At 51.0% G+C, this 71,124-nt stretch overlaps 3 protein-coding genes across 3 annotated transcripts; 1 reads left to right on the top strand and 2 right to left on the bottom strand.

The window, feature by feature from the left end:
* Positions 1–37,284: 37,284 nt before the first annotated feature.
* LOC125530180 (uncharacterized) lies at positions 37,285–39,812 on the top strand. The gene is made up of 4 exons (XM_087519942.1): positions 37,285–37,457; positions 37,579–37,878; positions 37,969–39,342; positions 39,439–39,812. Exons 1-4 carry the CDS (start codon positions 37,406–37,408, stop codon positions 39,519–39,521), a joined length of 1,809 nt encoding a protein of 602 aa, XP_087376068.1. The 5' UTR covers positions 37,285–37,405; the 3' UTR covers positions 39,522–39,812.
* A 525-nt stretch (positions 39,813–40,337) lies between these two features.
* On the bottom strand, positions 40,338–44,665 carry LOC147991054 (uncharacterized). Its single transcript, XM_087535870.1, has 2 exons — positions 43,253–44,665; positions 40,338–41,707 (listed from the first exon to the last, which is right to left on the bottom strand). The coding sequence occupies exons 1-2, from the start codon at positions 44,663–44,665 to the stop codon at positions 40,421–40,423; spliced, it is 2,700 nt and encodes an 899-aa protein (XP_087391996.1). The 3' UTR covers positions 40,338–40,420.
* A 598-nt stretch (positions 44,666–45,263) lies between these two features.
* Positions 45,264–46,979, bottom strand: LOC147991055 (uncharacterized). Its single transcript, XM_087538511.1, has one exon. The coding sequence runs from the start codon at positions 46,977–46,979 to the stop codon at positions 45,264–45,266; it is 1,716 nt and encodes a 571-aa protein (XP_087394637.1).
* Positions 46,980–71,124: the final 24,145 nt, after the last annotated feature.

Consider the following 71,124-nt stretch of genomic DNA (forward strand, 5'->3'; position numbering starts at 1 on the left):
TCCTGCCGCGCGTACATAACTACGCACTCAAAATTCCATGGGCATCGACAAAGGCATAGCTCTCTTGTGATCCACAGTACGGCTCAACCGACACCGGATACACACATACTTTCACTTTTATTCATTTCCTTTTCAGGTTTCAATCCCGCAGGCCCCATCTGCTGGCCTGATCACCAGTCCTCTTGAAGGATAAACACACCAAGACAGCGAGAAACGCAGACGTAGGGGGAATTTTCAAGGTGGTTTTGTTAACAATCACTCTACCTGTTTTTCAGGACCCACATGCAGCTCTCTGATATGTCTCTGTCGTGCCTACTTTTCCAAACACTTTTGCCCTTGTTTTGGACTCTAACTTGCATGATTTGAATGGAATGAACCCGGACTGACGTTGTTTTCAGCAGAATTGCCATGGTGTTATTTTTGTGTAGAAATAAAAGTTCTTGGAATGACCTGAAAATCAACGAAGAATTATTTTGGAATATATAAAAAATATTGGAAGAAGAATCCACGCCAGGGGGGCCACCACCTGTCCACGAGGGTGGGGGCGCGCCCCCTGCCTCGTGGGCCCCTTGATGCTCCACCGACCTCAACCTTGACTCCATATATTCAGTTTCAGGGAGAAAAATCAGAGAGAAGGATTCATCACGTATTACGATACGGAGCCGCCGCCAAGCCCTAAACTCTCTCGGGAGGGCTGATCTGGAGTCCGTTCGGGGCTCCAGAGAGGGGAACCCATCGCCATCGTCATCATCAACCTTCCTCAATCACCAATTTCATGATGCTCACCGCCGTGCGTGAGTAATTCCATCGTAGGCTTGCTGGACGGTGATGGGTTGGATGAGATTTATCATGTAATCGAGTTAGTTTTGTTAGGGTTTGATCCCTAGTATCCATTATGTTCGGAGATTGATTTTGCTATGACTTTGCTATGCTTAATGCTTGTCACTAGGGCCTGAGTGCCATGATTTCAGATCTGAACCTATTATGTTTTCATCAATATATGAGAGTTGTTGATCCTATCTTGCAAGTCTATAGTCACCTATTATGTGTTATGATCCGTTAACCCCGAAGTGACAATAATCGGGATACTTACCGGTGATGACCGTAGTTTGAGGAGTTCATGTATTCACTATGTGTTAATGTTTGGTCCGGTACTCTATTAAAAGGAGGCCTTAATATCCCTTAGTTTCCAATAGGACCCCGGTGCCACGGGAGGGTAGGACAGAAGATGTCATGCAAGTTCTTTTCCATAAGCACGTATGACTATATTCGGAATACATGCCTACATTATATTGATGAAATGGAGCTAGTTCTGTGTCACCCTATGTTATGACTGTTACATGATCGATTGCATCCGGCATAATTCTCCATCACCGATCAAATGCCTACGAGCTTTCCATATATTGTCCTTCTCTTATTTACTTTTCCGTTGCTACTGTTGCCATCACTATAAAACACCAAAAATATTACTTTTGCTACCGTTACTTTTTGCCACCGTTACCACTACTATCATATTACTTTGCTACTAAACACTTTGCTGCAGATATTAAGTTATCCAGGTGTGGTTGAATTGACAACTTAGCTGCTAATACTTGAGAATATTCTTTGGCTCCCCTTGTGCTGAATCAATAAATTTGGGTTGAATACTCTACCCTCGAAAACTGTTGCGATCCCCTATACTTGTGGGTTATCACTCTCCCTTGGTTTTTGGCATGTTAGATAGCCTTTCGCTTATCGCACTACTTGTATCAATGCGCCTCGACGTATTAATCAAATTACAATGGAAACAGTTCGCGACCCGAGCTTTCGGGCCCTAGCTTATTATCTTGGCACCCTCTCTGTTTTCCTTTCTTTTTTTTCTTTCTTTCTTCTTTTTCCCCTCCTGTGGGTAACCTTATTAGATAGCACCCATACACTTTGGTATGTTTCATATTTGCCAGGGGCTTCATAGCACCCCGCACTACAGCAACAAAAGCCTGAACACTTTTTATAGTATAGTTCGGCACCCCGAATTTAGCACTATATGCATTGGCTCCGAATCATGTCTTTGGTCAATAGTTGGGTTGCCCGGCTCCCGTGCTTGCTACCTTACGTTCCGCTATATCGGCTAAGGTAGTAAAGGGAGAACTACTGCGATTGTGCCTTGGTTTATCCAAAGGAGCACCTCAGTAGAGAAAGCCGAAAACTGACTGTCATGATGCGGCGAGAGTCGGTCAGCTCTTCGGAGGTTGCAAATCATTGGAGATTTCTTCTGCATTACGCGAAGGATCGGTACTTCCTGATCAGACGCTTATAGCACTCTAGTTCGGATACTAGGGGCTGTGCCCATGTTTTATTGTCGAACTCCTATGGCTAAGTGAGGGCGTTAAAGCTGCATAGTCTAATTGCCTGGTTCGTTGTGCTAAACAACTCCTTCGAGGACCATATAATTGGATCAAGATTGTTTAGATTCCATCCCGAACACCTTCGTACTACCTATGTGGGGGTAGAAGCCGACGACTGGCCAACCCTCAGATTTCATACAACACGGCCGCATAGGAGGTAAAAGTTAAAACATAACAAGCATTTTATACAAACCCACTTTGTTTTATCATACAAGGTAGAAGGAACTTGAATACATTCATTCAAAGATCGCGTCTTTCGCACAATGATCCACAATAATGCGGGACCCTCCAAGACATCGCCAAAGTATCGCTCGGGTGTGCGGTACTCCTTGCCCTCAGGCAGCCCCTCGGTCACTAACTTGGCGGCGTCCATCTTCGCCCACCAGACCTTGACATAGGAGAAGGCCAGACGCGCGCCCTCGATGCAGACGGATCGCTTGACGACGTCCAACCGAGGACAGACATCCACCAGCCGCTTCACAAGGCCGAAGTAACTGCCGGGTATAGCTTCGGCTGGCCACAGATGGATTATTAAATACTTCATGGCCAGTTCGGCCACCCTATGCAGCTGGACCAGTTGTTTTAGCTGATCGCTGCACTGGATGTTCTGGCGCAAGATATTGCGACCAGAACAGCTTCTCCATGGAGCTCCCTTCTTCGGCTCAGAAGAACTCCGCAACGTCGGTCACACTGCGTGGCAGATCAGCAAAAGCCCCTGGAGAACTCTGAATCCGGGTTAGTAAAAGATATTTCCTCTTCACATTCTTGCTTTGCATATTGACTGCCTTACCCGCCGCGATCTTACTGGCCTCCTGGATCTCCTGGAGGGCGCCTTAGGCCTCACTCCGGGCCGTCTCCGCACTCTGATGAGCCTTGGCGAGTTCGGCCTCTTGAGCTGACGCATCGTGCTCCAAGGTCTCACACTTCCTCGCCACATCCTGGAGCTCCTGTTGGACCTCGTTGACCCGGGCCTTGAGCTTCTTATGGGCGGCCTGCTCCTTGACAGCCTTCCCCTCGGCTTCGACCAGGGCCTTTCTCAGGGCCTCGACCTCGGTCGTCGCTTCTATACATATCATGACACTTCGGTTAATGCATATCATTTTACTTCTTTCGCATACATAACGGGTTATCACATACCTTATTTTTCTTGCAGCTGCCTCCTCACCTGGTCGAGCTCCTCCTCGGCCTGCTCCAGTCTCCGCTTCAGTTCGGAGACCTCAGTAGTATGCGAGGCTGCGGCCAACAGCGACGCCTGCGTATTCATTTTAGATAAATTTAGTTAGTTTCCTGCAATAAGGGCTTGATCCTCTATCCGCCTTTTTCTTTTCGAACGCCGGACAGTGTCTCAGGGGCTACTGTCTATATTGGGATTTTCTCTTTTTTGGCGTCGCTTACCTCAATTACCGTGCCCATAAGAACACGGTGCTCATCCACAATGGAAACGCCTCGCAGCGCTTCCAGCAGATTATCCGGTGCCCCTGGTTGGACAGGGGTCGCCGGCGGAATAGGCATACCCCCTTCTGTCGAATGAGGCCGCACGCCGGATTTCGGAGCCGTATCGGTCTCCGAAATCGGATCCGGCTGAGGGCCGAACTGAATACGGCCCACACCACCAGTCTCCATGGGGATTGGCTCCCCCTGGTGTCCGGCGACGGAGGCATCGCCTTATGGCGCCTCCTAAGCCTTCCCCCGGCCTGGGAAAGTCCTTCGAGGCAGCACCTCTGCGTCTCCCTTGGCCTTGGGGGAGTGCACGGCCGGCGATGACTCGCTGGCCATTGCCCTTGAATCCAACGAACCTCGTCTCGAGGATCGCTGGGAGCTGTCGTGGGCCGGACTGCAATGACATAATTAAACCATGTAAAATACCATAAGGTGGAAGGGCCGGATAACTGGACGTGTACAGGTTCTTAGAAATCACAACGCGGCCAGGGGCTTGTTCCGGGGGCGTCGCTCCGGACTGCTGTTGACGACCCATGCGAAGCTGCCCACGAGTGAGCCTTTCTCGTTCTTGGGTGCCTCCGCCTCCAGAATTGTGGAGGCCACCCTCTTCTTCCTCCCCCATCAGGGAGAGAATCGGTTTCCTCCTCCTCCTTATCGTCATAGTCTTCGGCGGCGGAGGAGCGGGTCTTGTCTTCGGACGTCGCGCCCGAAACGCCCTTGCGGCGGGGGCCACTCCGGACCCCCTTGGCCTTCTTCTCTGGCGCCTTATAGGGCGCTCGCACCAGCATCTTCACTAAAACGCAGGATGACTGGTTCTTCAGGCAGTGCAGCCGGACACAGGATCTGCTACTCCCTCTCCATCCAGTTCTGAAGAAGCAATGATAATAAAAGCTTAGATATCATCCTTGAAACAAGCAAGTAGATGATGCGGTAAAGATTTACCTTGTTGGCATGGTGATTAATGTTGTACCCGCGGTCCGAGTCTGCGGCCGGCAGTATCTCGTTGCCCTTGAAGAGCAACTTCCAGGCATCTTCGTGAGTTGTTTCGAAGAGCCTCTCCAGGGTTTGGTGCTTCCTCGGATTAAACTCCCATAGAGAGTGACTTCGGCTTTGGCAGGGGAGGATCCGGCGAACTAGCATCACTTGGATTACGTCGACGAGCTTGATGTCTTTATCCACCATGCTTTGAACGTGCGTTTGCAGTGCTATCAGCTCGTCTGACGAAGACCAATTCGGTCTCTTCTCAACCCAGGAGGTGAGTCGCATTGGAGCGCAGGAGTTGAATTCGGTAGCCGCGGCCCAGGTGGCATCGTGGGGTTTTGTGATGTAGAACCACATTTTCTGCCATTCCCTGACAGTCTCCATGAAAGTGCCTTTTGGCCAGGAGACATTGGTCAGCTTGCTCACCATGGCGCCTCCGCACTCCGCGTGTTGGCCATCCACCATCTTCGGCTTCACGTTGAAGATCTTGAGCCACAGCCCAAAGTGGGGTTGGATGCAGAGGAAGGCCTCACACACGACGATGAACGCCGAAATGTTGAGGAAAGAATTCGGGGATAGATCATGGAAGTCTAGCCCGTAATAGAACATCAGCCCAGGGACGAAAGGGTGGAGTGAAAACCCTAGCCCGCGGAGGAAATTAAGGACAGTAAAACTGAGCCTAATCCCTGCTCTCTCATGAATTAGGCATTTCTGGCCGTTTGATTTCATTTGTTAAACGTTTCTGGCCGTTCGATCTAAAGTTAGCGCTAAGTTAGCAATGAACCGGGCCTAACGTCGCATGGGCAGCTACTCCCGTAGCTATTTTGGACTCCTGTGGTTAACTGGGCCAGTTTTCCTTTTCGGCCCAAGGCAGCAAAGGCCCTCTCCTACATGCGTTTCCGTTCGACATAGGAGCGAATCAGCGGCGGCCGAGACGATGCGATCGCTCGACACAGGAACGAATCAGCGACGGCCGAGAGGATGTGTCACGCGGTCGAAAGGGGGCGGATGCGGCGGCCGCTCGATTCAGGCGATGTGGGCGACCTACGGTGGGATCCAGCCTACGCGCCGCTCGCGAGGGAATCCAGTGCGAGGGGATCGAGCGGAAGCGACGGATGCAGGCGCGCCTGGATCCTAGGAGCGACGATGAGTGGTCCGGCGTTCACCCCCGGTGGTAGAGTTCGATGTCCACGGCTGTCTGCTTAACTAGCGCGCCCTGGATCGGCGTCTCCACAAAGGTACGGAAAGGTGGAGGTGATGAAGCTATGTACCTAGGGTAGGGTCATGGACTTGTCCAAACTGCCCTACCCAAGGACATCTCTAGAAGAAATCACCTTTCAATCGACTTGGAAGTGTTCCACTCGACAGACTCGGAGACACTCGACCAAGAAGCGATCACTCGACTAAGACCAAACCACTCGACGGCCAGGAGACCTAAAGGCACTCCGCACGCTAACGGTCGGTTATTGTCGGATTTCGGGTTCCGGCAGACCCTTGAGGTTCGAACACTGGGGTGCGCGCGGAGATTTTGCCTCCTACCTACCTGCACCCCCCCCCCCCGCCTTGCTAGGATCTAAAACTAAGGCAAAAACAACACAAGAGACGCAGGGTTTATACTGGTTCGGGCCACCGTTGTGGTGTAATACCCTACTCCAGTGTGTGGTGTGGTGGATTGCCTCTTGGGCTGATGATGATTAACAATACAAGGAAGAACAGCCTCGCGAGGGTCTGTTCTTGGCTGGGGCGATGAACTGCTGGGAGGAGCTCAGTCACCTTTCTCTCTCTCTCTCTCTCTCTCTCTCTCTCTTCCTGATCTTCTCTATCCTTCCAAAATCCCGGCCCCCTTGCTCTCTGGGTGGCTGGTCCTATTTATAGAGGCCCTGGTCCTCTTCCCAAATATTGAGCGGGAAGGGAGCCAACAATGGCGGGCTAATTTGAAGGGGGACAGCTAGTACTAGCTATCCTGACAAAAGTAGTCTTCGCCAGCGCAAAGCTCTGGTGATGACATCGTCTTGGGCTCCACGGTGACCTCCGTCTCGTAGTCCTCCTGGTCCTGGTCTCATTGCACCGAAATGGCAACCTTTGCCTGATGCCTCGGTACTCCGCGGCTGCGTTTGCCCCCTTTGCACCAAAGAGGGAAGGAGGACACTGTGCGGGCTGGCACCCGCCTGGCGCCCTCGGTCGTCATGGCTTGCGTCACGGGCACCTTGTGAGGTACCCCGCCTTGATCTCTCCGCCTCCTCGTGAGCCAGCCTGACGAGGCCATGCCTGAGGAAGCTCCGTTCCGTCCGCCCCGCGAGGCTTGGCCCCTCGCGAGGGTCTTGGGTTTGTGTTGGTGAAGATGGGCCGCGCTGGGCCCCCCTTTGAGCCACGCCGCAGGCCGCAGGCAGGCAAGTCTGGGGACCCCCGTTCCTAGAATGCCGACAGTAGCCCCCGGGCCCAAGGCACGCCCGGACTTGGCCGTGCAGGGAGGCGGAAGGACAAGGGCGAAGCGCCGCGGGCCCTAACAGCCTGCGGCCTTGGGCGCCGTGTGGCGGCTGATTGGACGTGGGCGGCACTGTTCCCCCACGCCCTCCTTATTTTGCGCCAGGCTAGGCGGACCCGTAGTTGTACACAGCCGTTCCCCTCGGTTACTCGTGCGCCCTCTGTCCTTCCTCCGCTCGAACTCTGGTTTCTGTTCTCAACTCAATCTTGAACCTCCCCCCCTTCCCATCGCCATGGCTCCGACGAAGAAGGGAAGAAGGGAGAAACCCGTGTCTCTGCCTTGCCCGCCGCTGTTGGCGGCCCCCGCCGAGGGCTTGGGCAAGGTCAGCTTGGCTCTGGCCACCATCTTCAACGAATGCGGGAGGACGACGGCCTGGCCCGCGTCCCACTTCTCCATTGGCAGGATAGCCACCGAGGTCCCATATTTTGCCGATGCCCTGTGGGCGGGTCTGGTTCCTCCCTTTTCTGATTTCTTCAATGTCGTGCTCTCCCATTATCAGATCCACATGATGCATCTGGGTCCTGAATCCATCACTCTCCTTTCGGTCTTCGCCTTTGTCTGCGAGGCTATGATGGGCATCCTTCCTTCGGTTGCCTTGCTACGCCACTTCTTCTCGCTGCGCCTTGTTGACCCTGCCCAATGTTGGGCGTGTGTGAGCTTCGTTGCCGCGCCTGAGACGGCGGCCTCTGGGATTGACTTCAAGCTCCCTCCGCCCGAGGCTAGGTTTTGTGAGCGGTGGCTGTATGTGGATGCTGGGGTGCCCAGCCCCCTGCTGTCGGAGCCAACTTTGCCTGTTGTCCCCAATTTGGGCTGGGGCCAGGAGACGCTTGAGAGCCCCCGGCTCGTCTTCGTCTGGCACCACTTCGCGTTCTTGAGGTCGCTCGGCGCGACAACGCCCAAGGTGGTGAAGGAGTTCCTGCTACGCCGCGTCGCTCCTCTCCAGCGCCACTCCCGCCGGATGTGGGCCTTCAGCGGGCGTGATGATCGTATGAGGCTCCAGGAAGAGGACCTGACGCCTGAAGTGCTGAGGGCGGCGCTCTTGACCCTGACGGGGGACCCCAACCCTAGCAGTATTCAACAGGGAAGGGCCTTGTTGTACCTCTGCCAGAGCGGGGGCGATTTTGTGAGGCAGATGCCTATCTTCGATGAGTGGGGGCCGCGCCCCGCCGGCCTCCAAGGGCCTCGCGAGAATCCAGTGGTGGTGACTGCCCTTTCAGTCGGCCAAGGCGACTCCTCCTCAAGTGGCGGAGCAGGGAGGCACGAGGCGCCAAAGGCCGAGGGGGCTCCCGGCGGGGTGGCAGCGCCGGGCGAGGCTCGTGAGGAAGCAGTTATCGGGGACCGTGCCGCCGAGGCTGAGGGTGACAAGCGGCTGCCCTCTGCGCCTTCGACCAAGGCCACCGAGGCTCCGGCGGCTTCTCTTGGCGAGGCGATTGGCGCTGCACTCCAGGCAGGCGCCCCTGATGCGGATCGCCTTGACGCTCCATCTTCGTCGGAGGTTGATCCCTGCGCCCGACTCTTAGGCCGCTTCTGCGTGGACTTTCAGGCCCTCCGAAAGAGAAGGGAGGCCCTGGGCGACGATTACCCTTGTCGCCTGCTGAAGCGCAGGAAGTACTTCGTCACTGATGAGTAAGCCTTCTCCTTTCCCGGCTCCCGATCCTTCTGTTGCTCTTACTGACTCTTGCTCCGCAGGCCCCTTCCAGCCGAGCTTGCAGAGACGGCTGAGGAGCCGTCCCTCTTGGCTTCGCCCCTCCACCGTCCTCAAGCGCTCCAAGCAGTGGAGCCCTTGTGGTGAGGGCGGCTGACGAGGTGAACCTTCCCGAGGCGTATCGCGGCCCCGCGCACCTCGCGATCCTTCGCGGGACTTCTCGTGGCATAGCCAGCCTGCCGTGGGCTTCTCGCCTAGTCATGGACTGCGATCGGCTGAGGCGCTTCCTGCGCTCTTCACCTGGGGACGGGCTAGCCCCCGGCCGGGCTTCTGACGCGGCGTGCCCAGCCGTCGCGAGGGTGCCAGCCCCCAGCCCCCAGCCCGGAGGGGGAGTGCTGGCTCGTGGCCCCGGCGCTTGCTTGGGGCAGATGATGGTGTGGAGGACGTGCTCGGGAGCGTCGCGCTCTTCGCCAAGGATTCCTTCGAAGGGCGGCTGACGCGGTAAGCCTACTTGGAGAGGAGCTTGCCAATGAAGACGCGCGCCTTGAGGCCGAGGGCCTGCGCCTGGCTGTAGAGAGGCGCGAGCTGGAGGGCGCCATCGCCCTAGCGAGCCGTCAGCGCGATCTTGACGATGCAGAGGCCAAGGCGTCGCTGGTGGCCTCTCAGGAGCCCCGATCTCGGGCCGCTCAGGAGGCTCGGGAGGCTGACTGGTGGCGAACGGCGGCGGAGGAGCGGGATCGGGAGCTCCTGGCCTGGTGCCACTCACTGGAGGAACAGGTGGAGCTGCGCGAGGCAGCTCTCGCGTTGATGAAGGTGGCCTCCGGTGACTCAGCAGAGCTCCAGAAGCATGAGGAGGCGATGACGCTGGAAGCCGCCGAACGCACCCGTGAGTACGAGCGTCTGGAGACGAGGGAGCGCTTGGTGACGCAGGCGGAGGATGATGTTGCCGCACGGGAGGCCCGCGTCCTGGAGGAGGTCGGACGTCGAGTGGCGATGGCGCATTTGAACCTTGAGCACGAGTTCGACGAGAAGCTGGGGTTAATCCGGGCCGAAGCTGAAGGCGGGACTGCTGCCTTGAGGGCCAAGCTGGAGGAGGCGACACGGCGGGCCGACGCTTTCCGGGCCACTCTTGAGGTGGCGCAAGGTGAGTTGACCGCTTCCCAGGCCGAGGTGCTCCTTCTCCGCCAGCAGGTGGAGGAGGCTGATGTCGTCGCGGGCCAGAACGCGGACGAGATCCGTCAGCGGCGGATCCTGGAGCATGAGCACGGCCCCATGCTTGCCACGCTCCGGGAGAGAGCCAACGCAGCCTTGGGCAACATCTGTGAGGCAGCCGTTGGTGAGCCGCACGCAGTCAGCTATGCTGGCAATCTTCAGTTCTTCACTAACGTGGTGACACAGCTGGAGGCGCGGTCGGCCAGGGCTGACAGGTTGGTGGAGGAGAGGAGCCGCGGCCTGCTTGGGCGCGCCTTTTCTCGCGTCTTCAGCCACCTCTAGAACATGGATCCCCGCTTCGATTTTGACGCCGTCATCGCCCCAGTCCCCCAGGCCGTCTGAGGTGACCTGGCGCGCTGGGTGGAGGACAATGTGGATGCTCTTATCAGGGCCTTCACTTCAGACAACGACGACGCGATCGTGGCGGCTGTTGAGGACAGCGTGGTGAACGGCCCTGACGCCGCTGACAGTGACGCGGACAGTGATGGCGGGTTCAGCGACGCCAGCAACGGCTCGGGTGGAGCTCCTGAGAATGCATTGGGGGATTCATCCGACTGATTGTGCATCGCTCCTACTTCCTTACCCTGCATGAATAGAACTCAGGTTTCGGCCTGATTGCAGTGAGAGCATTTTGAAGGGGGAGCCCCTTATGTAAAACTTGTGTTCATCGTATTAGTAGACGCGACATTGCCCATGCGCCCGCGCCAAGTGGTTGGCCCAAGCGACGCGCTGGTCGGCTAGTTTACCTTTGTTCCGTGCTGGCCCTGAGGCAGCCTGTGTGAGGTTGTGGTGTCTTGAGTGTTCCCTGGCTGGGTTCGTAGGATCTGCAGTAAAACACCCTCCTGAGAGGTCACGTCTGCGGCAGTCTGGGCTGCGCGCAAGCTAGGCCTGACCCGGCTCGCGAGGGGCTCGCGAGGGGAGGCAGCTGAGGCGAAGCGGTAACCAAAGCGCGAGAAATTGCTCGAACGAGACTAAGCACCCCTTCCCCGAACACACGCAAATCTCAAATTCGAATCCAACTTGAATCCAGCGGAGGAAAGCGACAACCAAAGGGAAAAGCAACAAAAGCAAACAAAAGGCCGCGTCCGGCACCTAGTCTAGTCTTGGACGTCTTCTCACCAGCGCGGAGCTAAGTGCTGCCACTGGGCGTGGGAGGGAGCCCCAGGGCCTGAGGCCGGCACCCCTGAGACTTCGGGGCGTGTACAGCCCCACTCATTATTACGTGAGAGTGTCACGGGGCAGCGAGCTTCACAGGCACTGGGCCTTCTTCACAGGTACTGGCCTTGCTTCATATCGCCAGATGAGGGCCCCGCCTTGCGCCAAACTCTAGTGCCATCAACGACGACCGGAAACCAACACGCCACCGATGGGGTAGAGCGGTCGCCAGCGGTTCCCCCGACGACCACGGCTCCTCCGCCAGGGGCAGGCTCTGCGGCACCTCCCTAGCGGAGGGCCTACCTCCTGAGAACACCTTGCTCCGAACACCGTGGTGGTGATGTCGGATCCCGGCCCCTCTCCTACAGCCCCCTGCGCCCTCCTCCCGAGGGGCAGGAGACCGTGGGAGCAGGGCCGCTGCTCGCTGTGGCGACCTGCACCTCCTGCGATCCATGGTTAGCGTATACTGCTCCTGAAGGATTAGCGGTACCCGATAACCGTTGCCCCCAGCATGCCCAGTAGGGCTGTCCCGGGGCTCCCGGAAAGGCTCAGCTTCTGGCGCCTCGTCCCCCCAGCTTGGGCTGAGGATCGAGCCTTGCTCACTCTCGTGTGGGTGTCCTTGGTCCGTCAAGATGGGCACGTATTCCTCCGGCGCCGTCATCCCGAATGCCACACCGTAATGCCCCGCATGCCACGCGGTCCTGCCTGACGCGCCCACCGCGGGGTGGCAGCGCGGCTGCCCCCTGGGGCCGCGGGTCGCGTCGAGTCCTTCTTCTTCACGACCGGGAGCGGGGGCAGCGCCGCCGCCGGTCCGGTGCTGACAGCTTCGTTGGCGTTGGAGTAGCCTTGGAGCCCGCGGGCGCGCGCGGAGCCCCCGCACGGGCCGCCTTGGGCTTGAGATGGGAGCTGGGTGGAGAAGGGGTGAGCCCCCGAGGCGGCGAAGCCCAGGAGCTCTGCCACTCGCTCCAGCAGCACATCGTGGCCGCCCTCCAGCAGCCTGCACTGCAGCAGCTCTCGGGCCATCGTGAGTGCGGCCCTCGAGTTCGCCTGCTCCCTGCGAGTGTACGTCGTCGTGGTCGCGGCGTGATTGGAGGCCCTTACTGCCGACCGCGCCTCCCACGGTGTGAGAGCTGTCGAAGCCTGTCCGCGTCGCCCGCGGCACGCAGCGCCCTGCGGACCGCGAGCTGCCTGGGGCACGGGGTCGCCCGAGGCAAGCGGCTCTGCGCAGGTAGGCCACGCCGCCCAGGGATCTGGGTTGCCCGCCTGGTCGCCGGACATGGTGATGATGACGTGACGAGGCGCGAAGCGGTAGAAGGTGGACTCCGGTGCACCCCTACCTGGCGCGCCAAATGTTGGATTTCGGGTTCCGGCAGACCCTTGAGGTTCGAACACTAGGGTGCGCGCGGAGATTTCGCCTCCTACCTACCTGCACCCCCCCACCTTGCTAGGATCTAAAACTAAGGCAAAAACAACACAAGAGACGCAGGGTTTATACTGGTTCGGGCCACCGTTGTGGTGTAATACCCTACTCCAGTGTGTGGTGTGGTGGATTGCCTCTTGGGCTGATGATGATGAACAATACAAGGAAGAACAGCCTCGCGAGGGTCTGTTCTTGGCTGGGGCGATGAACTGCTGGGAGGAGCTCAGTCACCTTTCTCTCTCTCTCTCTCTCTCTCTCTTCCTGATCTTCTCTATCCTTCCAAAAACCCGGCCCCCTTGCTCTGTGGGTGGCTGGTCCTATTTATAGAGGCCCTGGTCCTCTTCCCAAATATCGAGCGGGAAGGGAGCCAACAATGGCGGGCTAATTTGAAGGGGGACAGCTAGTACTAGCTATCCTGACAAAAGTAGTCTTTGCCTGCGCAAAGCTCTGGTGATGACGCCGTCTTGGGCTCCACGGTGACCTCCGTCTCGTAGTCCTCCTGGTCTTGGTCTCGTTGCACCAAAATGGCAACCTTTGCCTGATGCCTCGGTACTCCGCGGCTGCGCTTGCCCCCTTTGCACCAAAGAGGGAAGGAGGACACTGCGCGGCCTGGCACCCGCCTGGCGCCCTCGGTCGTCATGGCTTGCGTCACGGGCACCTCGTGAGGTACCCCGCCTTGATCTCTCCGCCTCCTCGTGAGCCATCCTGACGAGGCCGTGCCCGAGGAAGCTCCGCGTCGTCCGCCCCACGAGGCTTGGCCCCTCGCGAGGGTCTTGGGTTTGTGTTGGTGAAGATGGGCCGCGCTGGGCCCCCCTTTGAGCCACGCCGCAGGCCGCAGGCAGGCAAGTCTGGGGACCCCCGTTCCCAGAACGCCGACAGTTATTAAGTAGCTTTTATGATCATCATAGCACTTTATTAAGGGCGTTACCAGTAACGCCCGACCTTAATGTATTTAGAACCCTGCATAATTGAGGGCCGGAGGGGTCCGGCGAACTCTATATAAGCCACCCCCCTCCTCAGTGTAAAGGGTTCGCACCCCTATAAACCATACACGCATAATCCAGTCGACCGCCTCCGGGCTCCGAGACGTAGGGCTATTACTTCCTCCGAGAAGGGCCTGAACTCGTAAACCTCGTGTGCTTACAACTTCTCCATAGCTAAGATCTTGCGTCTCCATACTTACCCCCCTACATTACTGTCAGACTTAGAACCACGACAGTTGGCGCCCACCTTGGGGCCGGTGTTTTAGCGATTTGTTGGAGGAATTGCGATCTTTTCCGATCCGAATCATCATGGTTTCCGGCAGAGTTTTGGTGGAGGGCCGCGAGATCCGTCTCGGCGCGCTCACGTTCATCCCCGACGACTCCGCTTGGCTTCAGGAGGCTTCACTCGACATGGACGCACTCCCTGTCCGCGGGGAGACGCACTTCCGCGCGTGCGTCCGCGGCATCCTTTTGCGGCAACCATCGACCCACTATCGGTCGGCTCCTGTGCTGTCCTCCCTCCCTGTTTCCCGCCGGCGCAAGCGCTCCGGTCGGTCGAGACTTCAGCGGTGGGTGAGACACGCGGTGGCACACCAGTTGGCCACCCCTCAAATCGCGGCGATCGAGCCCGACGAATCCCTCTACGGCCTTTTCGATTTGTCGACTGGCTCTACAGAGACCGCATCCGAGTGCGACAGCAGTGATCCGGCGGCGGAGGTTTTGATGGTCGATGGACCGCCCAGTCCTCCCGGTTTTCCCCGCACCGACGGAGGCGCGGGTGGAGGCGACCCGTCGCGTCCCCATGAGGAATATCTCCCCGAGCCTCTCATGTCATTGCAGAGAGAAGAACTTCGTCGCTGGAACATGGATGCGCCGCACACTCCTATCGTCGGAGAAACCCCCGAGGCTCGTGCCTTGGAGGACGCGCGCCTGGCAAACTTGGCCGAGTGCACTCGACTGGGGAACCTCCAGTGAGCACTCGACGAGCGTGCGCAACAACGGGTTCCCGTATCCAGTCGACGTCAGCTCTTCCCGCCCCCGCAGGTATATCGAACTCCGATTCAGAATTTAGCAGTTGCAGCCCGTATAGCAGAGTCGATTCAGCCTTCCCAGTCGGAGGCTGGCAGAGGCTTGCTGCAGATCAGAGCGTTACTCCGGGCAGCAGGAGACCAGAATTCCGCTGTTTCTCAGTCGCGAAACAGGATTCACAGCAGATCCGTTGCTACAGACACAGTCCAGTCGGCTCATAGCCCAAGATCGCCCCGAGGCATGAGGGACGTGGGGACAGGCGTAATCAGTACGGGAACCATGAGCATTATGATCACCGATTCGATCGTGATGATCGACGTCGAGTGCCCACCCCTCCCCCGAGGAGCGGGTCGTATGCGCCTCGATAGCAGGATGACAGGCGCCCTCGTAGTGTTGGGCGAAGAATTCCAGTCGACTCCAGGGAGCCAGGCTTTGATGCGACATCCATTCTCGTTCAAGGTTTGGTCGACAGGAACAGAGCTCACCGAGAAGGTCACGACAGAGATGCACCTACCAGCAGCAGAGCACATGTTTCGGGGCCAGAGTGCTTTAGTAGAGCCATCAGGGCCGCTGTGATTCCTCCCAACTTCAGGTTGGCGACTGGAGTCAGCAAGTTCACTGATGAGTCCAAGCCCGATACTTGGCTTGAAGACTACCGAGTGGCCGTCCAGATTCGCGGCGGCAATGATGAGGTGGCCATGAAGCACCTGCCTCTCATGTTGGAGGGCTCGGCCAGAGCGTGGCTGAACCAGTTAGCACCCAGCAGCATTTACACTTGGGAAGATCTCGCCCGAGTGTTTGTCACCACATTTGAAGGAACATGAAAGCGACCGGCAGGGCTAACTGAACTGTGGTCTTGCATGCAGAAACCGAATGAAACTTTGAGGGATTACATCCAGAGATGGATCACGTTACATCACACGGTAGAGAATGTGCCTGACCACCAAGCAGTATGTGCCTTCAAAGAAGGCGTCAAGTACAGAGAACTGAATCTGAAATTCGGTCGGACCGGAGATATTTCTCTGAATCGGATGATGGAGATTGCCACCAAGTACGCTAATGGTGAAGATGAGGATCGACTCAGGAGTGGCAAGCTCAAGTCAATAGCTCAAGAAACCGGAGGAAATTCCAATCGGAAACAGAAGCAGAAAGCCGAGCTAGCTGCTCCTGGGGAAGCCTTGGCTATAACCCAAGGAAAGTTTAAAGGGAAACCCAAAGGACCTTGGAACCCCAAGAAAGTTAAAGACCAGGACGGAAATGATGTGTTGGATTTTCCATGTCTCGTCCACACCAAGAAAGATGAAGAGGGTAATTTCATTTACCCGAAACATACCACTCGACAGTGATCCAGCAGTTCCAGGGCAAGCAGCCCAAAGATAAGGAAAAGGAGTCGGACAAAGTTGAGGACAAGGAAGATAGTGACGATGGATACCCCCAGGTCAATTCCACCCTGATGATTTTTGCTAATGTTGAAAGCAAAAGTCGATTGAAAGTTATCAACCGAGAGGTGAATATGGTTGCTCCGGCGACACCCAGTTATCTGAAGTGGTCTCAGACTGCCATAACATTCGACCGGTCCGATCACCCAACACACATCGCCACCCCTGGGAGGCAAGCATTTGGTGGTCGACCCAGTTGTTGAAGGCACCCGACTGACCAAAGTCTTGATGGATGGTGGCAGTGGTTTGAACATATTATATGCTGAGACGTTGAAAGGGATGGGCATTCCGATGTCCTGACTCAGTACCAGCAACATGAGTTTCCATGGAGTCATTCCTGGGAAGAAGGCTGAATCACTCGGCCAGATTGCTCTTGATGTGGTTTTCGGTGATTCCAAGAATTACCGCAAAGAAAAGTTGACGTTTGAAGTTGTAGACTTCCAGAGTGCCTATCACGCTATTTTGGGCAGGTCGGCTTATGCACGCTTCATGGCCCGACCATGTTATGTGTATCTCAAACTGAAGATGCCTGGCCCCAAAGGTGTGATCACTATTACGGGCAATCGGAAGAAAGCGGAAGAATGTTTTCAGAAAGGTTCAAAGATCGCTGATGCTCAGATGGCAGTGGTGGAGCTGCAGGAATACCACAAGACTGCAGACCCGAGTGATTTGTTGCAAGCCAAGAAGCCCGCTACAGAATCAGCTTTTCAGTCGTATGGCGAAACTAAGATAGCTCACATCCACCCGACCGATCCCAGTGCTGCTCCAACTCATATCTCAACAACACTCGACTCCAAATAGGAAGAAGCGCTCATCCAGTTCCTCCGTGAGAACTGGGACATTTTCACATGGAAGCCTTCTGACATGCCGGGTGTTCCCAGGGAGCTGGCTGAGCACCGCCTAAGAGTCGACTCAAAAGTAAAACCTGTCAAGGAACATCTCCGATGGTCCGCCGTCCAGAAGAGAAAGGCTATTGGCGAGGAGGTGGCTCGGCTCTTAGCAGCGGAGTTCATCCGAGAAATCTACCACTCCGAGTGGCTCGCCAATGTTGTCATGGTCCCCAAGAAGGACAAGTCACTTCACATGTGCATTGACTTTAAACATATCAATCGGGCCTGCCCGAAAGATCATTTTCCTCTCCCCCGCATCGATCAGATAGTCGACTCGACTGCGGGATGTGAGCGACTGTCTTTTTTAGACGCCTATTCTGGGTACCATCAGATCCGTCTGTATGGACCTGACGAGATCGAAACAGCTTTCATCACTCCATTCGGGTGCTTCTGTTATGTTACCATGCCGTTCGGCCTCAAGAATGCTGGAGCCACATTCATGAGGATGATTCAGAAGTGTTTGCTCACTCAAATCAGTCGGAATGTGGAAGCGTACATGGATGACATTGTGGTCAAGTCACGGAAGGGTTCCGACCTGCCGGCTGACCTTGTTGAAACCTTTGCCAACCTCAGGAGGTATGATATCAAGCTTAATCCATCAAAGTGCACATTCGGAGTTCCTGGCGGAAAATTACTCGGTTTTCTCGTTTCCGAACGGGGAATCGACGCCAATCCAGAAAAAGTCGGTACTATACTCCGAATGAAGAGTCCTGTGCGAGTGCACGACGTCCAGAAGCTTACTGGTTGCTTGGCCGCTTTAAGTCGATTTATATCTCGTCTCGGTGAAAAGGCATTGCCTCTTTACCGATTGATGAGAAGTCCGACAAGTTCGAGTGGACTCCCGAAGCTGATGCAGCGTTTGCAGAGCTCAAAGCTCTGCTCTCCACCCAGCCGGTGCTTGCTGCCCCAATCAGCAAGGAGCCTTTGCTGCTTTACATCGCAGCCATGGGACAAGTTGTCAGTACGGTACTTACGGTCGAGCGGGAAGAAGAAGGAAAAGCCTTCAAAGTTCAGCGCCCAGTATATTATATTTCTGAAGTTTTGACCCCGTCGAAGCAAAGATATCCTCATTATCAGAAGCTTGTATATGGGATTTATATGCCCACAAAGAAAGTTGCTCACTACTTCTCTGATCATTCCATTACAGTCGTCAGGGACGCTCCATTGTCAGAGATCCTGCACAACAGAGATGCAACTGGTCGAGTGGCAAAATGGGCGATTGAACTTCTTCCTCTAGATATCAAGTTCGAGGCAAAGAAATCTATCAAGTCCCGGGCAATAGCAGATTTCGTCGCCGAGTGGATTGAACAGCAACTGCCGACTCAGGTTCACTCGGAGCATTGGACCATGTTCTTCGATGGTTCCAAAATGTTGAATGGTTCCGGTGCCGGGGTGGTGTTGGTCTCCCCCCGAGGAGATAAGCTCAGATATGTTCTTCAAATCCACTTTGATTCCTCCAATAACGAGGTGGAATATGAAGCACTTTTATATGGGTTGCGCATAGCCATTTCACTCGGCGTCCGACGCCTCATGGTCTATGGCGACTCAGATTTGGTGGTTAATCAGGTGATGAAGGAATGGGACGTCAGAAGTCCAGCCATGACTGATTATTGCAATGCAGTGAGAAAGCTGGAGAAGAAATTCGAGGGGTTAGAGCTTCATCACATACCCTGACTAAAAAATCAAGCAGCTGATGATTTGGCAAAAATAGGTTCCAAAAGAGAAGCCATTCCCAGCAATGTGTTTTTGGAACACATCAACACACCATCAGTTCAGGAGGATCCCTTCACTGAAGAGGCCCCGCAGCCAAAAAGTGCCACGGATCCGACTGAAGTTGAAGTTCCAGCTGTGGTCGACTTGATCATGGAAGTCTTGGTCATCACTCCCGACTGGACAGTACCGTACATCGCGTACATCCTAAGGAAAGAACTCCCAAAGGACGAAGAAGAGGCTCGACAGATTGTCCATCGATCCAAGGCCTTTACAGTCATAAAGGGACAGTTGTATAGAGAAAGCGCGACTGGAGTCAGTCAGAAGTGTATAACACCAGAAGAAGGTCAGATGATCCTTGACGATATCCACTCGGGGACCTGTGGTCATCATGCATCCTCTCGGACCATTGTGGCTAAAGCATATCGAGCGGGATTTTACTGGCCAAGGGCCAATGAAATGGCAAAAGAGATAGTCGACAAATGTGAAGGATGTCAGTGTTACTCCAATATGTCGCACAAGCCCGCGTCAGCTTTGAAAACCATTCCACTCGTCTGGCCCTTCGCTGTTTGGGGGCTGGACATGGTTGGACCACTGAAAACGGGCAGGAGCGGCTTCACTCATGTGCTAGTAGCAGTCGACAAGTTCACCAAATGGATTGAAGCTAAGCCTATCAAGAATCTTGATGCTTGCACCGCTATCAGTTTCATCAGAGAGTTGATATTCAGATATAGAGTTCCGCACAGCATCATCACTGACAATGGGTCAAACTTCGATTCCGACAAATTCAGGGCCTTTTGCGCCTCTCAGGGCACACGAGTCGACTATGCTTCGGTCGCTCACCCTCAGTCAAATGGACAGGCGGAAAGAGCAAACGGCCTAATTCTCAAAGGACTGAAACCTCGATTGATGTGCGATCTCAAGCACGCAGCAGGTGCATGGGTCGACGAGCTTCCATCAGTTCTTTGGGGATTGAGGACGACCCCGAACCGATCGACCGGAAGAACCCCATTCTTTCTGGTCTACGGAGCCGAAGCAGTCCTGCTGAGTGTGACATGCTTCACAACGCCCCTCGAGTCGAGCTCTACTCTGAAGAAGAAGCAGAACAAGCCCGGCAGGACGCAGTCGACCTCCTGGAAGAAGAAAGAGAAATGGCCATGATCCGATCGACCATCTATCAGCAAGACTTGCGTCGATTCCATGCCAGAAATGTGAAGAGTCGAGCCTTCCTAGAAGGAGACTTAGTCCTCTGCGTGGATCAGCAAAAACCACACAAACTCGCTCCTACTTGGGAAGGCCCCTTCATAGTCACCAGAGTCCTCCACAATGGAGCGTACCACCTCTACAATGTCGATCGCCAGATTGATGAGCCACGAGCCTGGAATGCGGAGCTACTCCGCCCCTTTTATACTTGAATTCTCACTCGGATGAGATGTAATAAGAAAAAAAAACTCCTGTAGTTTATTTATCAAAGACAAGAGCGTTATAATTTTCCCAGTGATTGTTATTGTTTTTGTTTGCATAAGAAATTCCCCAGTGGGTGGCTTAGCTACGAATCCGCTTCGCCTAAGTTTGTAAAAATAATTTCCTACCGAGTGGTGAACCAGCCTCCCACTCGGGGGCTTAGCTGCGAACCCGTTTCGCCTAAGTATTTAAAAATCCTACCGAGTGGAGAGAAATCCTCCCACTCGGGGGCTTAGCTGCAGTCCAGTACTCGCCTAAGTTCTCTCACTCGGAGACTTAGCTGCAGTCCGGCACTCGCCTAAGTTTGAAAAATCCTACCGAGTGGAGAGCAAACCTCCCACTCGGGGGCTTAGCTGCAGTCCAGTACTCGCCTAAGTTTTCTCACTCGGAGACTTAGCTGCAGTCTGGCACTCGCCTAAGTTTGAAAAAATCCTACCGAGTGGAGAGCAACCCTCCCACTCGGGGGCTTAGCTGCAGTCCAGTACTCACCTAAGTTCTCTCACTCGGAGACTTAGCTGCAGTCCGGCACTCGCCTAAGTTTGAAAAAATCCTACCGAGTGGAGAGCAACCCTCCCACTCGGGGGCTTAGCTGCAGTCCAGTACTCGCCTAAGTTCTCTCACTCGGAGGCTTAGCTGCAGTCCGGCACTCGCCTAAGTTTGAAAAAATCCTACTGAGTGGAGAGCAACCCTCCCACTCGGGGGCTTAGCTGCAGTCCAGTACTCGCCTAAGTTCTCTCACTCGGAGACTTAGCTGCAGTCCGGCACTCGCCTAAGTTTGAAAAAATCCTTCCGAGTGGAGAGCAACCCTCCCACTCGGGAGCTTAGCTGCAGTCCAGTACTCGCCTAAGTTCTCTCACTCGGAGACTTAGCTGCAGTCCAGCACTCGCCTAAGTTTGAAAAATCCTACCGAGTGGAGAGCAAACCTCCCACTCGGGGGCTTAGCTGTAGTCCAGTACTCGCCTAAGTACGAAACACATCTCAATCCTCAAGGACAACGAGGTGCAGGTCGACTGCCGCCTTCTCCTTAGGAGCTTCGCCACAAATACAACATGCACTTCCTCCCACTCCGCAAGGGCGACGAGGTGCGGGTCGACTGCCACCTTCTCCTGGAGAGCTTCGCCACAAATACAATGTGTGCTCCATCCCGCTCTGCAGTAACGAGGTGCGGGTCGACTGCTGCCTTCCCCTGGAGAGCTTCGCCACAAATACAACGTGCGCTCCATCCCACTCCGCAAGGACGACGAGGTGCAGGACTACTGCCACCTTATCTTGAGGAGCTTCGTCGACCCGCAAGGGCAACGAGGCGTAGGTCAACTGCTTCCTTCTCCTTCGGAGCTGCGCTACAAATACAAAAGTTGTCTCGAATGAAGAACGAGTTCACTCGGCAGGAGATTCATGAAGATATTCAACGATAAACCAAGTTCAGATAAATCCTAAAGGTTCCGGACCACAGATCGAAGTGCTCGGTCATTCAGCCCGAAAGAGTTTCACGGTTACAAAAACCACTCAGCATTCCGAGGCAAATTTAAGGTGAGGCATAAAAGTTTGTTCACTCCGCGGGAGGAGGACTAGCAGGCTCGACGAACTCGTCTAAGTCGACGCCGTCGGTGATCCGAGTGGCTGCAGCGATGAAAGTCTCCATAAAAGATCGGAAGTCATGCTTCTGGGTGTTGGCGACCTTGATTGCTGCCAGCTTATCTTGTCGCACCTCCTTGCAATGGACACGAACCAAAGACAGAGCCACATCAGCGCCACACCGGGCAGAAGACTTCTTCCACTCCTACACTCGGTCAGGGATTTCGTTAAGTCGAGTCATCAGGGACTCAAGATCATTTTGGAGCGTGGCCTCTGGCCAAAGTGCCGGGTCGATCCGTGACATGGCGACCTTCAGTCGAGCCAAGTAGTCCACGACACCGTCGATGCGGGATTCCAGTCGGAGCAGATTCATGGCAGTTTCATCTTTCACGGGAGAATTGATTGGATCCAAACCTGGTTCAATCCGCCCAGTCTCCTCCTCGAAGTCCTGGCAAAACTCTGCATTCATGATCCAAGGATAAGTCAATTTTCATACGCTGAGTCGACACAAAAAAAATCAGTCGGAACAAAATGTGCACCTTCAAGCTTGAGGAACAACTTCTTGGCAAGGCTCCTCAGATAGCTCTCCAGATCGTCCCTCCTGTGAGCGATGCCTTCCATCTTCTCGCACAGGTTGAGGTTCTCCTTCTTCTAGCGCGAGCACTCCTTGTTGGCTTCGTTCAGAGCAGATTTCAGCTTGGTATTCTCTTCTTCCAACTGGCCGACCAAAGCCAGTTTCTGTTCAGCCAAAGCGGTCTTGTCGTCAGCCTCCTTTCGAGTAGCAGTCAAATCCTAATCCTTCTTCACCAGAGCTTCTCTCAGTTTTTCTGCAAAGAAATGATGATTGATTTAGAAAGAGCAGAAGGGTACTCAAGCCCAAGACAGACCAGTCGACAAACTCGTCTTACCGGTGGCGCCGTCCTTGACCTTTTGCAGCTCTGTCTTGGCCAGCTCCAAGTCAAGGTTCAGTTGAATCTTCTATTTCTCGAAGTCAGCAAAGCGGGCTCCAAGATCACAAGATTTTTTAAATCAAAGGGGAGAAGTTATTTTAAAGTGAAAAATGACAAAGACAATAAGTACTAAGACTACGGTCGACTGCCCGCAGTCCACCATAGTCTCGGGGACTACACCCAGTGGGTGCACTTTGCGTGCCCCCACCAGTTCTGATCCCACTCGACCGGCCCACCGAAGTCGAGTGCAGGGAGTAAAAAAGTGGAGAGAAAGTAGAACTCAGACCACAGTTGACTGCCAGCAGTCGACCGCGGTCTCGGGGACTACACCCAGTGGGTGCACTTGGCGTGCCCCCACCGGTTCTGATCCCACTCGACCGGATCGAGTGGAAGAGACAAACTACCAGTTTGGTTTACACTCGAAAAAATACAAAGACTACAGTCGACTGCCAGCAGTCCACCGTAGTCTCGGGGACTACACCCAGTGGGTGCACTCAGCGTGCCCCCACTAGTTCAAAAATTCAATCGGCGCACCCAGTGGGTGTACAGATGCAAAGATTTTCGAAAAGAGTCTTCAGATAGCATATCCTAACAGAACAAGCGGCGACCAACTAACCTAAACATTGCTCTGGAGAGCCGAGCTGGCATCGTAGGCGGCCTGGCTGGCGTCCCGCACCGTCTTCATCTTCTCCATCATAATGCCCGCCTAGCGTATGGCTTCCTTGGCAGCATTCACTTCATCCTCTGGGACATGATGGGTCGCAAAAACTGAAGGCGGGTCGACAGGGGCCCGAGCAGTCGACGAGGAAGGTAAGGCACTCGACAATGGCACGGCGAAGGTAACAGAACCCTGATTGGCATCACCAGCGTCTTGAACGACTGGCTCTGCCCTCGGCGTCGATTGTGGCACCTCGCTCGCAGGAGCTTGCCTATTTTTCCTTGTCAAAGGCCTCTCGGGCTCTTCATCATCATCATCAGGGAGGTCAATAATGTTAGGAGCTGTTCAAAGTTCAATCGACAAAATCGCATCACCCAATGGTACACATTGCAGTTGAATCGACCAAAATAAAGACAGAATGGAAGAAATCATACCCAGATTAGAAGTGACCGCATCCTCCATCACCTCATCATCGCCCCTGTAAGCTGAGGTCCCGGAAGTAGTAGCGCTGCCAGCTCCAAAGTTCGTCCGGTTAAAACAAGAAAAACAAACATCACAGGGCGTCGAGTGAAGATAAAAGGAGACACTCACGCAGAAGCGATGGGGATGTCAATCTTAATCTTCGGCAATGCCTTTCGAAGCTTCGGCTCTGCGACTTTGGGGTGCTTTGACGCTTTTTCAGTCGGAGTTGGCAAAGAGGTCCGAGGACGCTTTGAAGACTGGCCAGCTTGAGCAATCGCCTTTTCACGGGCGCTCGGCCGTTCTTCGTCAAGTTTGGACCGGCTCTCCCTGCAAGGAGGCGACTCGACTTCTTCTTCGTCACTTGGATCATCGCTTTCTTCGTCCCCTCCACCGTCAGAATCCCATTCGCCACTATCGCCGCCGCTCGCCTCTCCTTCCGGGTCCTGCTCTTGCTCTCCGTTGGGCATTGAATACATTTCAATAATGGCCTGAAAGAAAGCAGGGAGAACAAAGTCAATCGACTCAGTATAGGCGGTTGTGCGAGTGAATTCAGATTACAAACAAAAGCTCAGAATCGGACCTTCTCTGGTACATGAGACTAGTCGAATGGAGGAACTCTCCTGGCTCCCCTGGGGTTGTCCTTGTTTCTGGTCATGCCCGACAGCCACTTCTCCAGTGTGTCGTCATCGACCTCCTCCGGGTGAATCCGAGTGGAGTCTTCAAGACCCAAATACATCCATGTCGGATGATCTCGGGCTTGAAGAGGCTGGATGCGCCGCTGAAGGAAGACCTCCAAGAGATCCATACCGGTGACCCCGTCACGGATAAGCTGGACCACTCGCTCTACCAGCACCCTCACCTGTGCCTTCTCCTCCAGGAGAACCTTCAAAGGGGAGGGTTTTCTCACTCGGTCCATGGTGAAAGGAGGGAGGCCAGTCGACTGGCCTGGCGTCGACTGGTCTTTGCAGTAAAACCAGGTCGACTGCCATCCGCGAACTGAGTCGGGAAGAATCATGGCCGGAAAGGAACTTTTCCCTCTCATCTGAACACCAAGACCCCCACACATCTGAATCACTTGAGTCCTCTCGTCACTCGGATTGGCCTTTTTCACCGTCTGGGAGCGACAAGTGAAAATGTGCTTGAAAAGGCCCCAGTGAGGCCGACAACCCAGGAAATTCTCACACAAAGAAACGAAAGCGGCGAGATAAACGATCGTGTTGGGAGTGAAGTGGTGGAGTTGTGCCCCAAAGAAGTTCAGAAATCTCCGAAAGAAAGGGTGAGGAGGCAAGGAAAATCCACGGTTGACGTGGGTGGCAAGGAGAACGCGCTCACCCTCCCGAGGTTGCGGCTCGGATTCCTTCCCTGGAAGCCGCGCCGATTCATAGGGGATCAGCCCTCCTTCGGCTAGGTCGTCGAGGTCTTCTTGGGTGATTGTTGAGCGGATCCAGTCGCCCTGGATCCAGCCCTTCGGCAGGCCGGTTCGCGAGGAGGATCCGCCCTGACTGGTCGCCTTCCCCTTCGACCTCGCCATCGCCTTCTTTGCCCGCTCCAGAGCTGCCGTCTTCTCCTTCCCCATCGTCGCCGACGAGACGCGTACGGAGCGGTGGCGCTGGGGCGAGAGCGAGCGCGGCGAGGGAGCGTGAAGAGGAGAAGAGATAATGGGGACGCACTGTTCGAGAGACCTCGGTCCGACGCCTTATATGAGGCCGCTTCCGAGTGGCTGACTGGTAGGCCCGGGCGGCCCTGTCAAATCCCGTAACAATCGCGCGCGCGATACGTGGCGAAAAAGGTGGCGCAGGGATCGAGGCGGCTCCGCTCTATCCCATCCGATTACTGCGGCCTCCCCCGTCCCGCGCGCTTCCCAAAATTCGGATCCCGCTAAATCTGCGGGCAGCAGAACAACTTGTCAAACCGAAGATCTCCTCCGCACCGTCGCTCGGGGCCTTTCAAGTAAAGAAACTCACTCGACAAAAAAACTAAGAATGGATCAAGGCGAGTGAAAAGGAAGTTGCTGTCATCACTCGGGTTCATTTATCCAAAACCAGATATGCTCATGGCATGAAAAATGAATCGGGGAAATTCTCAACTCCTTTCCCACTCAAACCTCGATCCATTCGGGGGCTAATGATGAAGTTATGTACCTAGGGTAGGGTCATGGACCTGTCCAAACTGCCCTACCCAAGGACATCTCTAGAAGAAATCACCTTTCAATCGACTTGGAAGTGTTCCACTCGACAGACTCAGAGACACTCGACCAAGAAGCGATCACTCGACTAAGACCAAACCACTCGACGGCCAGGAGACCTAAAGGCACTCCGCACGCTAACGGCCGGTTATTAAGTAGCTTTTATGATCATCATAGCACTTTATTAAGGGCGTTACCAGTAACGCCCGACCTTAATGTATTTAGAACCCTGCATAATTGAGGGCCGGAGGGGTCCGGCGACCTCTATATAAGCCACCCCCCTCCTCAGTGTAAAGGGTTCACACCCCTGTAAACCATACACGCATAATCCAGTCGACCGCCTCCGGGCTCCGAGACGTAGGGCTATTACTTCCTCCGAGAAGGGCCTGAACTCGTAAACCTCGTGTGCTTACAACTTCTCCATAGCTAAGATCTTGCCTCTCCATACTTACCCCCCTACATTACTGTCAGACTTAGAACCACGACAGGGGGCGCCGCGCCTACCCTGCCATAGCGCTCATGCATCGCCTTGCATTCGTGCATTCTTCAAAGGTTGCCATGTTCCACCAGGTTTGACAGGTGTGAGTGAATTTCAATTTATGTGTGTTGTTTTTGCTATATTTGCAGAGCTATTTGGGATTGCACAAAATGTGATGTTGGCCAGTTACATATGCTCTGTGTCAAGTTCTCCCCTCTTCTTCCTCTAGCAGTAACGCAGTACAATCCTGGATGCTTCTCCGGTAGTTCGCCCCTTGATCTTCAACTTTGTTGCATATTTCCCTTCCCCACTACAATCCCTTCACACTCAATGTTTGTATTGATGCTAATTTCTGCTCTTAATTTCTTGCGGTTATTGACGCCAAAGTGCTCGGGACTGGTTTTGGCTTGTTTAACAAATTTCTAGGGGTGTTTCTGGAGTTTTTTTGTTCCTGAATTCTGAAACCCGGGATCCCAATGGCTGCTGGCAGGTTAGTTAAGTGGAATGTCATAATACATAACCCTAGCAGCACACCCTTCCTTTCCCAATCTCGGCTTAACTAGCTGCACCAGTGAAGGCAGAGCGAGCAGCTGGGCAGCGGCAATGGTGAATCATCCTCCTCCCAGCGGCGTTGATCATCGCCATGGCGACCTCGCGCACTCCCTTCCTGACCTTGACCTCGAAGAATGGCTTCCCCTACATCGCTTTCCCGTTCGTGTATGATTTCCTTCTTCCATCAAAAATCACCCTTGATGTCATCTCGATCCAAATTTTGCACAGGTGTTGCTATATTGGGTGCGGTAAATTGATTTGGTCAGACCTTGGAGACAGGGAGGTGGAGAGGTTGTGGCGGCGAGCAAACACAACGGACGGAGGTTACTCGAGTATGTTTTTAAGTTATCCCTATACCAGATCAGTTACATGAGATCGAAGAGAACCTTGCAGATTCATATTCATCACTCCAAAAGTTGTACCTTACTTGAATATTGATTCTTAGTTTTTCATGTGCAAGGCATGGTGCTCTCCGCTGGTTCTACACTTCTACTTCTACTCCCTGGTTGAACAAGCTCCTGATCCATGTTACAAGACAGGTAGAATTGTTTTTTTACCTGACAGGTAGTACCGTTTTTTTTCTTGCCTTCTTCTCAGTTTATTATTTTTGGACAAGCACATCAGTTCAGGATTCGTGCAGTAAAAATTTAGTGTCTCTTGGACTACATGGTCCTGTTATAAAGCTAACCTTTATTAGCACCAGATCACTTGCATACGATTGAAACTACTATTGTTAGCAAATATTATTAGGTATCATTGTCATGCAGTATGAAACAATTGGAACAAACATATGAGGTTAACTACATTTCCAATATGTTGCTTATACTGATCAAAAATACGGACACACTAAATGGCATTTGCTGCTAATCGTGCGAGTGTCAGTATGACATATTTTATACTTCACTAGGTATCTCTCAGCTATGTACAATCAGATAAATCTCCCTAAAAGAAGCAAAATCACATGATTATGTCGGCACTAATTTACTTATTTTAATATTCTGCCTATCTTAAGGCAAGTATCTAATTTTACTCCACCAATAGCGTGCACATAGGTATAGGGGCACTTACACATCCACATGCATACACTGAGACTCAATTACATTAGAATTGGTCTACATTTTTATTTGCCTAGCTTCAAGCCTTCAAAGATGTGGCGAAGACAGGTAGTAATAGCGATTGACAATTTTCAATTATCGTGATATTAGGTAAGTATCAAGGGTGAGGTGTATTTGGTACTAGGTTTCTGCCCATATTCAGTAAGATAAAAATTTGTTGAGTATTAAAACCGTTATTTTGTAACTTTACAGATGAGCTATTGTATTTGTACCAAGTAGATACATCAGCAGTCAATAGTCCACCATATGACGCTTCAGTTCATCGACGTTTAGTTCATTATTATTTTTTCTATTACTCTGTGGAAGAAGAAACAATGCCTAATGGATTTCCCCTGTTTTATTCACCTCTTTACAGACTAGCGGCTAATGGATTTTGTGTGTTCCAACAACAGTTGGTTGGGTTCAATTCAATTCCTAGAAATGGCAGGAGAGATGCAAATCCATCAGATTGTGCACTGCAAGGTTTGGTTCTTCTTATGCTCGGTGCAGATGTGATGTAGTAAGAGATTAGTTATGTGCATCAGCGTTTGTATATTTTTAAAAATATTTTGCTTTATACTGTATTTCATTTAACATGAGAACAAATATAAAAGCAGATCATCAGCTTTCTATCTCAATTCTCATTGCAATGTTTACCAGAATGGCACATATTCGTATTTGGGGATATTTTGAAAGGGCAATCCTCTTACTGTTTGTAAAAACCGTACTATTTCCCAACTCTGTCAAACTGACGATGAGTATGATGCTACATCTTCTATATTTCACCAAACAAGAATTGTGTGTTTTAGTAGAACTGGACATTTTAATAGGTTGTATTTTTTCTCTTTGATGTTTGTTTTCATTTGTTGCAAAACTAGGAGTTTGTCTTTGCTGCCACGTCTAAACTTGATCTGTCCATGCATGTGTGGCAATTATACCGCGTGACTAAAACACTATTTTGCATACAATTGTGCCAATCACTAATATTATGACGCTGAAATGGACGGGCGCGGCAACGCGTGCCTTTCATGATCTAGTGAGGGATGAATACTACCCTCTTGTTGTGCTTCGGTGTGGGGACGATTTGCCCCTTGGCTGGAAGACGGTGGGCGATTTCCTTCGCCAGGTACCCAGCCGCCCGAAGCTCGGCAATGTCCTTCTCCTTGACGGAGGAGGCCATCCACTTGCCTTGACCTTCGGATACGGACATGGTTGAGTGCTTGCTCGAGTGGGAAAAAGATGAGAACTTGGGCGCTGGAGCTCAAGAGTGGAAGGGCAGAGGAAGAGAGAACGCGTGGGTGAAGAAAGGGGATTCTTATCTCCTTATAAAGGCAGTGAATATTGAACGCTTCCCCACTCGCCTTAAAACTTGCCTGTTCCCAAGGGCTGTGTAAACGACATGGTTGGGTTACCCACGCCCGTATTGATGAGAATCCTGCAATAAGGGGACACGGTCTCTGCTTCGACAAGACGTGCCAATGGCAACCGCGTCTCGAAACGTGGAGCGACAGACGAAAAACGGTTCAAAATTATGACCGGGCAGACGTGATGTCATGTTGTGAAAAGTTGTCAGCGGATTGGACCCGTGGAATATTATATTCTCTCTGCGGTTGTGTGTGGTGCGTGTGTTACAGGTCCGGACACGTTCAATACGTCTGAAGACTATCTTGGAGTTTGGAAGGAGGAACCCGCCTTGCAATGCCGAAGACAGATCTACGCGCCGGATACCTTGTCATTGAAGCCAGGTTCAGGGGCTACTTAGGGAGTCCTGGACTAAGGGGTCCTTGGGCGTCCGGCCTGGTAGCCATGGGACAGACTGATGGGTTGTGAAGAACACGAAGACCGAAGACTGCACCTGTGTCCGGATGGGACTCTCCTTGGCGTGGAAGGCAAGCTTGGCGATCAAATATGTAGATTCCTTTCTTTGTAACCGGCCTTGTTAACCCCGGATTCTCCCGGTGTCTATATAAACCGGAGGACTTAGTCCGGAGAGAGACATTACCATAGTCATACAGGCTACTTTTAGGGTTTAGTCATTACGATCTCGTGGTAGATCAATTCTTGTAATTCTCATATTCATCAAGATCAATCAAGCAGGAAGTAGGGTATTACCTCCATAGAGAGGGACCGGACTTGGGTAAACATCATGTCCCCTGTCTCCTGTTACCATCGACCTTAGACGGTAACGCCCCGAGACCGATGTGCCAGGTGTCTTCGAGTTATTCGCTGCTGTTGCCATGTCTTTTGCTTGCGTGTTGCATTTCATCATGTCATCATGTGCATTGCATCATCATGTTTTTGAAACTTGCATCCGTCTGGGTTCTTCTCGTTCTTCCGTTGTCCGTTCTGAGTCCAAACACCCTTGCACGCGCCCGCGACACGTCCGAAATATTATTTTATAAGTGGCCGGAAAATGTTCTCGGATTGGGTTGAAAGTTGGCGTGTGGTCTTATATAGTGTAGATAGATCGCCTGTCAAGTTTTATCGCATTCGGAGTTCGTTTAACGCCCCAACGATTAACTATAGCGGCAATATAGCCGGTTTAACGTCGGACGTTTTCGGTCTCCGGATACAGTCGTCAGGCCTCCCTCTCTTCTCTTTTCTCAGCTCGAGACCGTCTACACAGCTCACTACCTACCGCCAGGTCCAACCTAACCTCTCTCGTCAGCCCGCAGCCCCCCTCGCGCGCGTCCGAAAGTTGTCCCGAACCCGACCCGGACTGTCGCCACCGTTGTGTCCGGGTCATCCCCAAACATCTACAAAACATCTCCGTTTTGTTTATTTGGCTTCCTAACCTATTCTTCTCCGATCGTCCGATTTTGATAGGATGATTCAAAATACTCCCTCCTATCTACATGCTGGTATATATAGCAGTCCACCCAGTCCAACCCTAAATCTAGCTCCTTTGTCCCATCCCCGCCACCACTCTCTCGGGATCCATCCCGCCACCCACCTGGTCTCGTCCTCGTTTTCAGCCACCATCCCACCAGATCTGAACCAGGCCACCCTTCCATCCCGACCATCGGATCGAGGATCCAACGATCGAGCCAGTCTCCTACAGCGCCCTGCCTCCCGCTCCCTCCTCGATCCGGATCGAGAGGAGCTCGACCCCGAGCCGCCGCCCGAGCACCTCCTCCTCACCAGTGCTTCCCTGGATCCCGTCGTCCACCCAACCAGCGCAGCCACCAGACCGGAGCAAGCCGGGCTCCTCCTCTGCTTCTTCCTCAAGCCGCCCGAACCAGCCCCTGCCTCCTCGACCTCCCGAGCTGTCACGCCTCCATCTTCCCGTTTGTGCAAGGCAGGCGAGACGCCCAGGTCACGTCGACGTCCCTCCGCGCCTTCTTTCCTTTCCTCCTCTCGCTGCTCTTCCCTGACCATCCGCTTCATCTCGTTTCTTTTTGTCACAGTGAACCAGCGCCACCGCCGAAGCACGAGTTCACCACCGTCGTTGCCTCCAGCCCCGCCTCGGTTCCGGCTGGACCTGAACGGGAGCATGCTCCGCTGCCCGTTCTCGGCCTCCCCCGCATCCAATTCCTCGCTTGCATCTCCTCCGTCAGCGCCGCCATGGATGGCTATGCCCCGCGCCCGAGCTCCATCTGCCGCCGCCGTTGCCCGGAACCGACGCCGCATGACTCGATCCGCCCGTTCCCGCCGGTTCCCGCCGTCCCCGTCGCCGGGACCCCTCCTGCCGTCGTCGCCTGCATCACCATGGACGTGCTGTTGTTTCTGTTCTTCAGAAACAAACAGCAGCAGCTCGCCCGCTCGTCTCGCTCACGCGTTGACCGAGCGCAGCGCTAGCAGGCCTAGCTGCGCGCCCGCTGCAGGCCTTCCCTCTCCACTAGTTGGGCCATGGCCCAGTGGTGAGCAGCCGCCAAACACCCCCCCCCCCCATGTAGCTGGGCCAGACAGTTTCGGCCCAGTGGTTTTTTTTGGTTCTGCGAATTTGATATTTAACCAGGGATTTACAGATTTGCAGACAAACCCCTAAGCTCCATGCATATCATAGCTCACCAACCGTGCATTTTTTGTAAAAACTTAATATATGAAACTTGCTTAGAATTTTGTGTAGATTAACAATTTGCAACTTTCATCCATGTTAAAAATATTTAAAATGCTGTTTGGTTAAATTTGCTCCTATGCCATGAAAAAAATGCTTTAATTCATAACTAAATAACCGTAACTCCGAATTTAATAAACTTTATATGTAAATGGGGTAGAAAAATGCCTAGTTTAACATGGTGGCCTTACTTTGCATGTTTAACAATAAAATTGTGTTTAGGGCAGATCAGTACCATAACCAAAATATGCACATGAGGATTTTTCCGGACTTGTTGTTTGTTGTTCCGGCCTCATTTAAACTTGTCTAGATAGATAGTTTCATTATGCTTCACCTCTTGCCATGCTAACAACATTTAATATTGTTGAGTACCTAAACGAGAGAGAACTAAATAAGTCATGTGGTGTTTTCTTCAATATGCAACTCCGCGGCATATTGTGCTCCACTTAATTTGTAGGTTTGTTTATGCACTTTGCCATGCCATGCTTCATTAAACCGGACATGCATCATACTTGATTGTGCATCATGCCATGTTCATGTGTTGGTTGTTTACTATGTTGTGTGCTTCTTTCCGGTGTTGCTTCTTCGGGTTGGTTCCAATAATGTTGCGTTTGTGAGGATCCGTTCGACAACGTCCGTTTGTCTTCTTCATGGACTCGTTCTTCTTCCTTGCGGGATCTCGGGCAAGATGACCATACCCTCAAAATCACTTATATCTTTGCTTGCTAGTTGCTTACTCTTTTGCTATGCCTATGCTGCGATACCTACCACTTGCTTATCATGCCCCCATATTGTTAAGCCAAGCCTTTAACCCACCTTGTCCTAGCAAACCGTTGTTTGGCTATGTTACCGCTTTGCTCAGCCCCTCTTATAGCGTTGTTAGTTGCAGGTGAAGATTGAAGTTTGTTCCTTGTTGGAACATGGTCATTATGTTGGGATATCACAATATCTCTTATTTAATTAATGCATCTATATACTTGGTGTTTTTGTTCCACTCTTGCCGCCCTAGTTTCCGTCATATCGGTGTTATGTTCCCGGATTTTGCGTTCCTTACACGGTTGGGTTATAATGGAAACCCCTTGACAGTTCGCTTTGAATAAAACTCCTCCTGCAAGGCCCAACATTGGTTTTACCATTTGTCACCTAGCCCTTTTCTTTTCCCTTGGGAGTCGCGCTCCTGAGGGTCATCTTTATTTTAGCCCCCCCCCCCCGGGCCAGTGCTCCTCTGAGTGTTGGTCCAACATGTCAGCTGTCGGTGACCACCAGGGGCAACTCTGGGCTGGTCTACCGGAACCTTGGACAATCCGGTGTGCTCTGAGAATGAGATATGTGCAGCTCCTATCGGGATTTGTCGGCACATTCGGGTGGCTTTGCGGGTCTTGTTTTACCATTGTCGAGGATGTCTTGTAACCGGGATGCCGAGTCTGATCGGAATGTCTTGGGAGAAGGAATATCCTTTGTTGACCGTGAGAGCTTGTGATGGGCTAAGTTGGGACACCCCTGCAGGGATTTGAACTTTCGAAAGCCGTGCCCGCGGTTATGGGCAAATGGGAATTTGTTAATGTCCGGTTGTAGAAAACCTGAAGTTTATCTTAATTAAAATACATCAACCGCGTGTGTTACGATGATGGTCTCTTCTCGGCGGGGTCCGGGAAGTGAACACGGTGTTGGAGTAATGCTTGACGTAGGTTGTTCTAGGATCACTTCTTGATCATAGTTTCTCGACCGTGCTTTGCCTTCTCTTCTCGCTCTCATTTGCGTATGTTAGTCACCATATATGCTCGCTTGCTGCAGCTCCACCTCATACCTTTACCTTACCTATAAGCTTAAATAGTCTTGATCGCGAGGGTGTCAGATTGCTGAGTCTCCGTGACTCACAGATACTTCCAAAACCAGTTTGCAGGTGCCGTTGAACCGCGCAGGTGACGCAACCAAGCTCAAAGGAGGAGCTCAATGAAGATCTCGTTCTTTGTGTTGTTTCGATTGAGTTGATCAGTAGTGGAGCCCAGTTGGGGTTGATCGGGGATCTGTGTAGCATTTGGGGTAGTCTTCTTTTATTTTGGTTCCGTAGTCGGACCTTGATTATATCTGGTTGAATGTAATGCGTTATTCATGTAATTGTGTGAAGTGGCGATTGTAAGCCAACTATGTATTTCTTTCCCTTATGTATTACATGGGTTGTGTGAAGATTACCTCACTTGCGACATTGCTTTCAAAGCGGTTATGCCTCTAAGTCGTGCTTCGACGCGTGGGAGATATAGCCGTATCGAGGGCGTTACATAGACGCATAGTTCAGGAACCCCCTACTTTAGATCCGCCGGTTTTGACACCGACAGGGAGTCCGTGAACATTGATTCAGGAGCCGACTATCCAACGTCGTCTGCATACATTTTAACAACTGTTGGAACTAACCGGAAGAAATTCATGTAAACACGATGGATTTCATATAAACCGGACCGCCCTGCAAACCAATACAGGTCCACGTGGATGGCACAACACGTCCAGATAACATGATAAGGGTGTACACGGGCGGTTTGAGGGTTGTAGTTGGAGATGCCTTTATATAGTTTTGTTGGTGTTTGGCTGACAGGAGTTTCAACCCTTTATTTGAGGTGGCCTGGTAGTTGTGTAGTGTTTTCTGTTTTAGTTCTTCTGAACCATGTGTCTTTCATAATGAAAATCGAGGAGGCAACCCTTTTGTTAATTAAAAGAAATTCTTTTTTTGAGAGTACGACAATGGCGTACCATATTTTTATAGAAGGCAAAAGTTTAATGTGTACAGGATACCGTCATCGGATGCGAACATCATGTCGGCAAACACCCACACCAACAAAAACACAAGGTCACTCTCTCACAAACGGGTCTAAACCACCAACACCTAGCCCTGCTGCCATCCATTCTTTGATCTCCTCACGTACCTGTACCACCAGTTGCGTAGGGGTTCTTTGCTGATGAGGATTGTTGAACACTCTCGTGTTACATTGCTTCCAAAGAGCCCAAGCCGTTCCAATAACGAAGGAGTCAAAACCTCTCCTGGTCCTTCTTGAGAAGTTCTTCCTGCTCCTCATCCACCAGTCCGTAAACTTTATGTCTAAGTTCAGAGACTCAATGTTTAGTTGGAAAGCCTCAAAACACCAATGCCAAACCTCCCTCGCAAACACACAATATGCAAGGGTATGGTCAAGATTGTCTTCATCATGTAGGCAAGAGAAATAGACCGACGGTTCCTGCTGCAGTCCGTGGCGTGCTCTGCGATCGCTAGTCCATAGACGGTATTGTACCATGAGCCAAGCGAAAATCTTGCATCTCAATGGAGCCCAGCTCCTCCAAATGGTCGTGGTCGTAGGTTACTCTATCAATCCCATGCATAAGCGGTTATAGACAAACCATGCGGAGTGGCGTCCCGATCCATCCGCTGGCCAAAGAAATTGGTCTCTCTCTCCTTTGCTTCTTGAAAACGTAGCAATGGCCTGGCAAAGGTGCGCGGCTTGTATGTGCGCCATGAAGGAACGGTCCCCTTGCACGTCGTGGATCCATGCATTCTCAATCAAAGCCTGGTGAACAGTTCTCATGTTCCTTGCGCGCGGCTGCACAAGCTGAACAATGAGCAACGTAATTTCTCCTACGATGGACCAATGGATCCATCTATCCTTCTAGCATAGGACTTTGTTGCCTTTACCCAGGATTATCTTGACCATACTTTGGAATACCATGCAAGTGTCCTTGTCTTCAACCATCCTCAACCCATGCCACGGCCTTTGCTGATCTACTCTTTTCAACCATTTCCATCGGACTCGCAGTGCAAGCGCTTGCAACCGGATGTCCTTGATCCCTAGTCCGCCGAATCGCGTAGGGCGACATACGGTCCCCCATGCGACGATCGAGGCATTAACCTCCATTTACTTTGTCCTTACCTATGCAGAAGAAATCCCGCATGCACTTATCGATATCTTCGTAGACCCACTCCGGGGCGTTAAGCATCATTAGTTGATGAATTGGCCTCGCCGCGATCATCTAGAGAAGAATTAGTAAATATGTTAAGAGTAACCTGACATCTTCCAACTATTTGGTGGCTGTATTACAGAAACTAGATGATGCCCCGCACATTGTTGCGGGAATATTTTACAATATCTCAATGAGGTTTTTGGTTACACGAAACATCAATATTTGAAATAATAGTTTTTGAAAGTATATAAGAATTTGATATAAATAGCATAATAGAATGGAATTTTACATGCACGCATGGATGCATGGTGAAGTAGATTTTTAAAATGCATAGTTGTATGTTGAGGTGGGCCTTTTTTATGCATGTTGAATGATGAGGTGTCATGTTTGTATATTGAGAGAAATATGTTAGTGGGGTTAATTATTTAGATACAGAAGATGTGTCTTTTTGCCCATCGAAATTGGTTTCCTAAGGCCCTGTTTGGTTCCAATAAGTCACCTGGCTTATAAGTTAGGTGACTTAAAACCAGTAATTTATAAGTCACGCATGTTTGGTTGCCATTTGACTTATAAGTCATCTGAGCGCACCTTCCCACCTTGTTTTTTATGTAAAGGTGGTGGGACCCATGCAAAAGGTGGTGACTTGTAAGTTTTAAGTTGGGGTGGAACAACTTATGACTTATAAGTTAGAGTGATTTATAAATTGAGTCCATTTGGCAAAATAAGTTACTTTTTGCATTTTTCGATTTATAAGTTGATGACTTATTTAAAACCAAACAGGACCTAATTTTTTTTGAAAACACCGACCAAAGAGGCAAAACCCGACGCGACGCATCCCCAGCCAAAAGGCGGAGGCCACATGACGAGACGGCTCGTCGGCCTCGATTCCACCTCGTCGTGAACGCGGAACCGCTCCATGATCACCCCGGCCAATCAGGGATAGCTGGACCTTCCAGTCGCTTCCACCCCCAAACTAAACCCCGTCACGGCACGGAGCGGCAGCGCCACGCGTCCCTCCCCTTCTCCACCCACCCCACGTGTGCGTCGAGGTGGCGCTCGCCTCCCCGTTCTGCTCCACTTATATCCCAGCCTCAGTCGACCAAGGCTTTCACCATCCCGCACACAGCATTTCCATTTAGCGATCGAGCAACAAGCTCACAGTGATCAAGGAGTCTGAGATTGCCTAGCAGCTGCACCGACGTTCGTGCGACGATGGACGCGCCGGCCATGCTCACGCGCAAGCACGTCCCCGAGAACATCGCCGGTGAGTAGTGCCACACCGAATCTGGTCTCTGGATCCCCGGCACGCACGGCGTCGCCATTCATATATCCGTTACGAGTTCGTTGTTGATTTACTTGCAAATGGCATACGTGTGTGACTGCAGCTGAGGGGGAGGGCGGGCAGCAACAGATGCACCGGGACGAGAAGCAGCACAAGCCGGTGCTCAAGAAGGTCAAGGACAAGGTGAAGAAGATCAAGAACACCATCGCCGGCCACGGCCACGGCAACGGCAACGGCCACGATCACGATCACGACCAGGACACCGGTGGCAGCAACAGCACCGACGAGGACGAGGAGGATGCGGCCATGAGGGAAGCCGAAGTGGAGAAGGGCGGGTACCAGCAAGACGTCGAGGACAAGCCCATCTTCGCAGACTCCAGCCCCGAGCTGCACGGCGCACCCAGTAAGTAGATGCTCGCGGTGTGTGTCACTCGTGTGCGCGTGCGTGCTGTCGGTGCTTAAGGCTTGTATCGCTTGTGATAATCCGTTGCAGTGTACGACTCGGAGAGGATCCCGGCGGCGGCGAAGGAGGTGAGGCACAACGACGCTCCGGGGGTGCGGTTCGGTGACATTGGCGGCCCGGCAGCGGCGCATGAGGTGAACCGCGAGGACGCCGCGGGGGTGCGGGTCGGCGACTTCGGCGGCCCGGCAGCGGCGCATGAGGTGAAGCGCGACGCCGCCGCGGGGGAGCGGCTCGGCGACTTCGGCGGCCGGGCGTCGGCGAAGGAGGTGCAGCGCGACGACACCCAGGGGGTGCGGCTCGGCGATCTCGGTGGCCCAGTCGTCGAGGACCCGGCCGCGCCGAACTCGAGGACGCCCATGCCGCGAGGTGGCGAGGACATCGGCACCACGGACGTCGTCCGTGACTTCGAGGCGATGACTGTGTCAGACGACCCCAAGCAAGTCGACGTGAGCAAAGAGTATGAGGCAATGCCGGTGTCGGACGGCAACGGGGAGGAATGGAACGATGCACCCACTGACGCCGACTACACCGGGAGCTACACGGACAGGCTCAAGAACACGGCAGCTGGCACCACCGAGTATGGCAAGAAGCTGGCGAGCACGGTGTATGAGAAGGTCGCCGGCGTCGGCACGGTCGTGGCGAGCAAGGCGCAGCAGGTCACCCCCGGCTTCGGTGCTGGCGGGGACGCGCAGGACGACTCCAGCGCTACTGCCGCCCCTGACTCAGTGACCGCAGGTGCCGGGAAGAGGGACCTCGACTTGCCGAAAGAGGGAACGACGGCGTCCTACACCGGCACCGAGGAGCTGAAGAACGCGGCCACGGACGCGGCGGGCGCGGAGGGGCTGAAGAACGCGGCCACAGACGCGGCGGGCGCGGAGGGCGCGCCTGGCACGACGTACACCGACAAGATCAAGTCCGCTGCGGCGGGCACCACGGAGTACGGCAAGAAGCTGGCGAGCACGGTGTACGAGAAGGTCGCCGGCGTGGGCACGGCCGTGGCGAGCAAGGCGCAGCAGGTGACACAATCGGCCGGCACCGCCACTCCTGTAGTCGGCGCGCAGGACGGCGCCACCACCACTGCGACGGCCACCCCAGGCGTCGGTGCGCAGGACGGCGCCACCACCAGGGCGACGGTCACCCCTGGCGCGGGTGGGCCGGGGAACGGGCAGGACAAGGGGGTGACCGGCGTGACAGCCTACATCGCCGAGAAGCTGCGCCCGGGCGACGAGGAGCGCTCGCTGAGCGAGGCCATCACCGGCGCCGTGCAGCAGCGCAAGGAGGGGGTCGGGAGCACGGTGGCCAAGGCGCGCGAGGTGCCGGCACAGGCGGTGACCAGGGCGCGCGGCGCCGTCACGTCGCTCACCGGCGGGAACCGCGTCTCGGAGACCATGCAGCCCACCACAGGTACGCACCACACGCCCCATCACCCTTACGAACCGCAAACATATTTTTGGCGTTCGCAGCGGAGTTGACGACGGGTTCTTGTTCTTGTTGCTGCAGAGGGGAACATCGGGGAGGGCGTCGCGGCGGAGGGGCCAGTGCTCCACGGCGAGGCACCGAGGACCAACACGAATGTGATGTGAAGTACAGCAGCGTGTGATCAGTTCGTGGGATCGCTGGAATAAGTCGCCTGGCTGGTTCAGGTGTACACTGACTGGTGTTTGGGTTCATCTGGGGCTTAGCTGCTTTATCGTTCGTGTGTTTGGGGCTTGTGTTCCAGCAGTGTTCGTGTGAGTTCACACGTTTTGTGTGTTCTGTAAATCATGTACGATACGCGTGTGTATGTACATGTTTCTGTCTTTGTCTTTTAAGTTCTTCTAAATTTCGTTTGTAATCTGTGTGTTCAAAGTTGAAACACTCGATGTTTCTTCGTATGTTTTGTTGTGCTTGTTGTTTCCAAATGATGTGTGCTCACTCTGATCAGCTAACGCTGAACTTCTTCAGCAGCATTGTGCTACACTAAATTGGGAAAGTTCAGTTTAGAGCATAGTCAACAACTTTACTTTCCTTTCCTTTCCACAATAATCTCTACTTCTATAAAAAAAATCTGAGTTGGTGTGCGATGGTGTTTCTGCAATTTTTTATTATAAGATCTGCATCTAAGGGGCAAGATTATCGGAGGAGGCAATTTGTGGCGATTTTGCAAAAAGATCTGTGGCGATTTTGCAGAAAGATGCCCGCCCTAAGGTAGATATTTTTGTTTTTATTATCACATGTGCATCTAACAGTCATGATTATCGAACGTGCATCTAACGGGCAGAGGTAATTTGTGGCGATTTTGCGTAAAGACGCCCGCACCAAGGTAGATATTTTTAGACAACCCGTGTTGTGCAGATATTTTTAGACAACTTCTATCTCTCCCGACTAGCCACATCACTAAGGTAGATATTTCTAGACAACCCGCGTCATGTCGATATTTTTAAACGACCCCTATCTCTCTTTTTTTTTGAACAGAGCACAAGCGCCAACACTTTTATTCAGCTCAATAACATCTTACAGTGTGAAGTATATAGCCCTGAAAATGAAAATTGATATTGGAAAGGAGGGAAACTACAGGGCATGTCCTATATGAATGAGCTGAAGCAAAACAACTAATGTCAGGTTCTATAGAACATCTAAGAACCTGATGAGCCATATTGTGAGCTATGCCATTAATCTCTTTTGATATATGAAACACCTGTGCTTGGAGATCTTTAGTAAGAGAGAAAAATTCAGCAAGATATTTCCTGATGGACCAAGGGGTAGAATCAACCAAAACACTTCTTTTCGCTGCTGCTTTTGCTAAGAAGAGACAATCAGTGAGGAAAGTAGGCCTATTAATGTGAAGCCTGTGAGCAATTTGAGCTGCAAGAAGAAAAGCAAGGGCTTCAGCTTGAAGAGGCGTGCTTGTGTTTTGGGTGGAAGCTTGAATTTGCACATTGACCTCAGCTTGATCCTGCAAAAAACAGAGAAACACTCCAACTCCAGTAGTTGTTGTTCCATGTACAAGTCCTGGAATCTTCGAACAGTTGAAAGCGGCATCAGAATAAATTTTAGCTCCTAAAATGAGAAGATCCGTCCTAACAATGCAGCCTTGTTGAGGTAAGGTACTTATATTATGAGAGGTAAGAAGCTGATCAGTTTGCTTACCATCATGGACTGAATTCTGTAAGTAATTATTGTGTTTAGCCAAAGCTGAAGCAGCAATATGTACCTGATGAGGAAGAGGCATTTTTCTAGCAAATAAGCAATCATTTTTAGATTTCCATATGCACCAAAGGAAATTGAAAATGTTAGATATAGATGCATAGGGGTGATTCATATTGAGCAGAACATGAATAACACTTTGCATAGAAAGATGATTCTCAGTTAGAAGATCACTTCTGATGTACCAAGGATGAGCAAACCAAGATGCTCTCGCAAAAGTGCAACGAAAAAAGAGATGCATGTCATCCTCTTCAAGATCACAACGACAACATTGTTTAGAAATATGAGATGAAAATCGACTAGCTCTCAAACCTGTTGGAAGAGCTTTCCGAAGTAACCTCCAGGCAAAAGTTTGAACTCTGGGTGCCATCAGTTTTTGCTTCCAAACCTGCTTAAGAAGCTGTTTAACCTGTAGGGAGACCTGCGAAGGTTGGTTTCTTGGCTGACTTTGAATATCCTGCAAACACAATTTGTAAGTGGATTTAGAGTTACATTTACCATTAAGAGTAAGATCCCAACAAAGAATGTCTAGACAGTCATCCGGAATGATGGTAGTCTGAGTAATAATAGATGCCGTCGGCTCCTGAAAAAGAGAATGAATTAAGCTGATGTTCTAAGTTTTATGCCCTGGGAGCCAAAGATCTCTCACTTGTGCAGGATAGATGTAGCCAGTAGGTTGGATAATGAGATGATTGTGAATATCAGTCCAAGCTGAGCACCAAGGAGTGCTCCAAATGGAGATGTTCCCTTGAGTGATGTGGTAGAAAGAATGGTTCTTAAGTTTAGGTAGCATCTTGAGAATGGATGACCAAAAAGCTGACTTAGGAGTGTTGGATGAGGCAGCCTAAATGGAGGTATCTGAAAAATATTTCGATTTGAGAACAAGATGTAAATGTGAGTTTGGATTGTTTGCAAGTCTCCAAGCCGAGGCAAGGATGAGGCCTTGGTTCATGGCATGAAGGTTTCTAATTCCTAGCTCTCCTTCTTTCTTAGAAGTGCAGATATCTTTCCAAGCTCTTAGGCAAAGTCCCTTGGAATTGTCCTCCCTGATTCCTGTCCACCAAAAAGTTCTAATAATAGACGTGAGTTTAGCAATAATTTTTTTGGTGAATAAAATATTGGACATGTAATAAACAGGAATGGCAGAGAAAACAGCTCGAATAAGCTCAAGTCTCGCCGCATGTGAAAGCATGTTAGCTTTATAATAAGGAAGCTTAGCCTTAAATTTATCAAGAACAAAATTGTAAGCTACAACCCTATTCTTGGCTGGAAGGATTAACGGGTGGCCCAGGTGATTAAAACTCTCATCCATGGAACTAACAGGAAAGATGCTCCTGATATCAGCAATAGTTGATTGATTGACATATGCACTAAAAAGAATAGCCGACTTGGACCAGTTAGGAGTTTGACCTGATTGATCACAAAAATGTTGAATAATCTGAGCCATCATTTGAGCCTCCCGAATGCTTGCTTGACCACAGACCAAAAGATCATCTGCAAAGAGTAAAGAGTGGATAGGGGGGCAATTTGTACCAAGCAAAATACCCTGTAAGTGGTTATTAGCCATGGCCTCATTAAGCGCAAGAGAAAGTTCATTAATAGCAAGCACGAAAATATAAGGAGAAAGGGAACATCCCTGCCTAATGCCTCTGCTGCTTTTAAATTTCTGAGTAGGTTGACCATTAATGATGACAGAAAAACTGGGAGAGGAAATGCAAGCATAAATAAGATTGATAAAATGAGCATGCAAACCTTTACGAGCAAGAGCAGAGACAATAAAATTCCATTCAATACGATCAAAAGCCTTAGCAAGATCAATCTTAAGCATGAAAGCTTGTTGTTTCCAGGATTTAAGAACAAATGTATGAGTAATTTCTTGAGCAATGATGATGTTATCGCTAATTGTACGCCCCTCAATGAAAGCTTGCTGAGTTGGTTCAATGTAATCAGGCAGGTGCGGTTTGAGCCTATTAGCCAAAGATTTAGCAATGATCTTATAAATAACATTACAAAGGCTGATTGGACGATAATCAGTAGGAACTTGAGGAACCAACTTTTTAGGGATGAGAGCAATATTAGTGTCACTAATGTGAGGAGGTAATATACCTGTATGATAGAAATTGGTTACCAAGTTGGTGACATCATCTCCAATCCAGTCCCATGTTGCAAGGTAAAATTCCACGTTGAAACCGTCTGGTCCTGGTGATGCATTTAGCTTCATATCCTTGAGAATCTGCAATATTTCATTCTTATCTGGGATTGAGTAAGTGGGGTCCTCTTGATGAAGAAGTGGATGTGTCTCAATATAAGGCCTGCCCATATTAATGTTAGGAGAGGCAAAGATGAATCTGAAGTAGTTGACAAAGGTATTAGCAATTTGACTTGGTTTAAAATGAACTACATCATACTCGTCTTTGATGGAAAAAATAGTGTTTCTTCTCCGTCTTTTAAGAACAGCTTGCTGGAAAAACCTAGTGTTTCTATCCCCACCTATAGCCCAGTTTTTCTTCGCCCTTTGCTTGTAGTACTGATTAAGTTTAGAAAGGTTGTGCTCATACCTGATTGTAAGGGAGTTCTCTAGTACACGATCCTGCTGATGAAGAGGCTTTAACTGGATCTGATTGATTTGACCTTCCAATTCTTTTAATTCTTCCTGAATAGGCCTTTTCTTTTTGCACCACCTCTTTAAAGATCCTGCAAGACAAAAAGTTTTGGCAGAAAAAGAGGTTGTCCTGGTACTGTTCCAGACTGCCTTGGCATGAGCATGGAAGTCCTTCTCAAGAAGCCACCAGTTTTCAAATTTGAAAGACTGTCTTGGCTTAGAGAACTGTCCATCAGTAGATATGAGAATAGGAGCATGATCACTTAAAATGATAGGAAGATTAAGCACTTTAGTATTTGGGTAAAGAGCACACCAATCAGGATTGACCAAACAGCGATCTAAACGTTGATAGATAGGGTTAGACATGTGCTGCCTATTATGCCAAGTGTAAGCCGGCCCACTATAACCAATGTCAAAGAAACCACAATTTTTAATCAAAGAACGGAAGGAAGACATCCGATAATAATTCACACTAGCATTGCATTTATCTATATCATACAGGATATCATTCATGTCACCCATACAGATCATCGGCTTGCCTAGGTTATCATACACAAAAGTGGCCACCTGATTCCATATGACAGTAGTCTGGCGATGATAAGGATCACCATATATACATACCAAACAAAACTCTACACCTGAAGCTACATGAACTACATTCGCTAGGATAGCATGGAACGAAGCGCTATAAACAGAAACCTTGAGCTCATCTGTCCACATCAGCCAAAGGCCTCCCGACGACCCTCGCGAAGGAACTACAATGCTATCAGAAATGTCAAAACGATTGACAAGATCTCGAGAACCAACTTTAGAAGATTTAATTTCAGAAATAAAAATTACCTGAGCTTTAGTGGAGCGGATGAGATTGGCCAGGAACATCATACGATCATTGCCAAGGCCCCGGCCCATACCTCGGCAATTCCAAGCAATGGCTTTCATGGCACCCGAGGCGCGTTAGGGCCATGCGCCGCTGCCCGATCCATAGCACAGTTTATGGTCTGATCTAAGTGACGATCAACTTCCATAGTGTCTCCACCTTGAACTTGTGTGTGATCCAGAGTATTTCCTTTGCTAACGGTTTTAGAGACACTGTGAGTTTCCGATGCAGCTTGATGAGAATAGACTGTGCCCGCACTATTTGTCGGGGAAGACGTGCTAATGGGCCACGGCTCATAACTAGCTCCAGTCTCTTCAGCAAACTGCAGAGGTGATGCGGTCATATAAGCAGAGGAGGTGAAATCCCTGTCTTTAATAGGTATACCCCTGTTTCTGCGCAGGCAATGAGTATTACTCATATAATGGGCACCATGGTGACGCTTCGGAAGGTAAGTAGTAGGCCAAGGGCGAAGAGACTCATGGAGATGGGAACGTGTATCCCCAGATCCCTTCGCAGGAGGAATGTCCCAACGACTACTTTTTTGTCTATTCTGGCTCCTCTGAGCTTCGATAGGTCTGGGAAGGGAGGCAGTGAGAGAAACCGCAGCTCCTTCAGAAACTGGCTGCCCTGTAGGAACAACATCGCTGATGCAAGTCGCAGCTATTGTGGCACCCAAAGCACCCAGTGAAGATGCTTGGCCAATAAGAGGTAATCCAACAGGTGGAGCACCAAGTAAGCCTGAACCCTGTCCATCCTGAAGCATGGGGATGCCTCAGTTGCAACAACAGTCGATACATCTGGCTGCTCATCTCCTTGCAACTCATAGGATAGAGGCTGTTTTTTAGCTGGGGGTGGAGGCGCTCCAAGAATTGAATCCCCCGGCCTTTTGGGACTGGATCTAACAGTAACAGGAGGTGAATCATGAGAAATAAAAGGATTGGATCCTGGAGCGTTATTAAAACCGAGGTCTCTTCCTGGAACATGTTGCAACTCTTGGGTCACTGGAACAGAAAAATTTATAGGGTGAACTGGAGCTCTTCCGGTTTCAACTTGTGTGGTACCCTCAATATTTGTCTGACTAGATGCTTTTTCTTTATTAACCACAACTGATAATTGTTGACCAAGTACATTCACTGCTTGTAATGCACCACTTTGACTCTGTTGCAAGCACTGAGTGGAATTAAGAGAAAGACCAGCACGATCTTGCAACCTGTAAGGAGACCCGCTACATGTAGGTTGTAATGAGGGACCTGATTCCAGCCTTCTGAATTGCTCATTGATCTTTCTAATGGACATCTCCTTTGGCTCCTGTATAGATGGATAAGATTGGTGAACAGCTTTCCCTTTTCCCTTTGACTCTTCAACAAATTGACGTTGTAACCTTGCCAATTGCGGATTCCGAAAAGAGGAGAAATTATGTGCATTGTGCTCTGCATTCTGCACTAAATTTTGAGGGATTAACTCTGCATTTGTCATCCACTCTCCATATCTGTTAGGCTCAACATCTTCTGGTGAAATCTGAATTCTTCTCCTTGACATAAGGATATTGTTTCTGATCTTGCAATGTTGCACACTGTGAAACATGACACCACAAAAAGTACAAATTCTACCAATTCTTTCGTAAAACAGATATGCCCAGGCTGATAAATCCGTATTGAAAGTGACCCATACCTTGTCTCTGACTGACTTGTTTACCTGAACTTTTATTGTACCCCAAATGTATTCCTGCCTGGCTAAAATCATACTTTGATTTATTGGATGGAACTCAGATATCTCACCTATACTCTCAAGTATGCTGGATAGCAGAGCTTTAGATCTAAACTTTCTAGGTATTCCATAAACTCTGACTGTAACGTAGATTGTTTTGAATTGATAATCCTCTATCCTTTTATTCTCATCCTCTGGATCCATCCATTCTAACAAAAAGTTGTCTGATCCCATGCTCCATGGCTGCCGAGTAATCACAAACATCAAAGCCTGAAGTGATTGAAAATGGGCAACAAAGATGTACTTTGAAAGCTGTGAAATTCCATAATAATTATTTCTCCACGCTCTAGCCATGGACTGCTGCACCGCCTGTAAAGAAAGGACCCGGGGAGGTCCTCCTGTAGACGCAAGGGTCATGAGAACATTGAACTCTACATCTGCTCCTTGTTCTTGAATTTCTTGCTCCGCCTTAATCCGAACGACCTCTGGCTCATTGATGGAGAGCGCTTGGAGGTTAAATTCCAGCGAGGGGACTGCCATGGATCTTTGAGCCTGCTCATCTATCCTCAAATCTGCATCTGATGCAGACCGAAGTTGGTGAGCTCTCTCTCCTATGTCTTTCACTGGATCAGCTGACTGCTCTTCTCCTTGATTTTCTTTTCCTTCCATCACGAACCAGCACGGCTAGCCATATCTCAGAAAAAGCTCCGTACAAATAGGCAACAATCGACAATGTCAGAACCGATCAATCGTGGTTGTTGTTGTCTGCGCTGCCTGGCCCTCTTTTCCACCCTGTCTCCCACCACTACCACGACTCTCCCTTCCTCGTTGCCTCTCCCGCTCCCTTCCTTCCTCCGTCCGACCACAACAAATATGACACCGACGTCATCAGTCGGCCGACACGTCTCTTACTTCTCCTCTATTGTAGTAGTCCGACCACCCATCATCAACACCACACACCCCACATCCTCGTCGTCCCCTTCGCCCCCTCCCACATCTCCTCCGACGGCGACCTACACAACACGACTTTGCCTCTGGCGGCATTCGTACCCAACAAAGCCCCTCATGCCTCCTCCATTTCATACTGCAGTAGCCCCTCCCATCACTGCCCCTGGCTATGTGCTGCTCATCCTCGGCAACATTACCTCCACCTACTACTAGTAAGGAGCAGATTTCTTGTGATTTGTGTTTCTCCTGAAGCATATCTTTTGCTTCCAGAGCATGCATTTGGACTCTATTTTTCCAGCCGTCGTTTATTCCATTCATCGATATTGTGATGTATAATGACTATGGAGTCATGCATAATTAAACATATCTTGCCCGGTCTCTACCACTAATTTAAAAAGCCCTTTATCAGCATGGCATTACTCTACCACTGAGTTAAAAGGACTTTTTATTTAATTTAAAAATTAGCCACTTGGATAGCTGGTCTTGTGAAGCAGTATTTTGACTTTGAAACCAGGCTTTACTTCCTTTACTCTATCTGTTATTTAGTGTAAAATCTTCTTGTGAGATCATCCATTTTTTATTGATGGAGGTGACTGGTTTTCATTGTTTGAAATAATAAATGCCTTTTTGCGCTCTATTCTTATGAAAGAGCCCGTGCTTTGTTCTTCAAGAGTTGACCCAATTGCGAGTATTGTAGTATTTTGTTTCCAGCAAGGAACTCATTGAAATAGATGTGAGAAGTGACTTAATAGTTTCTCTCATGAAAATATTATCAGACTAACATATTTGATGGTGTCATATTCAGTACATTTTTCGTTAACCAGAGATAAAGATATGTGGTGTACATGCATAGTCCGATAAAAGTTATTTTGCATGAATAAAGGGATATTTTTTGGTCTGATAAACACCCTCAAATGTGTAATACCAGATCAATCACTAAGTGAGGCAATTTGGCTCCGTGGATCTAGAGAGCCTAGAACGTTATTTTATTGAAAAGGATATCTAAAATTTCTAAGATGATTGTTTTTTTCCCTCCGATATAGTTGTTCTCCACAAATATGTAAAATTCCATTAAACACCATATGATGATGTGCATGCTATGAAAGAAATCAGACAGTTTAGCTTGAAAATAACAAAATTTCATGACTAGATCCCATAGGCTGCTCCGGAGGCTAGGCCAGAGCAGAGTAAATCGGCGGCGACATGGTTGATGGATTTGGACGAGCCGCGACAACATGGCGACACAGCTTAACTACTATGTTGTGATAGAAGAGGTTTTGTGATGACAAAGGGGATTAAGTCGTTGACTGCGGGTGCTGATAGGAGGGGGTTGTGCGGGTGTCCGTTTACAGTGAGACAATTGTCCCCCCTGCTGTGAGACTATGAATATGTTTCTCCCGTTGCAGTGCACATGCATTGTGCTAGTCTTTCCGACATTGAAGAAGTTGGGTCAACAAAAAAACAACTCCCAACATCTTGAAAACAGCCCAACACCCCCTCTGTACTAAGGTGTGTTGGGGAACGTGGTAATTTCAAAAAAAAAATCTACGCACACATAAGATCATGGTGATGCATAGCAACGAGAGGGGAGAGTGTCGTCCACATACCCTCGTAGACCGTTAAGCGGAAGCGTTATAACAACACGGTTGATGTAGTCGTACGTCTTCACGGTCGACCGATCCTCAGCACCGAACGTACGGCACCTCCACGTTCAGCACACGTTCAACTCGATGACGTCCTGCAAACTCACGATCCAGTAGAGCTCGAGGGAGAGTTTCGTCCGCACGACGGCGTGGTGACGATGTTTGATGAAGCTACCGACGCAGGGCTTCGCCTAAGAACCGCTACGATATGACCGAGGTGGATTATGGTGGAGAGGGGCACCGCACACGGCTAAGAGATCAACAGATCAATTGTTCTGTCTGGGGTGCCCCCCTGCCCCCGTATATAAAGGAGCTAGGGGGAGCCGGCCGGCCAAGGAGGAGGGTGCGCCAAGTGGGGAGTCCTACACCCACCGGGAGTAGGACTCCCTCTTTTCCTAGTTGGAGTAGGAGAGGAGAAGGAAGGGAGAGAGGAAGAGAAGGAAAGGGGGGGAGCCGCCCCCCTCCTTGTCCAATTCGGACTAGAGGGGGAGGGGGCGCGCGGCTGCCCTTGGCCGCCCCTCCTCTTCTCCCACTAAGGCCCAATATACTCCCCGGGGGGTTCCGGTAACCCCCGGTACTCCGGTAAATGTCTGAAACCTCCCGAAACACTTTCGGTGTATGAACATAGTCATCCAATATATCGATCTTTACATCTCGACCATTTAGAGACTCCTCGTCATGTCCTTGATCATATCCGGGACTTCGAACTACCTTCGGTACATCAAAACACAAAAACTCATAATACCGATCGTCACAAAACTTTAAGCGTGCGGACCCTACGGGTTCGAGAACTATGCAGACATGACCAAGACATGTCTTCGGTCAATAACCAATAGCGGAACCTGGATGCTCATATTGGTTCCTACATAAACTATGAAGATCTTTATCGGTCAAACCGCATAACAATATACGTTGTTCCCTTTGTCATCGGTATGTTACTTGCCCAAGATTTGATCGTCGGTATCTCAATACCTAGTTCAATCTCGTTACCGGCAAGTCTATTTACTCGTTCCGTAATGCATCATCCCACAACTAACTCATTAGTCACATTGCTTGCAAGGCTTATAGTGATGTGCATTACCGAGAGGGCCCAGAGATACCTCTCTGACAATCGGAGTGACAAATCCTATTCTTGATCTATGCCAACTCCACGAACACCATCGGAAACACCTGTAGAGCACCTTTATAATCACCCAGTTACGTTATGACGTTTGGTAGCACACAAAGCGTTCCTCCGGTATTCAGGAGTTGCATAATCTCATAGTCATAGGAACATGCATAAGTCATGAAGAAAGAAATAGCAGTAAACTTAAACGATCAAGTGCTAAGCTAACAAAATGGGTCAAGTAAATCACATCATTCTCCTAATGATGTGATCCCGTTGATCAAATGACAACTCATGTCTATGGCTAGGAAACTCAACCATCTTCGATCAACGAGCTAGTCAAGTAGAGGCATACTAGTGACACTATGTTTGTCTATGTATTCACACATGTATTATGTTTCTGGTTAATACAATTCTAGCATGAATAATAAACATTTATCATGATATGAGGAAATAAATAATAACTTTATTATTGCCTCTAGGGCATATTTCCTTCAGTCTCCCACTTGCACTAGAGTCAATAATCTAGATTACACAGTAATGATTCTAACACCCATGGAGTCTTGGTGTTGATCATGTTTTGCTCGTGGAAGAGGATTAGTCAACGGGTTTGCAACATTCAGATCCATATGTATCTTGCAAATCTCTATATCTCCCACATGGACTTGATCCCTGATGGAATTGAAGCGTCTCTTCATGTGCTTGGTTCTCTTGTGAAATCTAGATTCCTTTGCCAAGGCAATTGCACCAGTATTGTCACAAAAGATTTTCATTGGACCCGATGCACTAGGTATGACACCTAGATCGGATATGAACTCATTCATCCAGACTCCTTCATTTGTTGCTTCCGAAGCAGCTATGTACTCCGCTTCACACGTAGATCCCGCCACGACGCTTTGTTTAGAACTGCACCAACTGACAGCTCCACCATTCAATATAAACACATATCCGGTTTGCAATTTAGAATCGTCCGGATCAGTGTCAAAGCTTGCATCGACGTAACCATTTACGATGAGCTCTTTGTCACCTCCATAAACGAGAAACATATCCTTAGTCCTCTTTAGGTACTTCAGGATGTTCTTGACCGATGTCCAGTGATCCACTCTGGATTACTATGGTACCTCCCTGCTAAACTAATAGCAAGGCACACATCAGGTCTGGTACACAATATTGCATACATGATAGAGCCTATGGCTGAAGCATAGGGAACACTTTTCATTTTCTCTCTATCTTCTGAAGTGGTCGGGCATTGAGTCTGACTCAACTTCATACCTTGTAAAACAGGCAAGAACCATTTCTTGCTTGATCCATTTTGAACTTTTTCAAAACTTTGTCAAGGTATGTACTTTGTGAAAGTCCAATTAAGCGTCTTGATCTATCTCTATAGATCTTGATGCCCAATATGTAAGCAGCTTCACCGAGGTCTTTCATTGAAAAAATCTTATTCAAGTATCCTTTTATGCTATCCAGAAATTCTATATCATTTCCAATCAACAATATGTCATCCACATATAATATTAGAAATGCTACAGAGCTCCCACTCACTTTCTTGTAAATACATGCTTCTCCAAAAGTCTGTATAAAACCATATGCTTTGATCACACTATAAAAATGTTTATTCCAACTCCGAGAGGCTTGCACCAGTCCATAAATGGATCGCTAGAGCTTGCACACTTTGTTAGTACTCTTTGGATCGATAAAACCTTCAGGTTGCATCATATACAACTCTTCTTCCAGAAATCCATTTAGGAATGCAGTCTTAACATCCATTTGCCAAATTTCATAATCATAAAATGGGGCAATTGCTAACATGATTCGGACGGACTTAAGCATCGCTACGGGTGAGAAGGTCTCATCGTAGTCAACTCCTTGAACTTGTCAAAAACCTTTTGCAACAAGTCGAGCTTTGTAGACAGTAACGTTACCGTCAGCGTCAGTCTTCTTCTTGAAGATCCATTTATTCTAGATGGCTTGCCGATCATCAGGCAAGCCAACCAAAGTCCACACTTTGTTCTCATACATGGATCCCATCTCAGATTTCATGGCTTCAAGCCATTTTGCGGAATCTGGGCTCATCATCGCTTCCTCATAGTTCGTAGGCTCGTCATGGTCAAGTAACATGACCTCCAAAACAGGTTTACCATACCACTCTGGTGCGGATCTTACTCTGGTTGACCTACAAGGTTCGGTAGTAACTTGATCTGAAGTTTCATGATCAACATCATTAGCTTCCTTAATAATTGGTGTACGTGTCACAGAAACCGGTTTCTGTGATGAACTACTTTCCAATAAGGGAGCAGGTACAGTTACCTCATCAAGTTCTACTTTCCTCCCACTCACTTCTTTCGAGAGAAACTCCTTCTCTAGAAAGGATCCATTCTTAGCAACGAATGTCTTGCCATCGGATCTGTAATAGAAGGTGTACCCAACAGTTTCCTTTGGGTATCCTATGAAGGCACATTTCTCCGATTTGGGTTCGAGCTTATCAGGTTGAAGCTTTTTCACATAAGCATCGCAGCCCCAAACTTTAAGAAACAACAACTTTGGTTTCTTGCCAAACCACAGTTCATAAGGCGTCGTCTCAACGGATTTTGATGGTGCCCTATTTAACGTGAATGCAGCTGTCTCTAAAGCATAACCCCAAAACGATAGCGGTAAATCAGTAAGAGACATCATAGATCGCACCATATCTAGTAAAGTACGATTACGACGTTCGGACACACCATTACGCTATGGTGTTCTGGGTGGCGTGAGTTGCGAAACTATTCCACATTGTTTCAAATGTAAACCAAACTCGTAACTCAAATATTCTCATCCACGATCAGATTGTAGAATTTTTTTTTCTTGTTACGATGATTTTCCACTTCACTCTAAAATTCTTTGAACTTTTCAAATGTTTAAGACTTATGTTTCATTAAGTAGATATACCCATATCTGCTCAAATCATCTGTGAAGGTGAGAAAATAACAATATCCGCCGCGAGCTTCAATGTTCATTGGACCACATACATCAGTATGTATGATTTCCAATAACTCTGTTGCTCGCTCCATTGTTTCGGAGAATGGAGTTTTAGTCATCTTGCCCATGAGGCATGGTTCGCAAGTACCAAGTAATTCATAATCAAGTGATTCCAGAAGTCCATCAGTATGGAGTTTCTTCATGCGCTTTACACCAATATGACCCAAACGGCAGTGCCACAAATAAGTTACACTATCATTATCAACTCTACATCTTTTGGCTTCAACATTATGAATATGTGTATCACTACTATCGAGATTCAATACAAATAGACCACTCTTCAAGGGTGCATGACCATAAAAGATATTACTCATATAAATAGAACAACCATTATTCTCAGATTTAAATGAATAACCGTCTCGCATCATACAAGATCCAGATATAATGTTCATGCTTAACATTGGCACCAAATAACAATTATTTGGGTCTAAAATTAATCCCGAAGGTAGATATAGAGGTAGCGTGCCGACGGTGATCACATCAACTATGGAACCATTTCCCACACGCATCGTCACCTCGTCCTTAGCCAGTCTTCGCTTAATCTGTAGTCCCTGTTTCGAGTTGCAAATATTAGCAACAGAACCAGTATCAAATACCCAGGTGCTACTGCGAGCTCTAGTAAGGTACACATCAATAACATGTATATCACATATACCTTTGTTCACCTTGCCATCCTTCTTATCCGCCAAATACTTGGGGCAGTTCCACTTCCAGTGACCAGTCCCTTTGTAGTAGAAGCACTCAGTCTCAGGCTTAGGTCCAGACTTGGGTTTCTTCTCTTGAGCAGCAACTTGTTTGCCGTTCTTCTTGAAGTTCCCTTTCTTCTTCCCTTTACCCTTTTTCTTGAAACTGGTGGTCTTGTTGACCATCAACACTTGATGCTCCTTCTTGATTTCTACCTCCGCAACCTTTACCATTGCGAAGAGCTCGGGAATCGCCTTATCCATCCCTTGCATATTATAGTTCATCACGAAGTTCTTGTAGCTTGGTGGCAGTTATTGAAGAACTCTGTCAATGACACTATCAACCGGAAGATTAACTCCTAGTTGAGTCAAGTGGTTATGGTACCCAGACATTCTGAGTATATGTTCACTGAAAGGACTATTGTCCTCCATCTTGCAGCTGTAGAACTTATTGGAGACTTCATATCTCTCAATCCGGGTATTTGCTTGAAATATTTAACTTCAACTCCGGGAACATCTCATATGCTCCATGATGTTCAAAATGTCGTTGAAGTCCCGGTTCTAAGCCGTAAAGCATGGCACACTAAACTATTGATTAGTCATCAGCTTTGCTCTGCCAGACGTTCATAACATCTGGTGTTGCACCTGCAGCGGGTTTGGCACCTAGCGGTGCTTCCAGGACGTAATTCTTCTATGCAGCAATGAGGATAATCCTCAAGTTACGGACCCGGTCCGTGTAATTGCTACCATCATCTTTCAACTTTGCTTTCTGAAGGAACGCATTAAAATTCAACGGAACAACAACACGGGCCATCTATCTATAATAACATAGACAAGCAAAATACTATCAGGTACTAAGTTCATGATAAATTTAAGTTTAATTAATCATATTACTTAAGAACTCCCACTTAGATAGACATCCCTCTAATCATCTAAGTGATCACGTGTTCCATATCAACTAAAACATAACCGATCATCACGTGAAATGGAGTAGTTTTCAATGGTGAACATCACTATGTTGATCATATCTACTATATGATTCATGCTCGACCTTTCGGTCTCAGTGTTTCGAGGCCATACTGCATATGCTAGGCTCGTCAAGTTTAACCCGAGTATTCTGCGTGTGTAAAACTGTCTTACACCCGTTGTAGATGAACGTTGAGCTTATCACACCCGATCATCATGTGGTGTCTCGGCACGACGAACTTTGGCAACAGTGCATACTCAGGGAGAACACTTTTATCTTTAAATTTAGTGAGAGATCATCTTATAATGCTACCATCAAACAAAGCAGAATAAGATGCATAAAGGATAAACACCACATGCAATCAATATAAGTGATATGATATGGCCATCATCATCTTGTGCCTTTGATCTCCATCTCCAAAGCACCGTCATGATCACCATCGTCACCGGTGCGACACCTTGATCTCCATCGTAGCATCATTGTCGTCTCGCCAACTATTGCTTGTACGACTATCGCTACAGCTTAGTGATAAAGTAAAGCAATACATGGCGATTACATTGCATACAATGAAGCGACAACCATATGGCTCCTGCCAGTTGCCGATAATTCCATTACAAAACATGATCATCTCATACAAATAAAGTATAGCATCATGCCTTGACCATATCACATCACAACATGCCCTGCAAAAATAAGTTAGACGTCCTCTACTTTGTTGTTGCAAGTTTTACGTGGCTGCTACGGGCTGAGCAAGAACCTTTCTTACCTACGCATCAAAACCACAACGATAGTTTGTCAAGTTAGTGCTGTTTTAACCTTCTCAAGAACCGGGCGTAGCCACACTCGGTTCAACTAAAGTTGGAGAAACTGACACCCGCTAGCCACCTGTGTGCAAAGCACGTCGGTAGAACCAGTCTTGCGTAAGCGTACGCATAATGTCGGTCCGGGCCGCTTCATCCAACAATACCGCCGAACCAAAGTATGACATGTTGGTAAGAAGTATGACTTGTATCGCCCACAGCTCACTTGTGTTCTACTCGTGCATATAACACATACACATAAACCTGGCTCTGATGCCACTGTTGGGGAACGTAGTAATTTCAAAAAAATTCCTACGCACACGCAAGATCATGGTGATGCATATACAAGAGGGGAGAGTGTCATCCACGTACCCTTGTAGACCGTTAAGAGAAACCGTTATAACAATGCGGTTGATGTAGTCGTACGTCTTCACGGTCGACCGATCCTCAACACCGAACGTACGGCACCTCTGCGTTCAGCACACGTTCAGCTCGGTGACGTCCCACGAAATCACGATCCAGTAGAGCTCGAGGGAGAGTTTCGTCAGCACGACAGCATGGTGACGATGTTTGATACGTCTCCAACGTATCTATAATTTTTGATTATTCCATGCTATATTATATTCTGTTTTGGACATTATTGGGCTTTATTATACACTTTTATATTATTTTTGGGACTAACCTATTAACCGGAGGCCCAACCCAGAATTGCTTTTTTTTGCCTATTTTAGGGTTTCACAGAAAAAGAATATCAAACAGAGTCCAAACGGAATGAAACCTTCGGGAACGTGATTTTCGGAATGAATATGATCTAGAGGACTTGGACCCTACATCAAGCAATCAACGAGGAAGTGATCTATTGTAAGTATAGTGGGGTTTTTACGCCCAAGCTACGGATGTCGAATTCTCCACAGGGACTAGGCGACGATAGTCGTGCTCAGCTAAAGCTAGATCAGATGAAAAGGTTTTTGGTAATGCAATACAAAAGAAAATAAAACAAGTTTTCCCACTCAAAGTAGGACAAGATCACCTACCTCTTAACAACACAAGCAAATAACAAGACAGGGCGAAGAATAACTTGCAAGTCAATGTTTTTAGGATTTTCATTACTACACACAATGGATAGATCGACTAACAAATGAGAAAACAAATACACTAGCAAACATTTAAGATTGGGGACAGAAGCATATTTGAGATACAAGGAAAGAGCACATCACGAGCACTACATATATATATATACTAGAAACTGAGACAACATAAAAAAACACATGTACTGGAGCTATCACAGGGACTAAGAATTAAGCATGTTCACACATATGACTTCACAATGAACAATTACAAAACAAGATTCACAACTAGTAACCTGAATGTAACAGACAAATAACTAACGGGCGATTCATATATATTGAAACAGTGTAAAATAGATTACAATCTATCAAGTCTCCACTCTAAATGTTCACAAAAATTACACACTCTAATAGTAACAAGTGAAGAACAACAGCGGGACATTTTGTTCAGGAAAGAACAACAACAGCGTGGGAGAGGGGAGCAGCAGCTTGGGGGATTGGAGAGGAGCAGCAACTGTTGGAGTTGGAGCAGCAGTGTGAGGTTGAGAGAAGGGAAGGGCAGCAGCAGTAGGGCCGAGGGGTAGCAAAGGAGAATGCAAGAAGAGCAGCAGCGGGGCTTGGAGAAGAAGGAAGATGCGGCAGCAGAGGCGTGGGGAAGAAGAGAAGCAGCAGGGGCGAAGCAAGAGGGAGGAGCAACAAGAAAGAGAGGGAGGAGTGGAAGGGCAGCAGCAGGGTTAGGAGAAGAGAGCAGCAGTGGGGCTTGGAGAGAGGAGAAGGAAGAGCAGCAGGGGCGCAAGAAGAAGAGAAGCGGGGATGTAGGAAGAAGAAGTAGAAGGGCAGCAGCAGGGTTAGGAGAAGAAGAAAGGTGGAGGAGCAGCAGGGAGATGCATGGGCGGCGGCGCAAGGTGATGAGGCGGCGTTGTGGATGGTGGTGGATGGAGGCGCAGGGTGATGGTGGAGGTGTTGGTGGCGCGCTGGGGTGCGGTGGTGTTGGTGATGAAGTTGGTGGTGAGTGGTGGATGTTTGTGGTGGGTGTGCTGATGGTGCGGAGGCGCACCACCACGCCGGCCTGACCGTGGCGGCGGGCGGAGGTGGAGAAGGAAGGGTGAGGGAGAGAGATGAGATGCCAGGCCCAAAGGGGAATGGAAGCGATCTAGGGATTTTGATCCCCTCCCTGATCTACAAACTTTACACATTAGCCCTCCTCCTTCTCTTCTTTCTTCACAAGAAGGTCCTCCCACTTCTTTAGCTAGCCCCCTGGTTACTTCTTTTCATCTCACACAAGCCTCTTCTTCCTTCTATTCTCTTCTTTTCTTCACTTTTCTCGATAGCCACATAGTAGAAATCTTGATGATTATAGTGCCTTTGCGCACTTTTCTGCAAAAGAAACAAGTCACAAGTAAACACTACAAAAATATACACTTCCGTGATGATACGTGTTTGCCACAGTAGGTCGTGTTTTTTGTCATGCATGTACATCCATGACAAATTTATGACAGAATCAAGATAGTCATACCTGTGCTGTCGTAGAAGTGTTCCATGACATTACCAAAATTATCATCACAGAAGTGTCCACTTCCATGACGATAAATCACGCGTCACAGAAGTGCTTTCGTCAAGGGTGACCGACACGTGGCATCCACCGTAACGGAACGCCGTTAAGCTATGGGGTCGGGTTTTGGATCCGATAACCCATTAACACCCCCGACCAATGGGGATTTTCCACGTGTAAAATCATCATTGGCTGGAGGAAACACGTGTCGGCTCATCGTCGGGACAGATGTCATCCACTCATTGGACAGAAGGCGCCTATGATACGTTGACACGTGGCACGGCCCAACAGAGGCCCATTCCTGTGAAAAGGCCGGCTCATTTGACTTGGTCAAAAGGTGGCGGGCCGGCCCATGGAAAGCCTGTTAACGGCATGTTCGCATATAGCCCGTTTATAGCCCGCTAATCCAAGGCCCGTTACGCCCTATCCGAATTAGGCCCAGTAGCGTCATCTAGGCCATCCAGTATGATTCCAGCCCGTTTTCACTTCTGGCCCATGGTGTCTTTCGGCCCATATGAGGCCCTATGTAACTCTTGGCCTATTAACGGCACATGGTGAAACTGGCCCGTAATGAACAGTGTATCACTTTACACCCATTAATGGCCCGTGGTGAAACTGGCCCGTAATGAACAGTGTATCACTTTATACCCATTAACGGCCCGTTATTCTGTTGGGCTATCTCTGGCCCATGTTATCTTTCGGCCTTCTCAAAGCCCATTTATTCTTGGGCTCATTTCCAGCATTCGTTTACTTACGGCCCGTTACTGTCATTTTCTGCTTGTGGGCCAAATTCAGCCCATGGTTACAGTCGGCCCGTTTGTGGTCCGTTAATACATTGGGCCGTTTTCGTAACGTCATCAAATATGGCCTATTAACGATGGCCCATTATGGTCGGCCCATGAACGGACGATTCCAACTCTAGCCCGTTTATGGCCAGAATGCGGTCTGTTTGGCCCATGTTTGGCCAATCGATCATACGGCCCGTACAAGGCCCATTGATGATACAGCCCGTACAAGGCCCATTGATGATACGGCCCGTAGAAGGCCCATTGTTTCTACGGACCATAGAAGGCCCACTGTTTATATGTCTCGTAGAAGGCCCACTGTTTCTACGGCCCGTAGGAGGCCCAGTGTCACTACAGTAAATATTAGCCCATGGTTATTGTGGCCTAGTTTTAAAAAATAGGTTATTGCAGCCACTAGCAAACCGCAGAAAAAGAATTGCACTGACTACAAGCAAACAAATAAACAAGACAACAAGGAAATAAATAAGAAAGCAACTTACACTAGGCTATCACGGCTATTACACATATTACATCCACTGGGCATCAAAGTTCGCCACCAGTGCAAATATAGGGAACACAACAGCATATAAACGCCGCAGCAAAACAAGTCCAGAACTGAAACCACTTCAGAAGAGCTCAAGAAACAATATCCTGGGTACCCATAATGCTGGCAAGATGCTTAGCAAGCTTATTAACTTTCTCTTGTTTGGCGCTTAAGTCCTCCAGCGCTTGCTGTTGCACCAGAAAGTATGCATCTGAATTCTGCAGGGACTTCCTCAGTCCTTCGGCTTCCTGTCTCATAACATCTGATCGATGTCTTTCAACTTGAAGTTGAGACTCAAGAAGCCGAACTGATTCAGGCAATGAGTTCAAAGAGCTGGTGCCAGCAGTGGTAGCCAGTAACTCGAACACAACATCAAGACAAGACTTTGGGGTTGTCTCAGTGTCTTCAATATAGTTTTTATTAGTTTTCTTGGAGACCAACAGGGATGTCTCACTATCTTGAACCTTATCTGCATTACTTCCTTTACCATTGCATAACAGGGTACTCTTCTCCAATATTTTATCCGCGTTCTAAAAGAGAAACAAACAAACACATCTTAGGTTTACAACGTAGTATATGAAACTCATTTTGGTAAACCAGTTTAGTAGTAAGGTGGACAGGATAACAGCATGAAACAAACATATATCTATGTAGTATGGTCACTGTATGGTCTATATCATTCTAGTTTATGTTGCCAAATCAAGATAGATACAGTTCGAATCATATCTATTTAAGACAAAGCAGCATAGACAGAATATAAGTGTGGGAAACTACACAGCAATAACAACACTTGTAATGTGCATGGCATGAGAACATAACTATTTATTCAATTGAAACTGAAATCAACATAGAGCAAGTTACAACAACAAACAGCCAAACACGTTGAAGAAACATGTTTAAAACATACCTGTCGCACCATTGGAGTTTCAATTGCATCCTTCAAATTTGAAATTAGTTGGTATCAGTAAATACAGTGATGCAAGAGCAAAGTAGTATGAACCATAGTGTCGGATTTCGGGCTCCGCAAAACCCTTAAGATTCGAACACAGGGGTGTGACGAAGATCTCTCCCACTACACGTCTACCTAGCGCCTCGCTCTTCTCCTGGTGGTGGGAATGGAATGCAAGCAAGCAAACAAGTAGAGCACACAAGAGTTTACCCAGGTTCAGGCCACCTTGCGGTGTAAAACCCTACGTCCTGCTTTAGTGGATTGGCCTCGCGAGGGCTCGAGTATGAACAAGTACAGTGGTTTCCTGAGCTCAGGAGGCGAGCTCAAGAAGGGTGAGGAGGCGGATGTTCTTGCACCTTTGCTAGTTTAAGTCCCCATGGGTCGATCCCCCTCTATGATGGAACCCTAACTACTTATATAGGCGGCCAAGGTCCTCTTCCCCCGAAATGTTTAGGCGGGAAGGGAATCCCACAACGGCCATTTGAGCGGGAACACAAGGACGCTCCTATCCTGACAAAAGGTGGTCTTCGCCTGCAAAGAGGGCAGGCGGTGACGCGATGGTGGGCTCGGCGATGACATCCTTCCTGCCGTCCTTGCGGTCTTCGGTCTTGTTGCACCAAAGGGGAAACCTTTGTCTCGCCCCTCGGGAACCTGCGCCTGTGCGGTCTCCTTTGCACCGATATGGAAACTGCGCCCGCTGGCGCGCGCTGGCGCTCGCTGGCACGGTTCATCATGGCTTGCGTCACTGCCTCCTCCTGAGGCAGCCCTTGCCTTGAGATCTCCGCCCTCCCGAAGCAGCCTAGTCGAGGCCACTCTAGGGAGAGGTCTTGGTCGCCCCTCCGGAGCAGCCTAGGTGAGGCCGCTCCCTGAGGGGGTCTTGGTCGTTCTCCTCGCGAGGGCTGGCCCCCTCGCGAGGGTCTTGAGCAGACGATCGATCAGTTGGGCCCTATCGGGCCGTACCAGGAACGCGACGTGCGCCGCAGATAGGCAAGTCTGGGTACCCTGGTTCCCAGTATGCTGACAATAGCCCCCGGGCCCAAGGCGCACGCGGAGTTGGCTTCTGGGCGAAGCCTAGGTGAGGACGAAGCGCTGCGGGCCCCAAAGACTGCGGGCCCGGCCGACGTGTGACGGTTGGATGGGACGTGTCGACTCCACTCCTTGGCGCGGGCGACAGAACCGGCATGCTCGCACACGAGTGGCTGGCGATTTGCCTTCTCAGTCTATAAATGGGGGACAAAACGCCACCCCTGCTCGTTTGACTGTTCCAGGCCAAAACCCCAGTTCCTCTTCCTCCGGCGAGGGTTTTTTGATGGCACCGAATCGTAGGTTTTCCGCCGCAGAGAAAGGGAAGGACCCGGTGGTGGAGCCCGAGCAGCTCCCGCCGAAGAAGAGGCGCCGCGATTCGCCGAGGGCGCCTCGGAGGCCGGCGGATGTTCGCACGTGGTGTATGCGGGCGCCACCAGGGCTTCCGCCTCGTACGGTCGCCCCAGCGACGGTCGTGCGCGGCACGGGCGACGACAACGGGGGCGGCGCAGGTGACTGCCCGGCGGGGCGAGTGACGCCACACCTCTCGCCGCTGCCCCATGCCGAGGATGACGTACGTGAGTTCGTCGTGTGGGCGGGAGCTCCTCCGCACACTTGGATCCTCCTCCCCCCGTGTCTCAGGGAGGTGCTTCCGGCCTGCGGACGAGTGACGATGCAGCTTCGGCATGATGGATGCAATCTCCCCCATTCGTACGCTGACGTGGAGGTGATTTCCTCCGGCCAGGTCTACATGACCTGGGGTTGGGGCATGGTGCACCGCGCATGCGCCCCTGCCGGGAGGCACCTTCTTCACTTCAAGCTGGATGGGCTGGCTTCACTGACCTTCAAAGTCTTCGAGGAGGATGGCCGGCGACGAGCGTGCAGCGAAGAGGAGGGGCTTGCCGACGACCATTTCCGGTGCTGCCTAGGCACCGAGGCCTGGGGCGAAGTGTTCGCCGTTGGCTCCGCCCCCGACTCCCCTAGTAGCAGCTCTGCTTCTCCTGCGATGGCCTTGAGCTCTGACGAGAGCTACGAGCCGCCTCGCCGCCGCCCTCGCCGCCGGAGGGATGCGGCGTCCTCCGACCGTCGTCGCCGCTGAAGGAGCTCGGGCGTCACTCCTCCGGAGGCGGTTTTCTTTTGCTTGGTCCCTGCGAGGCAACCATGAATGGCTCCCCGAGGGTGTGTAAATGTTTGCAACCTTTGTTTGATGTCGAACAAACATCATAAACCCGGGTTCCTCATGAGATCTTTTGTTAAAGCAAGACCTTCCTTCTCTTCCATCCCTGCGGTAGCTTAGTTCCCCACGCCTGCGAGACCCAGTTTCTAGGCAGGCTTCGGCCTCGCTGGTATGCCAGGTCGTGATGTCTTGGTCAAGGCCAGGAGGTGAGCGGCCCAGAATCTGGTAAGAGCCCCTGAGCCCTCAGCCGAGCGGACGATCATGGTGGAGCCCCCTCGTTAGCAGGTGAGGCCTGGTCCCGAGGCCTTGGAGGCGGCCTTCGCTGCGATGAACCAGCTCCATGTTGTCTTTCGGGACAGTGATGACCGTGCGATGGACGCCCACTTGGGCCTACTCTCGGGGTGGCTACAAGCGGAGGAGTCCGTGCAGGCCACCTGGAGTCAGGCTTCGGCGGCCATCGCCAAGGGTCGGGAGGAGGCTGCCTCGACTGCACGGGCGCGGGAGACCGCAGAAGCCCAGGCAGCGTCCTCCGAGAAGCGTCTCCAGGAGGCGGAAGACGAACTTAAGACCCTCCGTGAGGAGAGCGCGAAGCACGCCCTGGAGCTTGAGAGGTTGGAGAAGGAGCTCCAGGGCGAGAAGGCTGAGACATCGCGGTTGCAGGAGGAGCAGCTCGCCGACCGCGCGAGCCTGGAGAAGCTGAAGACAGAGGCCGAGGAAGCCAAGGCGTCCCAAGCCAATCACGAGGACGAGCTGAAGGCCAGGGAGGACGCCCTCGCAGCCTCGAAGAAGACGGCGACGGTGGGCCGTGAGGCCCTCGCCGCCTTTGAGCTCGAGGCCCGCAGGCTGCTGCGGATCACCTACGGGGAGGGGTTTGAAGAGCTGCTGGCCACCCCGGAGGATGGCGCCACCGGGCTCCTAGCTGCACTCGTGAAGGCCCTAGGTGACGTGGCATCTGCAATCGGTCAGTTAGCTGATACTGAGGGTCGGTCGCTTCTTACCTCTGCCTTGGCGCAGGTGTGCGGCCATTTCTTCCTTCGTGACCCCAGCTTCGACCTAGCCACGCTATCCCAGCCGCTGGCTACGAGCCTAGGGGGCGCGGCTGCTGAGTGTGTGGCGGAGAAGGTCAAAGAGCTGGTGGAGGCGTTCCTTCCGGCTGCTGCTGATGCGTCTGAAGAGGCAGAAGCTGAAGCCGGCGCGTCCGGCGATGCCTGACCTGTTCCTGCTGAGGAGAATGCAAGTGCCTCGAGGAGGCGTGAGACTTGTTTGAATTTGATGAACTTGAGCTTTATTGTAATAGCTAGGCTTTGAATTCTATGATTTCCGTGCTTGCTTCCATTCATGTTTGCTTAAGTGCTCTGTGTCGGCAGGGCCCAACACCGCACATACCTCGATCGCTATTGAGCCCTCCGGGTCACCAGGGCAGGCTCAAGGAATGAGGGGCTACGTGACTAGTGAGGCCCCTGGGTCGCGATGCCCAGGGGTCCCCCTTAACGCTCAAGCGACTCGTTTGCGTTCTGCGTCGGCAGGGCCTAGCCCCGCGCATACCTCGACCGCCGTTGAGCACCAGACCCAAGGAGTGAGGGGCTACGTGACTAGTGAGGCCCCTGGGTCGCGATGCCCAGGGGTCCCCCTTGACGTACGAACGGCTCTCATGAGGGAGAACGAGCACCATACCTTGCCCATGAGCCTTCGCCTAGGATGGGGGCGCGAGAAAGCCAGGTGTCTGGGCACCTGGTAGGGTGGCGTCTGCCAGACATGACCTGAGCATAGCCCCCGTGCCTAGCCCCCCTTGCGATACCCTTCCAAGGAGAAGCTGTGAGCGTCGTGAGCTGAAAAGCTCCCTGAGGTTGGTGCGACCACTGGGGGCCGCCCTCAGTTGTTTATAACTAGCACGGAGCATAGAGCTACCACACTTGCACGGAGTGTGGGCATAACCGCTCCTCGGTCGTATCGGCCAGCGCGGAGCTTGGTGCTTCCACTGGTTCGTGGGCACAACCGCTCCTCGGTCTTGCCAGCGCGGAGCTAAGCACTTCCACTGGATCGTGGGAGGGGAGCCTCCCACCGGGAGAGACTCCCAGGCGTGTACAGCCCGTCCGGACACGTGGCTTGCACGGCGGGACAGCCAAGGTGTATATGGGCCCTCCTCAGGCCGAGCTAAATGACTCCGAGGAAGTTCTCGCGAGCTTACGCATCACTCACGAGACCCTACCCTGAGGCGGGTTGCGCCTAAGTGTTCTTCTGCAAAACGTGAAAAGCCATGGGTTGCCTAGACCTGCGCCGAATGCATCTTCAGAGGGCATTGCATGAGAAGGCCGCAGCACCAATGACCCCAGGAGGTGACGTTAGCGGGACCGACCCGTAAGACAGAGCTTAGCCGTTGGATTTATCGACGCTGCAGGGACGGACCCGAGCACAGACGCCGTGCCCAGTCTTCTCATGCTATAGTCCAAAAGATAAACAACCGGCGCGCGGTTCCCGTGGGAGCGAGGCACCTGCCACGGGCCCCTACTTACCCACCAATGATTAGTCCATGCGAGAACAAGGCACCAAGGACCACGGGAGGTGACGTCACGGGAATGGCTCGCGAGACAGAGCTCAGCCCTTGGGTTTAGCGATGCTGCAGGGACGGAACCGAGCACAGACGCCGTGCCAGTCCTTAATCATGGGGCGGTCGCGGAGGGCTCACAAGGGCTCATGACCTTAAGTGGCGGTGAGGGTGCCAACCACATAGATGATGCAAAAGGAAGAAACCAGTTCTGATTCATGCGCAAAAAGAGACAGCTATGGGGGGTAAGCCCCCAGCAGCTCGAGGATGATGCAGCCCGAGGGGCGCCCTCGACGGAATACCTGAGACATCACCTGGTACTTGCCACTGAAGAGGAGTTGGGGTAGCTGGAGACGCGAGCCATGCAGGTTGCTCCTGAGGAGAGCCGAGCTCCCAAGGCCCAGGGGCTCTGGAGGCCCTCAGCGGTCGCGGGGGTCCTGGTCCTGCTCCGTCAGGACCGCCTGCCGCTGAGCCTCCTGGGCCTCCACGGCCTGTTGTACGAAGTGCTGGTATGTGGCGGCCGCGTTGCGGAGGCCAGAGGGGAAGGCCCTCCTCCAGCCGACCGCCATCGGCTGGAAGAGGCCCTCGGCGGCAGCCCTGTTGAGGCTCGGGATGTCGATGCAGACGCGAAACTGGTTGCTTGGGTCTTGAGTAGGTGGGTAAGGTTCCTTGGTAGCTTGGTCTATAGGGTCCTGAGCCCCCAGCGTTATGAGGCTCACGCTGAGCTCATGACGACGCACGGCGGGGCGCGCCCACGAGTGGTGCCCGGGCACCTCCCTCACGACCAGGTCCAGGGTCCCCCCTGAGGGGAGCCCCCGAGCCCGTCCTGAGAGGGGTGCCGGGCGCGCCTCCCTATGCAAGGGCGGAGGGCACCTCATCAGCAGGAGCGGAGCTTGAAGTGGTGTCGTCGGGAGCCCCCGAGGCCTGAGAGTCGGGCAGTTGCTTATTCTTCTTAGGGGCGGTCATCATGGCGAAGACGGCTCCATCTCCGTCGGAGCTCTCGATCGCCGCAGTCTGGTAGGCGCGCTCCAGAGAACGTACTGCTTCCTTCTCATAGCAGGCGATCGTGATGACTCCTCCACTTCCAGGCATCTTGAGGATGTTGTAGCCATGATGGGTCGCCGCCATAAACTTGGAGAGGGCTGGGTACCCTAGGATGGCGTTGTACGGGAGGTTGATGTTGGCGACGTCGAAGTCGATGAGCTCGGTGTGGTAGTTGTCGCGGTCGCCGAAGGTGACGGGGAGGCGGACCTGCCCCATCGGGAGGGTGGAGCCATCTGTGACTCCGTAAAATGGCTTGGTCGGGTGCAGCTGATCGTAGGGTACTTGAAGAGTCTCGAAGATCTGGACGGAGAGGACGTTGAGCCCTGCCCCACCGTCGATGAGGGTCTTGGTCACGCGGACATTACTGATGGTCGGGGTGCAGAGCATCGGGAGAGTGCCCGGCGCGGTGGTGCACCTGAGCTGATCCTTGGGGTCGAAGGCGATGATCTGCTTGGCCCACCTGAGGTTGCGCGCGGCGTCGGGCCTGGGGAGCGCCGCGTTCACCTCACAAGCGAACTGCTTGAAGATGCGGTGAGAAGCTGGAGCGTGGGCTCCTCCCAGGATGCACGCGACCCCGCGTGGCTCCTGGAAGCCCCCTGCTTCGTCTCCATGGTGGTCGTCGTCGTTCCTTCTTGGCGGTGGTGGCAGCAGAGGCAAGCCTGCGTGGCCCTGAGGGCGACCCTCACGAGGCTGGTCACGCCAGGGGGCGTCACGAGGCCGCTCCTGCCAACGGTCTTCACGAGGCTGATCACGCCATCCTTGGCGCGAGTTCCTGCCATCCCAGCGTCCTCCGCCACGGCCTCCTCCATGGCCGTAGCCACGATTGTCGCGCTCAGGACGCTGCCCGCCGTGCCCGCCGCGCATCGCCCTGAGCTCTTGGCAGTCGTTGGTGTTATGGCTATGGACATCATGGAAGATGCAGTACGGACGGTTATCTCTTGGAGGGTCGTTGTAGCCGCAGCCATGCTTCACTTCTGGTTCCACGGCCAGCACAGCTGGTCCCTTGCGCTTTGCTTCCTTGGCCTTGGTCTTCTTGTCGTCGGCCTCCACCTCGGGCAGTTCCATGAGGGAGAGGCGGCCTTCCTCTGCCCTGGCGCACTTCGCCGAGAGATTGAACATCTCGAGGGCCATGCACAGGTCCTCATGGATGGCAAGCTCCTCCTTCATCTTGACGTCATGAACACCATCGGAGAACGCCGAGATGATGGCCTCGTCGGAGACCCTAGGGATCTTGAGGCGCACGGTGTTGAAGCATTGGATGTACTTATGCAGGGTCTCCCCAGGCTGCTGCTTCACGCGGCGCAGGTCTACGGCCGCTGGAGCTCGGTCGCGGGTACCTTGGAAGTTGGCGATGAAGCGCTCGCGAAGCTCCTCCCAGAAGGAGATGGATCCTGGAGGAAGGTTCAGGAGCCAGGAGTGCGCACCGTCCTTGAGGGCCATGGGGAACCAATTCGCCATGACCTGCTCGGTGCTGTTCGCCGCCTCGATGCTGAGCTCATAGAGCTGGAGGAACTCCGCCGGGTCGGCGGTGCCGTCCTAACGCGGAGGCAGATCTGGCTTGAACTTGCCGGGCCAGACGAAGCGCCGTAGCTCAGGAGCTAGGGCGCGGCATCCAGCCACGCTCATGATTGCTGGCGCCCCCTGTGCCTGTGGTGCTGGATCTTGGGGTGCGGGCACCACCACCTCCTGTGGGGCGCGGTTCTAGTGCTGCTGAGCGGGGAGCACGCGCGCTTCTGCCTGGGGCACGGGACCACCAGGCAGCTCTCCTCGTCGCGCGCGGGGGCCCTGCGAGGCTGTTCGCGCCGTGGAGCCTCGCGCCTGAGCCCCTGGCCGGCGCCGTGCGGTGGAGGTAGGGGCAGAGCACCGTGGTCCTCGTTCCCCGCCATGGGCGACGGAGGGCGAGAGGAATGGGTCGGTGCGGGTGCCTCCCCGGCAGCGTTGACGAGCTCGGTGATGCGGTGGAGCCACTCGTCGTAGAGGTCGTTCGCCGGACGGTAGCGTAGGAGCTCCCGCGCCATCAGTAGCGCAGGCTACTGGTAGACCGGCCCGCGGCGGACCAGCGAGGACGACGCTGCGGCCGGCGAAGGTGACGGGGTCGCCCTGTGGCCTTCGCGCTGCACGGACAATGACAGCGACGAGTCCTGCTGCTCGTGAACGGCCGGGTCCGTGGCCGCGTTGGCGACTGGCGAGTTGGGGCGGAGTGGTGCGCCGTTACCCGCGGGCGCCGTCTGAGCGACGTTGGCGGCGTGGCGGGCGGCGCGTGCTCGGCGAGTGCTCGGCGAGTGTCCACCATGGCGGTGAAACGAGGTCGACGGAGAAGAGCGGAGCGAGGTCGTCGGAGAAGCGAGATTTCGACACGCCCCCTACCTGGCGCGCCAAATGTCGGATTTCAGGCTCCGCAAAACCCTTAAGATTCAAACACAGGGGCGTGACAAAGATCTCTCCCACTACACGTCTACGTAGCGCCTCGCTCTTGTCCTGGTGGTGGGAATGGAATGCAAGCAAGCAAACAAGTAGAGCACACAAGAGTTTACCCAGGTTCAGGCCACCTCGCGGTGTAAAACCCTACTGTAACGCCCTCGATGCGGCTATATCTCCCACGTGTCGAAGCACGACTTAGAGGCATAACCGCATTGAAAGCAATGTCGCGAGTGAGGTAATCTTCGCAAACAACCCATGTAATACATAAGGGAAAGAGATACATAGTTGGCTTACAAACGCTACTTCACACAATACATGAATAAATCATTACATCATCCAAATACAATCAAGGTCCGACTACGGAACCAAAATAAAAGAAGACTACCCCAAAAGCTCCAAAGATCCCCGATCGACCCCAACTGGGCTCCACTACTGATCAACTAGAACGAAACAACACAAAGGACAAGATCTTCATCGAGCTCCTCCTGAGCTTGGTTGCGTCACCTGCTCGGTCTCATCAGCACCTGCAAGCTGGTTTTGGAAGTATCTGTGAGTCACGGGGACTCAGCAATCTCACACCCTCGCGATCAAGACTATTTAAGCTTATAGGAAGGGTAAAAGGTATGAGGTGGAGCTGCAGCAAGCGACTAGCATATATGGTGGCTAACATACGCAAAAGAGAGCGAGAAGAGGAGGCAAAAGCACGGTCGAGAAACTATGATCAAGAAGTGATCCTAGAACAACCTACGTCAAGCATAACTCCAACACCGTGTTCACTTCCCGGACTCCGCCGAGAAGAGACCGTCACGGTTACACACACGGAAGATGTATTTTAATTAAGGTCAACTTCAGGTTTTCTACAACCGGACGTTAACAAATTCCCATCTGCCCATAACCGCGGGCACGGCTTTTGAAAGTTCAAATCCCTGCAGGGGAGTCCCAACTTAGCCCATGACAAGCTCTCACGGTCAACGAAGGATATTCCTTCTAGCGGGAAGACCAGATCAGACTCGGAATCCCGGTTACAAGACATTTCGACAATGGTAAAACAAGACCAGCAAAGCCGCCCGATACGCCGACAAATCCTGATAGGAGTTGCACATATCTCGTTCTCAGGGCCCACCAGATAGGTCAAGCTACGAGTAAAACCAACCCTCGAGTTGCCCCGAGGTGGCCCCGCAGGTTGCCCGTTTCGGACCAACACTCAGAGGAGCACTGGCCCGGGGGGGTTTAAAATAAAGATGACCCTTGAGTCTGCGAAACCCAAGGGAAAAGAGGCTAGGTGGCGAATGGTAAAACCAATGTTGGGCATTGCTGGAGGAGTTTTATTCAAGGCGAACTGTCAAGGGGTTCCCATTATCACCCAACCACGTAAGGAACGAAAAATTTGGGAACATAACACCGATATGACAGAAACTAGGGCGGCAAGAGTGGAAAAAAACACCAGGCATAAGGCCGAGCCTTCCACCCTTTACCAAGTATATAGATGCATTAATTAAATAAGAGATATTGTGATATCCCAACAAAATATCCATGTTCCAAACATGGAACAAGCTCCAATCTTCACCTGCAACTAACAACGCTATAAGAGGGGCTGGGCAAAGCGGTAACATAGCCAAACAACGGTTTGCTAGGACAAGGTGGGTTAGAGGCTTGGTTCAACATATGGGAGGCATGATAAGCAAGTGGTAGGCATCGCAGCATAGGCATAGCAAAAGAGCGAGCAACTAGCAAGCAAAGATAGAAGTGATTTCGAGGGTATGGTCATCTTGCCTGAAATCCCGCAAGGAAGAAGAAGAGTCCATGAAGAAGACAAACGAATGTAGCCAACGGATCCTCACAAACGCAACGTTATCGGATTACCGAGAAGAAGTATACCGGAAAGAAAGCAAACAACATAGTAAACAACCACCACATAAACATGGCATGATGCACAATCAAGTATGATGCATGTCCGGTTTAAATATGCATGGCATGGCAAAGTGCACAAGCAAACCTACAAATTAAGTGGAGGTCAATATGCAACTCCGTTGCATATTGACGAAACACCACGTTCAAGTTATTTAGTTCGATCTCGTTTATGTACCCAACAATATTAAATGTTGTTAAACATGGCAAGAGGGTGAAGCAAAGCAAAACTACCTATCTAGTCAAGTTTAAATGAGGCCGGGAACAACAAACAACAAATCCGGAAACTCCTCATGTGCATACATTAGGTTTGGTACTGTTCTGCCCTAAACACATTTTTAGAGTTATTAAACATGCAAGAAAAGTGCACCATGTTAAAATAGGCAATTTTCTACCCTATTTACATATAAAGTTTGTTAAAAACGGAGCTACGGTTATTTAGTTATGGAATAAATCATTGTTAACAAGTTATTTGAGAAAATTTAAACAAACAACATTTTGAGCATTTCAAACATGGATGAAAGTGGCATATTATTAATCTACACAAAATTCTAAGCATTTTTCATATATAAAGTTTTTACAAAAGATGCACGGTTTGTGAGTTATTAAATGCATGTTGCCGAGGGACTTTTCTG

The sequence above is a fragment of the Triticum urartu genome, chromosome 1A, assembly GCF_056163025.1.
Source record: "Triticum urartu cultivar PI428250 chromosome 1A, HENAU_Tu73, whole genome shotgun sequence".
Classification (NCBI taxonomy): Eukaryota; Viridiplantae; Streptophyta; class Magnoliopsida; order Poales; family Poaceae; genus Triticum; species Triticum urartu.

Coding starts and splice junctions, on each gene's coding strand:
- LOC147991055 (XM_087538511.1), bottom strand. CDS start 46,979: ATGGAAGGAAAAGAAAATCAAGGAGAAGAGCAGTCAGCTGATCCAGTG.
- LOC125530180 (XM_087519942.1), top strand. CDS start 37,406: ATGGACGCGCCGGCCATGCTCACGCGCAAGCACGTCCCCGAGAACATC. Junction 37,458..37,578: donor CGTCCCCGAGAACATCGCCG/GTGAGTAGTGCC, acceptor GTGTGACTGCAG/CTGAGGGGGAGGGCGGGCAG. Junction 39,343..39,438: donor GACCATGCAGCCCACCACAG/GTACGCACCACA, acceptor TTGTTGCTGCAG/AGGGGAACATCGGGGAGGGC.
- LOC147991054 (XM_087535870.1), bottom strand. CDS start 44,665: ATGAAAGCCATTGCTTGGAATTGCCGAGGTATGGGCCGGGGCCTTGGC. Junction 41,708..43,252: donor GAGATGATGTCACCAACTTG/GTAACCAATTTC, acceptor TCTCTTTTTCAG/GAGCCGACGGCATCTATTAT.